The sequence below is a fragment of the Glandiceps talaboti genome, chromosome 8 (assembly GCF_964340395.1).
Source record: "Glandiceps talaboti chromosome 8, keGlaTala1.1, whole genome shotgun sequence".
In the NCBI taxonomy this organism is placed as follows: Eukaryota; Metazoa; Hemichordata; class Enteropneusta; family Spengelidae; genus Glandiceps; species Glandiceps talaboti.
In genome coordinates, this window is record NC_135556.1 from 19,919,668 (window position 1) to 19,990,593 (window position 70,926).

The 70,926-nt window shown below is 35.4% G+C and overlaps 1 protein-coding gene across 1 annotated transcript; it reads right to left on the minus strand.

Moving 5' to 3' along the window:
* Positions 1-12,840: 12,840 nt before the first annotated feature.
* LOC144439317 (prokineticin receptor 2-like) lies at positions 12,841-53,189 on the minus strand. The gene is made up of 2 exons (XM_078128597.1): positions 52,699-53,189; positions 12,841-13,540 (listed from the first exon to the last, which is right to left on the minus strand). The coding sequence occupies exons 1-2, from the start codon at positions 53,187-53,189 to the stop codon at positions 12,841-12,843; spliced, it is 1,191 nt and encodes a 396-aa protein (XP_077984723.1).
* Between the last annotated feature and the right edge of the window lie 17,737 nt (positions 53,190-70,926).

Sequence of the window (70,926 nt, forward strand, 5' to 3'; positions counted from 1 at the left end):
TGAGAGAGTGAGTGTACATACATGACTTTCTGTTTCCGCGTATGCGAACGACGTCGTTTTCCTATGGAATTTGTAAGTTGGCCACTCTGTATCCTTGAAAAGTCAAACGACAATTCCTCGCATCTTGTGATTTAGCGAGTGGGCAGCTGAAATACTGACATTGCCTGACAAAAAACTAATGAAATCTTGTAGAGGCATCACTTGAGGAGCGAAGCGACAAACAGCAGGTTCTCATCATTTGACCTTTTTAATGCAAAAACAAGACGTGTAGGGTCAGCGAATTGAACTAGGGCCGATAGGGGAGTACACTGTTTTTTTTCAGTTTGCGAAATAAAGGAAGTAGTGGGTTATACCTTATAATTCTGTTTATACTTGGCCAAAGTGAGACATGGCGTGACATCGACAACATCTCCAAGGGTTCCAAGCTATAAAAGGCTCAAAGGAAGTGAAACATTCATTATCTAGTGATCTTTAACAAGCTTTCCCGTATCTTTTACTATGTCATTTTTCTGAACCAAGTTTTGATGCTTTTGTAGTCGGGGGGGACTTACTACAGGTAGAGGGGAAAAGAATAGCTGATCCCAGGCTTGAAATTGAAATACATACCTGATCAGCGCTTGCTGTAAGATAGAACTCTAGTTTTCTTCGTTGACTTTACGGATTATGCATATTAGCATTCGCCTCGTTTGAGGCTCATGATATTCGCCAAGCTGTTGGGGCTCTCCTAAGTTAACCTATTGCACGCTGTCGTGCATTTTCGTAATTGCCAATTTACTTCCAAACTATGCATCAGCTGTATTTTAGACGCCATATGCTAGCCGATGTGAAAGGTCTTAATCATGTTTTAGAGTTGCTACTGTTTCAATGTTCCCTTGTTTTTGACACTGATGTTATGAATCTATAATTAGCAGTTTCCAACTAATATTCCAGTACAACTGGGCTAAAGAGCAAAAATATAAAAGTAATAATCACATTTCTCAAAGCACAATCCTTCGAGACACTGTTATTGTATGTTGATGTGGCGTACCAATCATATGTTGGTTTATGTTCAAAGTGAGGATGGTATCCAATAGTCGATATAGTCTTGTTCGAATCTAGGTAGCATTTTGACGGCCAGTTGATTTGTATAATAATTTGAGAAATTTGTAAGTTCTACATCCCAGGCCTAAAGTCGCGCATGTTTTTTTTTTTTTTTTGCAATGGGTGAATGGTATGAAATGTGCATTTGTAACATGATCTGGAACATTTTTTGATGTACTAGTGTAGTATTTTACAGGCTCAGTATTGTTGTGTCACTCTCCTCACTGTACCTTATACTGACTTGCTTCATTTTTCTGTAAATTTGTGAGTAAATATGTGACAGTTGCTTAGGTATCATTCCAGTGTTAATCCCAACTTCCAACGAGGCGACCATGAATACAACGCTGCGTTGCGTTAACGTTTATCTATCGTGGCTTGTATCCATTCATATTATTCATTTCCCAAGTCTTATTCAACAGTCGTTCATATCTTGTCTCTGCAGGAGCATAATTTGAATGATGTTTTGATGTACAATAAATGGTTGTTTGTACTATAGCATTTCCGAAATGATGCCAAGAATGGAGACAGGCCCTATTTGGTAAACTTAGAAACAAATGCACCATAACTACCGCTAGTCGTACGAAAACATCGAAAATCAATGCCAGATGAAAACCGGAATGACAATTTGACCCCCTCTCTCCCACATGTAATATTACGTTTTTTATCGGACTTCGATGACTTGAGAACATCTAATATAACACATTGTTTAACACAGAAATGGATCAAGTTATTAACATTGGAATTTATATATGCATTTCGTCCACAACCTGTCTTCTCTATTTGTTGTGGTGCGCTTTCCTGTGCGTATACAGTGATAACTAAATATTCAACCGAGCTGCACTTACCGTATGTACTTCTTCTAGAACATACCAACGTTTTACACCAAAGGTATGGAAAATGTTGAAGAATGTGTTCCCTGAATCATCAGCCATGCCGTGCTTATACTATGACATAGATTGAGCAAACTGATGAAGAACTTACCCTTTGATTCTGATGCGTTTGAAAACAAACCACGCATTCACTCAATCATCACCCGGCGATTTGTCGTCAGACGACGATTACCCGACAGGGCGTTCTTTGAAGTGGCTTAAAGGCTAATTCTAACAGTATCAAATATTAGCACATCTCGGCACAACTTCTCGCATTGGTTAGCCAACAAAAGGGACGCATGCATTAGCTTGATTGGATTGTTCAGAGACTGTAAATGTTGCTATGGTAACACAACACAAGCTGAATCTCTGCCCAAGGGTCGTAGATCAATGCAAACAACTGATTATCCTTAATATGCAGGTTCAGTACCATCTAATTCTCTTAACCAGTATCTAAATTAATGAAGTGTTAGGTGGGACACAACACAGTAATATAGGTTCCGGTATTCTTTTGTAGCAGTGAATGTAAGCTAAAGTCATATTCAGAAACCAAACATGTTATTTCGTCAGAAACTAAAATAAGCCTAACTTAATGATATAGCATTTGCAGATGAAAGGATAAAGGGGTACCGTATATTGTACTTGCCAAATAAGCTTTCACAAGGATAAACAGTGTTTCATGTTTCCGAGCGACTTTTTCGTCATTCATTAATACTTGAATGTAGACATGAAATGCTACGTTAATTTTGTCAATGACCCTGTCTTTGTATGATACTCTGACTAAAAGCTAAACCGACTTCTACGTATATTGAATCTAAATGATATTGTACTGTTGTAAGCAACACCTCCATTCACTTCACCAAATCCCCACAACAACACGCAATCTTTTGATATTTTACGCGTGATAATGCTAAAGTGTTTTAACTTGTTTAAGTAGAAAATTCGCTGATGTACGTAAAATGCAATATTTCTGATCGGCTGAACCACAAACTAAGCGTGATAACTGAACTATTAGAAGCTGTGCTTTTCAAGGCTCCTGGTAACGCCATGGAATCCACACCATTCATATCCATGCCATCAGCAGACGATGAAGACGACGAAGAAGGTGCTAAGAAAAGCTTACACCAAACGATACATTCTGCTGGTGTATCTTTGCAGTCGCTGTTTTGGCACATATTACATGCTTTACACCAACGAAATGCTGCTAGCATGGTATTAACGCTATTACATATTGTTAAGAACATATGATATGTTCATCTGAAATACAATAAAACATATGTTCAGATAGAAAATCTAATTACCTTTTGATTGCTTAAGGCTTATCATATTTATGCATTGGCCCTTAATAATAATCTTATTAGACAGAACGTCTGAATATATTCAATGAAGCACCTTAAAATATCAATGGTGGGCATATGCTGTACAGTTTCCAATTAATCGCGTCATCAATTTTGAATCATATAAGCTTTCTAGGTACACTGTACTGTCCTTGATCCACTCTCTAGCTGTCTTTTGCCTTCGTTGACAAATTTAGATCCTTAAGCTTTCCGATTATTAGCGAAAGTATCAGACACTTAGATCCCCTGCATATATGTGGAGGGTCACTATTATATTCACTATATATTTACCATAGCTTTTGGCATATAGTAGATACATTCCCTCTGTTTTTCATATTAGCCTTATTAGTCGTTTCCAAATGTGCCAAACGTTTGCAAATGGAAGATTAATCGATAGAGCACTGTTATGGGTATTCATCATTTGGATAAGTGGCAAACGCTCTAAATGAACGACTTTCCAAAAAGCATGGACCATTCGTCCTGTAAATATGTGCCAAACGACCCCTGTCCTATTAGTGGCCTTACAAAGTAATAGTATTTTAGATACATTGGAAACAGGAAGAAGCACTGAAAGGTAAATAAATGCATAGGGATTTCCAAATTTAAATATAACAAAACTCGTGTATTTTGACTGTCAGCTCAGGTTGGCATGAAACAATGATCGATTGCCACACAAATATTATAATTTACACTGCTAAAATGTACGAATAGTATTTTATGCAGCAATCAACTAATAGTTACTTTCAATAGTGATAGCAAACAATAACACAAGACAACACAAGACAAATCTAAAAGAAACTTGTGTAGAGTAAAACTATTACGTTTAACATATTCTCGCAAAACGCTATTTGTATTTGTTTGTGTTTCGATAGGTATCATCAATGGCAAATTAAGTAGGTATCATTTATCTTCCAAAAGGCTGCTGATGAATGATTTAATGGGGCAAATATTGATTTTTGAAGGCCATACCTATTAAGAAAGCTTACCGATGAGACACATTATGGAAGCTTTTACAAAGTAATGGATAGAATGCTTGTCAGATAAATTACAAATGATTTCAGATCGCCCCTGGGTACTCAAGACTACACACAGCGTTAATACCCAAAGGATAGCTGTGAAAGCTGGACACTATTGAACCTTGCCATTTATCCTTTTTCATGTCATATCCATAAAACTTACTTAGAGACAACGGGAATTCGATATTGCTTAAAATTGATCCCCGAGGCAAGTGACATCAGAGTGTGAATATCTCGGGCTTCTGTTCCAATCTTCAATGATCTTAAATTGATGTGGTCTTGACATTCCATCAAAATAAATGAACCTTTACAAATGAAACTACTTTCTTGTGGTAAATAGAATAACCATCTCTAGACCATAGATTCAACAACGTAACACAATTTATACAAACACATAACAAACCAATGGGTATGTATATTAATAACTCAATCACGCACAGTGCGTTTGTTTTCTCTAAACTAAGTAAATCACCTTTTAACAACATGATGACGTGAACATGAAATATGGTTTCCATTAGTGTGTAGGCTATATGCCAAGTTGACCATAAGAATTATCCTATGACTTTCTTTCTCCTTAATTTCAGTCTGAGGAAGCGGAAAATTGACATACACTAATCTTATATAAGGATAGTCTCTTAACCTGCTCAGCTATTTCAATAATATTCTTTGTACACTTTAAAATTGTGTTCACATTTAGAGCACTCTTTCATAGTCATTTTTGAAACACTTTTTGAACGCTTAAAAAGCGTTCAATTTCATAGTGTTCAGACATTGTTAACACCACCGTTCTATTTTGAACACCAATTTTCATTCTCTTAATGCTAGCGTTTCCCACCCTCATTCATATAGAAAAAGCGTAGTGTTCAATGCTTGAATTCACGAGTATCTTCAAAATTGATTGCGTTTATGCCATCAAACAGTAAGTGTTCGACTGTAAAACTTGTGAACACAGTGATGGACATGCAACGAAATGTGTAAAGAATGGAACACTTCATGAACATTAGGAGTTACAATATAGAAACCTTGAAAAATCGGGTGTTCAAACTTCAAGAAACCAAATTTTTCTATGTTTTTCTCGGTGTTTGATGTCTGGACGCAAGTTTCTTCTTCGATGTACGAAACGTTCATTCTGCATTTCATGCAGTGTCCAAACTTTAACCATTGCAATAGCTAGGCATCAAAGAAAGAGCACACTTCAAATTATTTTCAAAAAGGTAAAATTTATAGGAATCACTAAAAGGTTACTATAACATGTTCAAATTAATCTTATTACGAAGTTGTGAGCAAAAGTCAAAATGAAATAAAGGAAATAAATAAACAGTCACGAATACATTTCCGAATCCACTGTTTTGAAATTTATCTGTACTGTGCCTCTGCTATCACAATTACTTATTATACATATGTGGTCCTGTAACAGGGTCAAACCTTTAAAAAGAAAACAGATTGATAGATGTGCATGTCAATTATTCGGAGATGTTCCTTTAGGCTAAGGTCAGAGTAACAATCGTTATAATGGGCTGCAAGCAAAGAGTAAAATATGTTTGTTTTTCGTGTCTATCATATAAATAGCAAATAAACTCATTACTATATGTATGGCCTTTGTATACTATAGACATTAAGGGCAGAGTAAGATAGAGTGACAAAAAATATTTTCGGACCCATGTTTATCATGGTTTTTGTTACTTGATGTGAACCCTCATAACGAAATTTTGATCATTACTTATTACACTACTGTACTGTACTTGGTTGATTCATTGTAATATTGTTATTATTATTACTCATATTAGATTGTATTACAATACTATTATTTGTAATGTATATTTCTTCGTATTATTATTATTATTATTATTATTATCATTATTGTCGTTGTTGTTATTATTATGGTTACATATATTATTAGTACATATATAACCAACACCAATAAACATAGTAACCCTTTCAATAAAAATATTAAAGTGACTGTTCAAAACTGAAAATGCACTTTAAATGCATTCTTCGTCATATCATTAAGAGCTTTTCTTCGGGAAAACTTTAGGGCATGCTAATTTGTAATTTTGAAACTTTCTGCAAAAATTCTGGCTTATCAAATTCACTGTTTGGTTACCATGGTGACCATTGAATTCACTTTTGAAAATGTTTTTGTCAAGGCGGAACTTTTATGTAACTATGATATAGGTAGGCAGAAAAAGTAATTTTCTTATTTTCTTCATTTTCGCGTTACCATGGCATCAATGAAATTCCGATGGTGCACTTCGATTCACCACTTGAAGTAACCAATGTATTCATATACTTGCTTGATCAGGGAATTTCATAGTATATTTTTCTATTACACAATTTTGGTTACCATATTAACAAAAAAAATAAAAGTAAAATTATTTCATTTAATGCTGATCATGGGATAATTATAGTATGGATGAATGTATTACGTAGACATGAGTACTGGTTTTGAAATAGCCAATCTTTCAGTAATTTCCCCACGTATTGTCTAGTTGAAACGGTTTGGGCCCGTGTTACTATGGCAACCATAATTTCGGGTCATAAGATTCTTTATGTATTGTAGGGGAAGGGCGCATACTATCTGTTTGTATATTGCCATTTCGTCATATTATTATTATTATTATCATCATCATCATCATCATCATCATTAATTAGTGTAGTATTGTTATAACTATTATCATTATCATTAATAATATTATCACCATCAATAATAATGACCTCAATTACCACGTCCAATTCAACTCAGCTGTGTTTGACATCCGCTACGAAATACACCTGGGCATGTACATTGAATACCAGAAGTTTAACATTGTCTTGCTCACTTACCTTTCAGAAGGTGGACATTTAGCACGTCATGGCCAAGCTTCGTGCATATTTTGTTGACTTTAGTAAAAATAGACCTAGAAATATATTCGAAAGAGACGAACATTTTGCCAAATTAAATGTTATACCATGTGCTTTGTGCAACCTTTACTTTTGAACACTACCCATAACAGAGATGTGTAGCTCAAGGTGTGTTATTTTTGTACGTCTACTTTTAATGCTGTGAGTTCTAAACTTTAACACTGTGTGTTTACTTAACTGATTTTGAACGCGTAATTACGCTTCCGCTACTTTTACATATTCGAGAAAGAAAAAAAGAAAATTGCAAAAATTATGAAGTCTCGCCAGAAATAGTGGATGCGGAAACTGACAAAAACTTAGTAACAAGACAATATAAAACTGTTCTTCTAATCTGTAATGGCTGTACATCTTATGGGAAGAAAACGATAACACAGAGACCATTAATTTTTGAAAACAACAGAAAACATACCTACCTGAACTAGACACTCACACATGAAAAGAATCTACCTATCCCACCTATTCTAAAATTAAGCGTAGTCAGAACCACACATTTTTTAAAATTAGGCCTTAGATCAAACCACGGGAATTAATTGATGCAGTAGGTGAAAATAACTAATGCCTTTAAAATTATCGATGTGGTCAAAGTGGCAGGGTTGGCATAGACTCCTTACTATTGATTCTTGAATTATTGTCCCTTTTCATGTCTGACAGAATAATAAACCATATATAAAAAAAACAATGTTGTTGGTTGGGGTGGTGTGTGTGTTGGGGGGGGGGGTATTTATGTAGAGAAGATTGACGTAGGGCCACTTTGTAGAAAATGGAATCGGAGGAGGATCACTTCTTACGCAAAGCTTGCCTTTCCCCTTGTAATGACTGAAGGCAATTGTATAGATATTATACATTTGGAATACAAATTGTATTTGGTTTCGAAACAGTGATACATGTAATATAACGTAGAACAAGTGATTGGGTAATTTTCACGTACATTGATTTTACATTTTCTATATCTTTCCTGCTACTTTAAAAAAACATATATTCAACAATACCTGTATATTCGTTTTATATGGATATATTTGTCTCAGACTGTCTGTCTGTCTGTCTGTCTGTCTGTCTGTCTGTGTGTGTGTCTGTCTGTCTGTCTCTCTTTGTCTGTCTGTCTGTCTGTCTGTCTGTCTGTCTGTCTGTCTGTCTCTATCCCTCCCTCCCTCCCTCCCTCCCACTCTCTCTCTCTCTCTCTCTCTCTCTCTCTCTCTCTCTCTCTCTCTCTCTCTCTCTCTCTCTCTCTCTCTCTCTCTCTCTCTCTCTCTCCCCTTGCAGCTTAGATTCGGCTAATCATCGGCTATCTACATGTAGTTTAATGCCGTAAATAGCAGTTATGAATACTAACTAGTAAGACTAGTCTACATACATACTAAGCAGCACATGTTAGTATATAGATTATGTAGGATGTGATAAATGAAGTATATGTCTCATTTACAGTGTTATAAAAAAGTAGACTTTAAGCAATCCTACAAGTAAGTCTTTTAGATTGCACTGTCATCAAAGATACTGTAAAACACACACATTCGTTAAAATTAAAGTAAATGTCTGTATTTGGGGTTTGTAGTCATATCATTCCTATATATTTAGGCTAGGTTTGAAGTCATCATTGAATGCATAACATGTTTTTTCTTTAAACCTTATCTATTTCAAGATATTTTGAAATTGAAAACCAGTTATAATGAAGGCAATATCACCCATTTTAGCTGTTCCCTTAACTTGGTTATCTTTGACAAACACCCCTCAGAGTCTCAGAACACCACTATATTGTTCATGAATTTTTAATTTGAGATATCTGCACCGAATTTGTAATTTCATGAAATAGACCCCCAGAGTATGATCGTTTCTCGTAAGGTGTAATCAAACCATGTACTAAAATAGCCTGTCTCAGATTTGGTTTTGGAACACGTGTTATGACATTATAAAACTTCAGTTCCAGGATAGTGAACAGCTGTATATGTATGTGATAAGAAACAATGGATTACACTCTCTGCCTATCTGTGTCTTTTTGTCAGTTGTTAAGATAGCACATGTTCATTGCTTGTCAATGTATGCTCCCAGTCATATGAAATTTGAAGCACAAGCATTAAGATATTGCACAACTCGTTAATTATGCAAATGGATAAATGAAATTGACAACTATATCATCAAGCGATGATGGACATGTGTGCTGTGTTATCATCAATGCATGTACCAATTTCTATGAAATTTGAAGCTTGCCTTCGCAAGAGATTGCCGAATTACCAAAAATCATTAAATATGCGAATGATCTATTAAACATTTAGCGAAAATGCTTCACTTATCTATATCGAACCCATGTACTTTGATATTTGTGAAATTTGTGAAATTTGAAACGTGCACTCATAAGATATTGCCTAATTACAAGAAATCATTAATTATGCAAATGACTACACCATCAAGCTAAATCGGATAACCAAGTAGTATAAGATACCTTGGTTATCGTCAATTCATGTAATCTATATAGATATAGTCTAATAACTGATAATGGTTAGTTATTATGAATTATGCATTATCATTCATAGGATGTTTACCAAAACCTAATTAGTTTTTTTTATATTAGCATACGGATGATGTTTCATTAGCATTGATGCAGTAGTTATTGAGATATCGGGTCCACAGACAGACAGCGACACACACACACACACGCACACATACATACATACATACATACATACATACATATATATACATCCGAAATCTTACTTGAATGATATCGCTAGTATTTCCTTGCTCTTGTAACTTATAGAATGCTGCTTTGAGAATTACTTAAAGAGTGAGAATCAAATGCTGTAACACATTTTGTTTACCTTCCGTATGGTTGTATTATGCTTTTGTATGTGTATGTGTATGTGTCTGTCTTTTGTATGTATGTATGTATGTATGTATGTATGTATGTATGTATGTATGTATGTATGTATGTATGTCTTTTGTATGTATGTATGTATGTATGTATGTATGTATGTATGTATGTATGTATGTATGTATGTGTTATCATGTTTCTCTCGTCTGAAACACATACCATGTGAATAAGTATGTACACGAAACGTATGTATGTATGTATGTATGTATGTATGTATGTATGTATGTATGTATGTATGTATGTATGTCTTTTGTATGTATGTATGTATGTATGTATGTATGTATGTATGTATATATGTATGTATGTATGTATGTATGTGTTATCATGTTTCTCTCGTCTGAAACACATACCATGTGAATAAGGTCACTTGTCTGACAATTTCCTACTCGAAGTCACATGAAATCTTTTTTAGGTAAGGTTTAAAAACCATGGAGCGGCTTGCACATACAAAGATTTTGACACTTCAAAGTTTATTGAATGATTGCATGTATAATAACATATTCTATAATATACAAGTTTAACATAATTGAAAGGATATGAAAAGACAATATATAGCTAATTTTTCCATGTAAATGACACTTTTTCTTAACTCGAAATCGTTGAATTTTATTCAGCCTCTGAAGGCTATCCAGTGTGTGACCACATAGTAACCTTGATATTATACGCTTATCGGGTGCAAATATGTTTAATCAACAGATCAAATAGCACAACAGATATAGTTACATATTTGACATTTCATAGACGTATACTATACGTACAAACACGAAACGTAAAATTATTCTGTACATTCGTTTATATGACACTATGTCCAACGATATATCAGCACAATAATAGTAACGGCATCAGTACAATACACAAATTGAATGTATAAATTTCGGCTAGCAATGTAATACATATGTATTAAACCACGTACTTGGTGATTTGTGGTGCGTATATGTTATATGTGTGATAAAATAGTATATATAAGATAACATGTAACATTGTTGATATTTGACAAATAAACTTACTGTAATAAAAGATCTGTATATTGTTATATCGATATAATAATGTTACTTGCAATATATAATAATAATCTTTATTTATACTAGATAGTTCTTTAAGTATATAAACACTTGTCTCCCAAGAAGTCCAGTGAGGGTCATCCCTCATTGGTCCAGTGTTAAAGTACATTTATATTTAAGTATATTCTCTCACTTGTGATTATCTTAGCGTCAACACCTAAAGACTAATTGTATTAGAATATCTCGATAGCTCGGGGTGAATTGTAGAATCAGTATGTGTATGATTTCCATCTCAAAGGGTTGTAGTAAAATTACTTAGTTATGTATTTATTGAATGTGCATTAATGTTCTTTAATAAGTATTAGGTACATTTTACGATAATAAATGCAAATAGAAATACAGACGAGATAAAGTAAACGTTACTGCCAATTTAACCATCCTTGGGCCACAGCTATGTGAGACACTGAATCCAGCAACGTCGTTTTAAAATATACAATTACATGTACTTTGTCGTTCAAGTTCATTAACCCCTTTTAATTGTTAAGATTTATCAAAAATTGAAACGACAATTTGAACCAACGAGTTATGTTTCATAAATAACAAACAGTATATTATGTAAGACATTTTGTAAAGTAAGAAATTTCATAAAAGTTATTAACGACTGTATTTCTGTTTCCCTTGTTTCAAGCGAATTGGAATTACAGTTTTACACTCAATGTAGGATAACAGTGGTAGCATGAATCCTTAATGTTGTGTTTAGTTGAAAAAGACAATTTGATACTTTTGACATACATTCACTACAAACGGTGTTGCTTTGGCGTTTCACTCATGTGACATGACATTTTATTACACACACTCGATCAAACACATTCAAATACAAAATAAACAATTATTGATGTATCGCGCACTATGGGGGATGTACTGAGAAGCAGACAAATTATCATGTTGATTATCAGTTGGGAAGTAAACAATTGAAGCCATTAAAATCATGAAGTCCATGTCTTCAGCAGAAGCCTGTGTTTACTGCACTGTAAAATAATAGCAATGCATATCACTTTTTGACATGACTGGGTAAAATATCCGGCTTATGTGTGTTGTGTCTGTTATTGTTATTGTTAGTCTGGAGTTGAAATGTATGGAGCTTTGTGTCAACACATCATGTGCCACATACATGAAACACCAAGGCAACATATTTTTTGTACTATAATAGACCATAACACATAGTAGTGTAAACTTAGTAGTCAAAGGATTTATATTGAAATGGATTTCACATTGCTTTATAGAAAGTATGGAGAGACTGAATGAATGAATGAATGAATGAATGAATGAATGAATGGATGAATGAATGAATGAATGAATGAATGAATAAAAGAATGAATGAACGAACGAACGAACTAATGACTGACTGACTGGCTGACTGACTGACTGACTGAATAATTTGTGTGGTTAATGTTCCATTATTATAAAACCAAGCCACATTAATAACATTGGCTTATACTAGATACTATAGCCACATTTACAGCTTATTTCAGGATAGTCACTTCCTTGGACTTCATTAGTATAGCTTAGGAAACGCTTTGCTTATTGGTATTAGGTTTTTATAAACTGAAAAAGTATCTTACGTAGCAAAAACTCAAAATGTTCAAATTGGTCTTATCTATGCATGACCCAATTTGATGTTTCGTCTTTGACTTCATAATTACGCCACGAAGAATTGATTTTCAATCTAAATTGATTATGAAGGACCAAGGAAGTCTAAACAACAACTTTAGTTTAAAGATTAGCGTCTGTGGTTCCAAGTTTGCCAGTTGTCCGTGTGGCATTTTTCGTATAGCTGACGTTGAGAGCACCACCATTGATGGTCACTTTGAAGCAAAACATTTTGCTTAGGAGACAAAGAGACTCACGTCGAAAAGTCTCATTCAGCAGGTAAAATACCACGGTGTTCATAACGCAACTGCTCATGGCGATGGCTTCTACGATGTAATATCCCGTCATGTTGTTATTCCTTTCCAGTAGGATGCCTGCGTTGAAGTGTACAGCCGTATTGTAAGCATAGTAAGGCCCCCAGCAAAGACATAAGGAGGCAACCACAATTATTAACATACGAATCATTTTCTTGCGGCCACCACAGACAAGCTCCCTTTGACGAGGTGTGGAGTTGCCTACATTTGGTCTAAACCAGACCTTCCTGACAATCATCCAATAGGCAACAGCCATTGTTACCATGGGTAACAGATACTCAAATACGGTTAGAAATAGCATGTATGCTCTTGACGCCGTCACGTTTCCCCAGAATTCACCACAGTATGTGATTGGATTACCATCACGATCGATTGCACGGTCAGTCATCTCAATGTTCATTGCTGTAGGTATACTGATGACTGACGATACCAACCAAGTTAACACGCATATCAAGACGACACAGTTCTTTGACAAGCGAGGTTTCATTGGGTTGGTAATAACGTAATACCTGCAGAAGAAAAAAGTATATCAAACAATTATTTAAAATAAGGTCGAAGTAACAGAAGTCGTGTACAGTCGAAAAGGTTGGAGATTTCAAGAAAACAATTGGTTGCATTTGCCGGAATCAGGCCCGTTGCCCCCCCCCCCCCCGGACCAGTTGCCTCCGGGTCTTTTAGAACCGCATTTACCATGACAACATGCTTTATGTGATTAATATAGAGTATTTTCGGGACTAAATACAAGATCAAGTTGTCTCAATCATAATAGTTTTCCGCAATACAAACCAGACTACGAACTAAAACCTCTGAAATACACTACTGTATTTGTAACCGGTGCAGGACAATACTCATCCATTTTCACAAAAAGAGAAACTTGAAGTATGTCTCGGACTCATGCCGACATTGTAGTTGTATAGGTAATATTTCAATACAACCACAATAGTTTAGTCCTAAACCATATATCTAGATTTGATTTTAATTCACGTCTATTCTGAATGCTACTTACATAGTGTTTATGCACAGTAGACTATTAACTTATAACTTTTTGCGTGTGAAGTGACAAGGTATTCACATGCTGTTCTCTGATCAATAGCGCCACCTCATGCTGAGGTGGAACATTACTATCGTTGTTCATTATGGCCGTTGCCTTGCCAACACTGTTATATATTAGGAAAAAGTTAAGAGTCGTTCATTCAAGATATTGGGAAAGATAAAATGAAACAATTTAATGATAAACTTCATTGAATTCGGTGAGAACATGAATGTTGGGGTTAATAAAATTACTACTCCGTTAGTTGAGTATCTAGCGACGCGGCCTTCTGAGCAAACCTTTTAAGAACTTAAGTACCACTAAATATGATTACTGCTATAAGATCTTTAATCGGCGATTCTGAATACATGTGTTATATGTCCTTCGAAATGTTATCATCAAAGTCCATTTACAGACCTTTCTAACGATAACTCGTTTATAGGCTGATCGTGATTGATCAAAGTTATGGTCATTGTAACCATTGCCTACACATGAACAGGTATGTATAGTCTCTGTCAACAAACAGTATCCGAATCGTCTATTGCGCAATATTATATCAATGAGGACATGTGACGTATACGCACAGGTATGTATGTATGTATGTATGTATATGAGTGCGCGCACGTGTGTGTGTGTGCGTGTATGTATGTATGTATGTATGTATGTATGTATGTATGTATGTATGTGTATGTATGTATGTATGTATGTATGTATGTATGTATGTAAGTATGTATGTATGTATGTATGTATGTATGTATGTATGTATGTATGTATGTATGTATGTAAGCAAATGTGGTTTACTTCACGGCCAGCGAAGTGGTAATAACTGGAAAAGGAATACAACAACTGTTAATACACAAGTGGCAATCCAAAATGCACCCATACCAATATGCGTTCGCAAACAGCCATAGACATATCCTGGATATGACACAAACATTGAAAACTCTGCTAACAACAAACAAGTTAACAAACTCATCAATGATTTTAAAGATACTATCAACAAAACAGACGCATCAATGTTACCAACCTTTGCGAAACTATCTGCATTAAATGTGATGTGTATGTCAAAACTTAACTTTTACTACCCGAATCTACATTTCAGAGAAAAGAATTAATGTAAAGGAAATCGAAGACACAATCGTAGGCTATGCTAGGCATTGGCTTGAGTTGAACTCATCGTCAATAAGATCGTTCTTTGTCACAGCAAAGTCATTTATAGGAGAACTGGGGTTAATTAATCCACATATTATGTTCTATGCCAGACACCTGTCATACTATGTATTGCTCTCAACAATGATGACCCAAACGTGCGTCATGCAGCCCGTCAATCACTGTCATTACATATGCAAAAACGGAAAGCTACCCTAGCAACAGACGTCACCAATAACTTTGCAGGATTTACCCTTGACGACAGAGGCAACCTTGTAAAACACTTCGGGGTAAATTGGCCCAAATCGCAATGGGTCAGTTTTAATACTTGAAATGTGTAAACGGGAAGACATATCTTTGCTAAAAGTGGATGAGATCTACATCTTGGAATTGCATATCGACAAAGGTTTCATTAACATTCAAATCAGCTAGATCTTTCTACTCTACATACACACAGCATAGTTTACAGCAACAAGCAGCATATGTAAAGGCAATGTCACAGGGGCGAGTACTTCAGGATGCGGGAAAGACCAACGACTCCTTGTCAGCCGCACACCTGAATAATCACAACATCGACGACAAACTAAGACCCTTTGTAGCGAGAGGTCGATTACAACTACTCCAGTGTGAAGGCCTCGTGTCCATGCACTACCCAACTACATATACAAAATCATGCAAAATATGTCGACATCCATCAGAAACAGAATACCATACGCTATTAGTTGCATACAATTCCAGAAACTGTATCAACAAAGACATAATCGAAGTTAATATAATATATAAGAAAATCCAAGATAGTAATGCTGATAATGAGACATACACAGACATTCTGTTAAAACCCACACTGTTTGACTCTAACGACGAAACATTTCAGCACCAACACACGCTTCCGGACATTGTTGTCATTGACAAACAGAACAAAAACAGTTGGTTGATAGAAACCGCAATTCCATTCGATATCGCGATGCACATATTTCGAAATGTTATGTCACTAAGTTTGAGAAATACTTCCCACTATCAATGGAAATAAAGAACTAATGGTTTCGTACTGAAGTTATTGTATTAATAATAGGAAGCCTTGGCAATATTCACTACAGACAAGTACAATAGCAGACCAACCATACCAGGAAAAGACGTCAACTTAAAACAACAAACAAACCAAACCAGCGAATGAAGTATACCTTGGTTTTTCCATTGGATTTCCCTTTTTCATGAACTACTTTCTAAATTTATATCGGCTGGCAGTCCAGAGAAAGATTTGTTTTTATAGATACCTCTAGTTTGAAAACAGCGGTCAATCATTGATTATAACTGGCAATCGAAGCAATTCAATTTTTTTATTAGTTTCTTCTGTTATCATTCTCACGCAGTTTGTCAGAAGTGGTTTATTGATTATCATTGATTATTATTGATTTACCAAGTGTGTTCTTAACACCTGTTGCACCATTCGTGTATTAGACCTTTGTCCATGATTCGTCAGATCGAACTGGTGCGTTTTCAATCCAGTCATATTGACGATTGAAAATTAAAAGTTCTTGTACTATCGTTCAATAATTATATCGACTGATTGTGAAGTGTTTTGGTTCCTATTGAAACAGCGCCGCCATGCTTGTTCAATTTGATTATTGATAAGTGTTAATGCATTGTGGGAACTGTTCAAGACCGGTAAACGATTGTCTATACTATCATAGACGTGGAGTGAGATTACCAACGTCTATGGCTAGCATGTATGTTTCTTGAAATTTTTGTTCGAAGGCATTGTGCCTATCTATTGGGCACGTTCATGATAAAAGTCGTTTACGTCCCGTTAGCTAGTCTGTCCACAGCGCGGAGCTGTAGCTGTGACTGTGCTAGTTCTCGCAGTACGTGCTGCAGACGAAAACTAACACAGGCATACAGCGCTACATTGTGGACAGGCTAGCTGATGGATTGCAAACACCTTTTATCCTGAACTCGCTCATTGTCCATGGTAAAATGGTAAAATTATTCCATTTAATGCTCAACACTGAATTATGGTGTGTATCAACGTTTGATTTAAAGTAGATGAGTAAATATTATTACACAACTTGGTTACCACGGTAACCAATCCACAAGTGGCAAATTACTTCATTTAATACTCAACATTGAATTATGGTATGTATAAAAGTTTTATGTAGATATGATAACTACTTTTGAAATAACACTTTTAGTAATTTTCCCATGTAGTGACATGGGAAAGTTGTTGTCTCCAGGTATTGCTGTTTTTTATATAATATGATATAATATAACATAATTATTAGTTTCCAGTATTTTCACTTGTAAAGTGTGAGTTGTTAAAAAATAACCCAACCTTGAATATTATGATGTAAAATTTATCACACGTGCTGAGAAAATAACAATATAAAATAGATCAGATGGAGTTCCCCAAGGAATAACAAATATGCCGACCCCAAAGTGTAAATACACCCATTCTGCTGCGGTTTGTTGAGATAATGGTTGTTACTGTACAAGGTATTATACGGACGTACTTGGGTATAATCGGATCGTCAAACGTATGCTAATTATAAGACAAAATGAAGACATGTAACATTAGATGACATTAATTATCATATCATTACAGCCATGTTTCATTGTCATGTATTTTCAATGGTGAAACGAGACAGATGCCCCTAAAATAAATGAGAAATTGCAAGGGTAATTACTAAACCTTGTAAGTAATCTTTCGTAAAGAATCGACTTATATGCTACGCTTTCGATAGCTTGTGTAACAAACGGTTTATTCGCTGTGGTACGAAAGGGAATGAAAGAATTAATTGTGATAGAAAAATGAGATGACCAGACAGAAAATTGCAGTAATATCAAGGAAACAGTAATGGGAATTTCATTTGTAATTATGTAAGTATTGCTTGTATACATATATTTAATTTGTAAAACCTTAATTCATTTCTTGGTGTCTAAAACAAACTCTACATTGACATTTGAGAACAATGCACTAATTCTATAAAGATATACAAGACCCTCTAGAGGTATTTACCGATGAGACACCGATCTGACAACCGGTCATTCCTCCAGGAGTAAAACTAAACGGTAAGCCTTAGCCTTCGATTCGGCCACTTAACCAAGTTTCTGAAACCGACGGGTTACGCCATCAGACATTTTAACCTTTTTATCGGCTTTTGAAGTTAAATACGCGTACTAAACATGTTTAGCAGCTCAAAGATTGCAGTCTACGCAAGTTAGAACCACATGTAAACTGAATCCCTCCCTTAAGGGCAAAACCATCGATTCGTGTTCCTACATGCATCGTTTGAATGCATCATTCAGAGCTATAGCTATCATACATGGTGTACCCTTTATTTTAAAAATGAAAGTTTACTTTGTATATGAAACTACACAATGACGTATATGCACTTTGAAGATTGTATACTTATGATATTGCCTAATCACTAATTATCAAAATGAACCATTAACCTACAGTGAATAAACAAGCTTTAAAGGATACATTGCACTTCTTTGTCATCAATGCATGTAGTGAACTATCTGAAATGTATTATGTGCGTTCTTTTAGTATGAAAGGATATTGCCTAATTATCAAAAATTATTATTAGTATGTGGGTCGATTAATATACCCCAATTGCTACTCTCCATGCCACAATGCCAACTTCAAATGTGGGTGTGTTAATATACCCCAATTTATACCCTCTTTGCATGCCACTATGCCAAGTTTGTGGGTGGGTAAATGTACGCCAATTGATACCCTCCATGCCAGAATGCCAAGTTTGTGGGTGGTTAATATACCCTAATTGATAGCCTCAATGCCCCAATGCCAACTTTGTGGATGGGTTAATATACCCCAATTGATAGCCTCAATGCCAAGTTTGTGGATGTTTAAATGTACTCTAATTGCTACCCTCCATGCCACAATGCCGACTTTGTGGGTGGGGTACTCCCTTATCGAAAAACAAAATCATTATGATAAGAAGGTATACAAGTAGGATACTAAGGAATGTTAGATTTTATATCATGGTTTATGCTAGGTACTTGTATTTCTCTTTTGGATCTCACACTAACAAGATTACATATACATGGATACTGATGATTTTTTTTGTATATACTTGTATCTACGATATTCAAAAGTTTGTTTATGCCTAAGAAATCAGAAGTAAAAGTTTTACATATACAAACCCCTCACAATACTGGATTTTCAATTTACAGAAAAATGCAAGTTTTGAAACAATCGGATTTGTTGTAAGAGATCAGTTATCAACATAAGTAATTGAGTATTAAATGCAGTCAGGCTCCTTTCAGCATTCCTTCAGCATTCCTTTGTGAAGTTTGATAAGAATTAAACCAGCCATGAACATGTATTTTGCTTGTAGCGTTATCAAAATATTTCATGTCTCAATTATTTAAACATTTAGAAATTTTGACACACTAATCTATTCGGAGAAAAATGACGAACTAATCTTTTTAGAGTTGTTGGATGATTTTCTTTCGTATGTACAAATGAAAGAACATGGATCATCTACGGCTTACCATGCAGCTAAAATGTTTTCTGGATATTAATGAAACGAGAAAGCTTTCTCTCGATTTGTGTACTTTGTCAAGATGTGTAATATCGCTCAAATAATATGGCCTCGAATGAAAGTTAAAAGGAAAATAGTAGTCGATAATTTAAAAGTCAGGGAGCCAAGGGGCTACGATTTACCCAAAACTGCTCCCAAGTGTGTACAAGTACTATGCAACAACAACATCTGGTGAGCGAGAAAAGTGATGTTGGCACAGTTTTTGCGTCTTGTATAAACATATGCAATTTGATCTACCCACACAGTCCACTGAAAGCCTGTTTGATGAATTGTTCTCTCTGGCAAATACTACATGAAATAGCTCTTGCATGAGATGAATTCCTTTTCATCTTTATAGATACTATAATAATAATCATGTCTCTTTCCTATCCTGTCTTTTGAAGAAACAACCTTTTTGCTGTCTTAATATCAATGTGATATTCCTTTACAAAGTAAACATAGTTACCCTTTTCTAAGGCATTTGGAAATTACAAAGTTCCATCAATACCTATATCATTCATGAATACCTATATCAACAAATACCTATATCATTCATGAACGGTCGACTTAATTTGTAACAAAATATGCAAGATACGTTGGCGTCAGTGGTTTGCTTCTGATGTATGTGAATTATTACAATAGTAAAAGGAAATGTCATGGAATCTGGTGATTATTATTACAAACGATAATACCATGGTTACGAAAAATCATATCCTTACGCCAAACGCACGACAGTAATTACTCGGACTTCTCAACCTTCAAATGTCATTTTCTTACTCTTGTCCTCAAATATTTGCGATCAAAGAACATGTTTAAGCAAAAGAACACGTTTAAAATGAATTTCCTTTGAAACATAACCAATTATGCCATAAAGTAATTGCTTTGACAGTTCATGAATTTGACGAAAATATTTTGCCGACAAGTCAACTTGTCATGTTGCCTACATTTTTATAAACTATTAATCATATTCAAAAGTAGTATTAGTTCATTTAGTATGATAAAATATGTTGTTGTAATCTTCTACATTACTATTAGTTCTTTCAGTAATCATTGCAACACTGTGACCTTATCGGAACTTTGTGCAATAATGTCACTTCTTTCATTTAAACGAAAGGTAAAGTCGCTTAATAATTATTCATACAGGGTTTGTATAAATTCAATTACAAGTTGATATAGTGGTCAGATGGTAGGCAGAATGTTTTACACAAGACCACCCACCGAGAAAATATGAAAAACAAGGTTGTACAATCTTGTTTAAACCGTCTGACATGTCCCATAATATTCAAACACTTTCTAGGATTGGTGTCTGAAAAGATAAGTACACTGCGACATACATGGCCTTTTACGTCAAGTGACGTCACTGATTGGATGACGTCATCATGTCTCTATATATTTGCTATGGTAGAATTAAATCTCTTAGTGTGCTCTCCTAGCAAGAGTTGGGCGAAAGCAACATCACTAAGTGCAAGCTTACTCAAATTTCGATCAACAGTTCAAGATACAATGAAAAAAGTTTGATATACTTTTCTACGCTATTATATATAACCTTTCATGTTAATCAAATATAAAAAACTTGAAAGAAAAAAACAAAACAAGAACTCTTAGGCGAGTGACATTGTATTTCTGCCAAGATCTGTTCGGTGTCACTGTCTGTATAGGTGTAAATATTTAATAGGGACTATTGCATCAAGTATATTATTTAAAATTATGAATTATTAGCCGTATAAACATTGAAAACGAGCAGTAGCTCGAAACATTTTTTTAAACTTAACTTTTTAAAAGACTTTTAATAACTTACTACTTTCAATAATTGTTGCACAAATGTGTAGATTTGTCCTGAACTGTTGTTATAGCTACATATTGGTTTGAACTTTTACACATGTGTTTTGATTTATCACGAACTGTAACACCTATGTGTTGGTTTGTCACGAACTGTTACATCTATGAGTTTTTAGTGTAACCTGTCACATCTACGTGTTGGTTTTCGTGAACTTTTACACCCGTGTGTTGTTTTGTCACAGACTGTTACACCTATTTGTTGGTTTATCAAAAACTGTTACATCCATTTGTTGATTTGTCGTGAACTGCTCCAGCCATGTGTTGGTTTGTCGCGAACTGCCCCAGCTATGTGTTGGTTTGTCGCAAACTGTTACATCTATGTATTGGTTTGTCGTAAACTGTCACATCTATCACGTGTTGGTTTGTCATCTTGAACTGATGCATCTATGTGTTGGTTTGTTGCGAACTGTTATATCTTCATGTTGGTTTGTCGCGAATTGTTATATCTTCATGTTGGTTTGTCGCGAATTGTTACATCTATGTGTTTGTTTGCCGCGAACTGTTACATCTACATGGTGGTTTGTCGCAAACTGTTACCTTTAGGTGGTGGTTTGTCGCAACTGTCACATCTATGAGTGGGTTTGTCGCGAACTGTTACATCTTCATGCTGGTTGGTCGCAAATTGTTACATGTGTTGGTTTGCCAAGAACTGTTACATGTACGTGTTGGTTTGTCGTAAACTGTTACACCAGTCCTGTGTGTTGTTTTGTCAGAAACTGTTACATCTGTGTGTTGGTTTATCATGAACTGTTACATCCATTTGTTGATTTGTCGAGAACTGCTCAATCCATGTGTTGATTTGTCGTGAACTGCTCCAGCCATGTGTTGGTTGGTCGCGAACTGCTCCAGCTATGTGTTGGTTTGTAATATATAGATAGCTGTACATGTATCCACTGGTTTATTGTCATCTGTTACGGTGCATCACGTTGACTGTGTTTAGGTTTGCTATATTGCTATATTGACAGTTAATTGGTGACACATTTTGCCAGCAATGGGAGTATTACGCTCCTCTTTGCATTTCATATATATATATATATATATATATATATATATATATATATATATATATATATATATATATATATATATATATATATATATATATATATATATATATATATATATATATTCTGTGTGTGGCCGCACGTGTCTGTCTTGCTTCATCCTTTGATAGCTAGTGTGCCAGTGTACGCCGAGGCGAGTCGATATCCAAATAATACTGCCATGGTCATCTGAAGTTGCAGTGGATTAACTCATAGGTTACAGCATACACATTCAGCCTCTACAAGCCATTTAATTCAATATATTACAGAAAGTCTCTATTGAAAATATTGTTTTCAAAGAACACCAAGGTTTCAGTTCCTCTTCATAAACGATAACAAGCATCGACCCAATCACCATAAGTTCTGTCTTCGACGTGCAAATGTTCTCGTAAGCATACTTGTGCATCATGAAATATGTACTGTGTGTCTATTTGTAGTGACTCCTAAGCAAGATAGGGGTGATGTACGGTCAGAACTGCGCCTTTTCATATTTATAAGGTTGGGATACATGAACAAGAAATAAAAAAAGCATATCGTGAGTATCCATACGTCGTGAATAAACTATTACGGTCAGGTTTAATAGAGAATACTAGTCACGTACATAAGTAGCGATTGACAAGTCATTAGCAGTAGTTAACAACTCATGGTACAGTAATCATACATATTTATATAGACTGGAGCATCAAAACTAGAGAATGTTTGCTTTAATGCAACAGTGCACTTTAGCCATATGTGAGAAGTAATGAGATAGACATGTCACGACGCAGTCATTCATAGATGTATTATTCAATACCACGAATGCACTCCTTGGTCTATGTGGAATTGAATCCAAGCGGGGGAAAGTTAATGCAACCGAGATAAATAGACTGTAAGATACGATATATATGTCTTGTCATGCCATCAGCAATCACTTCACCTTTGTACTGTTCTTTACTTTTGTGCCCCTTTGAACTAGTGATCAATGGTTCAAACGGAGATCATTATGGTCACTCAAATCAAACAGACAGAATAGGCTATGTGTCTAATGACAATGACGATTACTGATATGGTGCTGTAGATTGTTGGTACTTCACAAGATGTACCAGACTTTGGCCGGTACTTTTGTTCCCTAATAACATAACATTTAGTTGGATGATGAATGAATGAGCATAGAAAGGCTGACGTCATGGTCATTTTGACACTTTTTACTGCATAAGTTTGTATAACACGAACAATACATATTCATAACTATTTATGTGAAGGTAACACGCAATTACGAGTTATGAATATTTTCTGTTAATCTTGTACACGTGCATGTCTGCTGACTCACATGGGCAATCGCACGGAATGTATGTGATGTAAAATCAAGATATGGCTCTCCAGAATGCGTGGAATTGGGTTTATTTCCTGGAGTGGCATTCCCCTTTAACCATTTCTGTGTAAAAAGTTTACTCATAGTTTCTGACTATATGTCAATCATCTATTGTGAACGATGGAGTAATTTGAAAATTCATGCTAAACATGTCATGATACCTCACAAATATTGTTCCGATGCTTTACACATCAGATAATGTCGATTACATAATGAAGTCATAATCTAACATCTGGCATATGGTTTAATATGAATGACAAGTTTATCTATACAAGGTTGTCAAATAAATACTATCAGACGAAAGGGAGACATGGGGGATCATGTCTCTACTCCATTTTTAGCTGATGACTTGTAATCTATTTTTCTTATCACCATACACGTACAGCTGTTCGCTATAATGGAGCAAACGCTTTATAATGTTGCCAATTTAGTATTCTGTAATGCACTAAATTTGGTCCAAAAACAAATTTGATGTTACAAGGGACTGGCTATCTTACTACATGTTCTTATTACGTACGAGAAACGATCAAATTACAAATTCGCTTTAAACAGTGTATTGTGCAGCTTTCTCAAATAATACATGTATATTCATGGCCATATCTGAGAAGGGTGTTTGTTAAAGAGGTTGCCTTCATTACAGCTGGTATCCGATTTCTCAGGAGAAAGACGTATGGAAAGTGTCTTGAAAATGATAGAGTAAACATACACTCCCTGTTATGCATTCAATGACTAGTTCAAACCTAAACTAAATGTATAAGGATGGTATATACAAGCCCAAATAAAGACGAAGACTTGGCTTGACAATAAAATATTCTAATTTTGATGAATGTGTGTATTTTACAGTTACTGTATCTCTGATACCAGACAAATGCAATCTAAAAGACTTGCTTGTAGCACGACTTGTTATAACACGGTATGAGACATAAACACCATTTATCGCATTACCTAAACAATCTATAGTCTAACGTGCAGCTTAGTATGCATGTAGACTAGTTTTCCTAGTCAGTATTGATAACAGCTATTTACGACATTGAACTAGATACGAGTGTACAGACTTGTGTTTATGCCAAAGTGTATGGTTCAGATATAGGGCTAGCTGCCGTTATTTTAATGTATGAAACTATTCGTATAATGCATATTTTGACTCAAAAGAAAACGAGATATAGTTATATAGTTGGGGGGGGGGGGGTTCAATTTTTAAAATGCATAAAAATGCATGTTTGCGTGGGTGAAGTATAATATATTCAAAGTTATATTAAAAACAGCTCATGAATATCCATGGTGCAGCTGGAATACATTGCTTTTGATGACACCCTGTAAAGGTACAGAGTCAACTTGATGTTTTCCTGAAATCACAAGTAATTGTAGGTTATATATGTAAAATCATGGAATGGCTTTATGTAGATGATACTTCATTATAATGGCTTCATTTCCTGGAGTGGCATTCCCCTTTAAGCACGATTACTACCATCAAGAAACACTTGCAATTAAAGATGATAGAATTTCATCACGCACACGTGAATTTGTTACCTGTATTTAAAATCGTTTCTATGTAATCCCCAATTATGTACCGCTTGTTACCGTCTGCTGTTGTAGACTTTCTCTTCTGCCTCACTTAAAAGCATTATCATTTATGGTGTACATGATAAAATCATTTACTGTGGAGGCATGTTGTGACTTAAATATTCGGAACCGTATGATTTCATGATTGTTCTCAATATAGTTTAATAGGGTAAGTCTTGTTTTTAATCTTTTTCATGTTTTCACGATGCCAACGTGTCAATCTGAGAGTAAACATGCCTCAGTACAATTGGGATCATTTGGCTTGTGAAATGTTGTTTGACGGTACTTTTGAGTTTCCACTAAACTAACTCGGAACATTTTATCTTAATCGTTTACAACAATTTATTTGCACTCTCTATCTTTAAAACATTCTGTAACCTGGTCGTAGGGCGTAATGAACATTGGATTTGATTATTATTTATGGAGCAATACTATCATAAATGGTTCTGACTCATCTACAAATAACCATTAAGACCAGTCTGCTTGCAGCGCTACTGGAATTAATAGCATTATATAAGTGTGGGAACTCGTTTTAAATAGTTTGCGCAAGCTAACACAGATGGCAGCATATGACGAATCGTTGACTTTCACGCCTATAGACTAACACCCATTGTTGTACATCAGATTTGTTTATTTTTCCATGTTTGGGTTTAATAGTTTTCCAGTTTCTCATTTGAGTCTTTTAGAAGTAATACTAACATAAAAAGGGGTTGACTTCTGTCATGGCGATGGCGACGACATTTAATCATACTGTCATATTATGATACTATACACTTCACATGTCGGATGTAATACAACTTTTAAATTTGTCAATCTAATATGTCCTGTTCTAGTCAAGTTACAAATTTGTCATTGTGACCAGGTTATTAAAACTCTTGTTACCTTGGCGACACTGACGTAATACATAAGAGGTTTTACATCTATAACTAAATGGATATGCTTGCTGTTCTTAAATGACAATGCCCAGATGTATGTATGTATGTATGTATGTATGTATGTATGTATGTATGTATGTATGTATGTATGATATGTATGTATGTATGTATGTATGTATGTATGTATGTATGTATGTATGTATGTATGGCTCTGTCTCTGCGTAATATATTTCCAATGTGTATAAACGTTCATACTTGATATGCGCAAACATTTACACATTCTACAATGTACAAGGGTGATATCAGCAGATTTAATTAATATTGTTTTTAAAATCCCAGTTACTCTATCTAACCATTGTAATATTTACACCTGGATTGTCTAATTTAATTAACCATTTATCTATAACATTTCGTAGGGGTCAAATGGTCACGGCTATTTACTTACCAATGATATAGTAGTGCTCAAATGAATACATAATGGTTGCATTAAAAGGGATTACTAGGTAGAATGAGCAGAAAAGATGCTTTATTCAAAATTTAAACAAGCTGAAAATCTTTACACAGTCACTGTATTCAATTATTATGCACACTAATTATATTTTGTTATCTAAAGTTATTTATCACAGTATATATTTAAAAAGTTATATATTATATATTAAAGTTATATATTATATATGCTTACTATGCTATCCAGTGAAGTTGGCCTTACTGAAGATGAAGACGGTGGGAAGAGGGGGGGGGGGGTTGAAGACGGTGGGAAGAGGGGGGGGGGGAGCGGCGCTTAAGAAATATTATAGGATTGAACTAGGTCACCACCAACTGATTAAATGTTGATGAAATCAGAAATATTACATTTGGCGGGGGTAAATACAAGAAAATAAAGATGTCTCTACCATTGACGTAATGTAGCATTCTATCAAACAAGTTTGAAAAAAAGTGGTGTACTTCTTTGGGTTTACTTTATATAAGCTGTCGTCTATACAAATATGCAGTTGAGTTAACCCATCCAGCTGGTGCAAACATATGATAAAACCTTTTCGAAAACCTGCCAATCATTGCCACTTCAACTAATAGTTTACTTGAATGTCGTCACTGTGCATTTAATGATATGGTTCTTTTTCAACGTGATTTGACAGCTTGTGGTAAATTGGAATTCTGTGAGATTCTATACGACTGTAATTGTATTATCACACTGTAACCCCAATTTGTGTGTGTAGCTGATGTTTAAAGATATATCATTAAATGTTAGAATGTTTCCTGCCAAGGATTGATGGACATTGCCGACACATCTCATCTGTCCTGACATACTTACAAGTTATAGCTCAACTTAGTTCACTTATACAATCTTTCTGTGTAATGTGTATAGTCGATATTCACAGACGTTCACATACGTTTATATATAAGGATGCACATATGTTTAGTTCACGCATATACTAGCCAATTTTTATGTTCATGAGTGAAGCTAGGGTAATATTGAAACGATACTGTGACTATTTCCTACATAATACATACATATCCATATACATATACATATACATATACATATACATGTACATAAATATGTACATATAGTATAATATGTATATATATACATACATAAATACATACATACATACATACATACATACATACATACATAAATACATACATACATACATAAACATACATACATACATACATACATATATACATACATACATACATACATACATAAACATATATAATGCACACAACTCTTTCATAGTTTGGGATGAACACATCATAATCATATAATTACTGATGAAATATATAAATGTCTATAGACTAACCAATATATTACATGTAATTTGATATTGTTGTAATACATGTTAATACATATATATATATATATATATATATATATATATATATATATATATATATATATATATATATATATATATATATATATATATCATATGAAACTTTTCTAAATCAATTTCTTATATCGATTAATATCTTCCACTGCCTACGGTATGTAATGATTGCGTATTAAAAAAAGAAACGGTGAGCTTTATGGAATATCTTATTGTATGCGTTGGCGAAATACAGGGTATCGCCTGTGCTAGTACTAGTATTTATAAGAATGGCTAGAGAATTAAGGAAACGGGATAACTTTTATTTTCTTTAAATTTTATCAGCAAAATGGTATATTTATGAACACTTGCAGGCATGTCTTTTCAGCGATTATAGTAATGTCTTAATATTAGAAACTGACCGTTTTTGAAGAACATCACAGAAACAGTAAATGATTCGGTTAATAGTATAAGTTCCTTATTATTATACAAAATATTGAAAGAACATGAAACAAGCAAACAGTAGCAGTTGCTTATTTTGTGTTTATGTGTGATGAAGTACTTCATAATCGAATTAACCAACTTATTATTTTGTACCATCTTCACTACATATTCAATGAGTCACAGTTACTATAAAGTCGAATATGAGTTAAAGAAGACCTGTTAATTAACGAATTATTGTGTTCAAATGAAACATTACATTGTAAAGATGGAGTATAGCTTTACTGGAATATATAAACTGAGTGTCTGGACACTTTTTAAAATTTTTTCATTGACAAATTATGTCAATTGACCTTGTTACTTTTTATAAGAAATACATTGAAATCGTTGATAATTTAAACGCTCCGGATTGTGTATGCAGCAATTTCCACTGTAACAGTTATATAATTTATATCATTATCGAAATCATGGCGGACTGACGTCAAAGCGTATAAGAAGTGCCGTAGGTTTTGATTTCAGAACCGTAAACAGTGGTTATACCTTGCTAATGCTCCTAACTCTGCTGTATCATATGATTTGTGTTTAGCAGCACGATGTATTATGTCTTACACACCGTTTATTCCTTAGAATTACACTGATAGCGCACAAGCATATATAAAATGATACATTTTATCTCACTAAGAAGCACAAAACAACATCACTATCTGATGAGACAAGGAATATTCAAACCAAAGACTGTTTATATGTGTCCACAGTGCAGTGAGACTAGATAAAATGAAACATTTTATGTGCGTGCCCGCTGTATTTTGTGTGTGAAATTGGTAACAAAAAGCGTGGTGTGAGACAAAAACAACACAGTGTCGCCTAATTGAAATACTATACTCGCTCTCAAGTTTGATTGTATTTGGAATAAAAAATGAGTAAATACAAACGTATAGTTTTATTTCAGTCCTTACGGACATTGGAGTTATGTAAGGTTACCTATATAATTACATGGCGCATGCCTTTAATGCATGTATGAATTAGCATCGACGATCTCTGGTAAATGTAACTGCCCTGATTGTATCACATAATAAAATTTGATGCATTGTATTTCTGAATAAAACAATTTGTGGCCAAAAAATATGGGAACAAATATTTAGAACTCGGGACCGAGATATTTCTTCAAAAACGGTCAGTTTCTAACATTAAGACATTACTATAATCGCTGAAAAGACGTGTTTCAGTGTTTTTAAACAAGAGAGACTCTTTCACATGATAGAATCCCAATGACAGATGTATGCACGAAATAGTAATTACAACTGGATGTTCCAAAATTGGAAGACAACAACATGAAATAGATATACATGTATCAACTTCCTGTGAGTATTTTACTTTAATCAGTACACGTTAATGATTCCACATCTTGGTAAACTCACAACACAAGTCCCATATCCAGGAGTTGCAAGATTACACTAGCAATCATGCACAATAAATGGGAGAGTGTACTTTAACTGAAAGACTTACTGTAATGGAGAGTAATATCACCTGGTTCAAAGTACGCAGATTATCCGAGGAGTCAAGACGGTTCATTAGATTGCATTGATTAGTCCGGTATTTTGATCGAGAAGTGAAATGCGTATTCTTAAGATATTTTAATTACCGAAAATCATTAATTATGCAAATAACTCATCGGTATGCATATTATGTTTAACCTGTTATGTTCTTAGAATTAGTATAAAGAATTCAAAGTTGTGTAGGAAGTTTCTATAAATTGGTGGTGTAGATTTTGATACATCATGTTCACAGTCGAACGAACGAACGGACAAACAAAAGCTTAATAACATAGCTTGCCTTACGAAAGGTAAAATGGGTCTAATGAACAAAATGTATATTATCACCGTTTATCGTAAAAACTCTTCATTTAAATTCTATTGTAAACACATGATCATGCCAGGTGCATTTTGTTTGCATATTTAGGAAATTTACTCCTGACACAGTGTGTGCTCTCCTTAAACATGAGATACGGAAATGAAAAGATCGTTCTTTGTCTTGTCTTGTCTTGTCTTGTCTTGTCTTGTCTCTGGTTTACTTTGTCTATGATTTACGTAAGCCTATAACTAATTGAAGATAAACACTAGAAAAAGTCGCGCACGCATTACTAGTTATACAAGCTGTATCTCCTGTCCATTTAAAAGTAAATAAAGCAGAGTGGTCCATTAACTTAACGAGTGAACAGTTCTCGAAAGCTTCTCAGATTGTTCTATACAATATACACTTAAGTTGAATCACGTCTTGACTTGGCCAAACCTAATAATTTATAAATGAATTACTTGACAACAACTTCTTGTAGTAAATCACCTGTGGATTCCCATTGGAACCTAACAGCTTATAAGACCTTTGTGAATTGTATTAATCAATTACAACTCTCATTATATCTCCAAGGAAATCAATGTCATCCTTTTTACGTGCAGATTCATCTATAAATCTGTATACACTTATTGACACTGTTATAGGCTACAACTATCCCAAACGATTAACTATGGCATTGGAGGAGATTATATCAAAACTGATCTCCACCCGGCGGCTACACAATCGATGCCACGAAGCAATCACACGTACTTCTCTCACCTTCCAACTATGATTGAATTAGACTATCTCACTCCATACAACCAGCAAGCTTTTGCTTCTCTGTTGGTATCTTGAAGAAGAGATATCTAAATTAATTCATACTGTTACATGATATCGTAAACATGCAAATAGTTCAACTTGCAGGGATTAAAGGTATTTTGACCCGATTGATCATAATGGAACAGATAGATAATAGATAATACACAAATCAGATAGTAGTTAGTTTTCTTCGAGAAAAAGACTGTTACAGACAGCCACAGACAGATAGACAGACAGACAGACAAATGCTGCTTTTACTATCTGTGGGTTTCTGCAATGTATTCAACCTCAAAGGTGTTTTACAGGCAATTGCTAGAAATCTGTGGGAAGGTATATTTCATTCCATTTGGGGTGTCTAGATACATTGTTTATCAGAACAATTTGAATAGAGCTTCTAAATCAGTGCATTTATGTCGTATGTCTAGTCTGTATTTTAAGCTTAATGTCAGCTGATACCTCAGTCTGCAATATTTACCTTAGCAGGACATTGAAGTATAAAGGGCTGTATACAGCGTCATCTCTTAGTTAGCAGAATCAGAAACTATCTGTCGTATTACACGATTATCTTTGAATGCAAATGGTTGTTATTAACAGTATAAAATCACATAAAAGACATTAATATATGTACGTATATATGTACATGTATAGTTAAGTTACACGAAATTTCGAAAAACACATTCTCATGGTGTACGAATATTTGTGTACAATTCTCAGCAAAAGTTAATTTCATCCATCAACAGTGCAATAAAATATCAGAGTCTTCCAAGATATTCCAATATTTTGACAACTGGTAGCCATCTTCATTCGGGAATGGGGCCATGACCTAAAGAAATGTCACGACCTCTATTCTAAGGTGGTGTAGTGTTAGAACAATGCGCAATGCTGTTATGAGCCCTGAAGACCCGCCGCTGAACTAAGAACAGTGTGGCATAGTCTACTAGTGTAGATGTGGTAAAAGGTTGAAAGATATCGGTGAAACTGGCAGATCATTGTTAATAATGAACATGCAAAATCATTCACAGAAAGAGACAGAAAATCAGCTCTGAGGGAACATCAAGAAAAGACCGGCCACATCAGTAGGGGTTCACTCATTGAGAAGGTTAAGATATTAGATAGAGAAGCAATACAATACAGAAAGGTAAATTGAGAGGAAAATCGCTGAAGAGGAAAGAGACATATATCTCCCATTACTACGAACAAGTTCTAACACACCACCTTAGGCTAGAGGTCGTGACCTTTTTAAGGTAGTCATGGCTTCATTCCTAGATGAAGCATTAAGATGGCTGTCAGTAGTCGAAATACTGGAAGACTCTGATATTTCATTGCATTGTTGATGGATGAAATTAAATTAAACCTTCAATAATCATTCAAATGGTGCACACCACGCCCACGAAATATATAACCATACAGTTTCATATAGTATTAGTAAATGTCAATCAAATCAAGTAGAATTATAATCAACCAATGAGATATTGCCATGTTACTTTATTTCATTAATATGGAAATTAGGCTCACAAGTGCTGATCTTTCTTGCCCCAAAACTAATCAGTTGTTTAAAAGAATGCCCTCCTTATATTAAAGTGCTACATAACCAATCGCTCTTACGTCTCAGAGAGCATATATTATATAAGATTGGGATCATTTCAAATAAGCTATACTCTGCTGATCGTAATGGAATCATGCCAACAAACGTTGATAAATTCGATTGCATGAAAATAGACAGGGATCGGAGGATGTAGCTAAAATGTAAGGCTTGAATCGAGCGTGGCTAAGTAAGCATGGCATTAAGCATTATTACTTACATATTAATGCAAACTATTAATGAAAACTGTGTGTGTGTGGGTGTGTGTGTCTGTGTGTAATTCTGTTTTATTGTGAAAAAGGACATTCTTTTGCTCTTTTTGCCAAACCACAACACAAATATGTGTTTTATGGGTAATGGAAAATGTGTATATCATATTGTGTCACGTGTCTTGTCTTTTCTGGTATCTCTCATATAGTGAGGAAGTAATGTATATGCCTAATATCCACAAAACAGTTAAATAATGAAATCAACGAGCGTCATCACTTGTAAATTTAATTTGATGATATGACGAGTATTCATGCCAAGGACATTGGTATGTATACATGTAGAGCTGAGACTGAGCCTACTTGAAATTTTATAACAATGTAACAGTGAAAACGTTCTGGATTGGTAATCTGATACTCATCAAACCTATATATATTTCAGAATTAAAAGAAGGATATCTTGTTCGTCACTATATAATCTTTTAATCCGTAGGCTTGTGTACTCCTACATCAAATGACTGGGTACGGTAAGTCTACCCGACTCCCACACACTAATATTGAATGTATATATTGTATATTGATTTATTTATTTAAAAGTACTATTTAGGTTGATGGAAAATTACTGATATAAAGCACGCGTCTAAAGGTAATTCACTTACTCGTCGAATTTAATAAACAATTTACAATTTCTTGGGCATACATGTGAATGATGTTACGATTGTGACAAGAAGGTCCTCGTATTGACAATCGGACGAGGGACAATGTTTCAGTCTTGTTAAAACTACAAGCTGGCAAACTTTATATCATGTAATTGGTGATTTAGTCTCTTGTCGCTCAATCTATTAAGTTGAACCTTTCAAAATGGACTGTATTACATGTAACAAGCAAGGGATGAGATCAAATAAGGGATGAGATGCATTGTTCAATATAGGATAAAAACCTGAAACGGGAGTGAGAGGTTTGAGCCATTTTAGTTCTCATTCTTGAATAGAGAGTACTTTTAATGGATCTGTTTGTATCCAATCAATGCAAATATTTCTAAAAAAATGCCAAATTGTGAAATAGGAGAATTTTCGCTAGAGTAAATGCATGGCACTAAAATAAGTAAAGTGTCAACAAACGAAGGATTTTTGCTTAACTCAATACCGGCTTTGTATTCATAGCACAACATACTACTACATATTGATTTGAAAATGATTGTGCTGTCTGAGACTTTTTCAATTTTGTTAGAAGGGGGTGGGGTGGGGATCTGAGGCCTAAGTAAAAGAATTTTGTTTTTTATCCTATATTGAACTATTCATCCTGCCCTTAAGTATGTTGTCGTGCATAATACATGTGTTTACATTTGGACAGACCACTGTACCAAATGCACTTTCGCAACTTCCGGTGCGGATGTTTTTACCTCTTATCTCTTAGCCACGACATTCTAATTTAGTGATAGTTTAAAACGTGAGGCTTGTCTTCCGTAACGTTGTTGTCTGCCAAATTGATATAGATATTTTCAAGCAGTCTACGATAGACTTTGCTTCAAGATACATCACCTGTGCTGAGCTCTCGCACGGAAGCGTTTGCCACTAAACTCTCCGAATGATATGGCAGCCAATATATGGATACATACGCAATACAAAATATAATGTTTTAAAATTATGGCCAAAGTCCCTCCGACAGCATTTTGCGATAAATATTTACAGTTCATACAATCTCTTGTAGTTAAGTCAATAACTATAATATTCAATTAGTGTTACTTCTGAGTCATTCGAAAATATATGTGCTGTCTTAGTCCTAGTAGGACTATGGTTGACCGTAGATAAACGGGGCAGTTAGTTATCCACGGGTAATTATCAGGGGATGGACAATTGCCATATGCCAGACAGGGGAGCTGCTCGAGATGGCAGTTGCTCGAGATGGAACGGGGAAGGGGTTGCCTACAGGGGCAGTTGGGTATGGGAATGTGTTTGAAAATCTTTGAGTTGAGTTTTGTTGGGCCATCCAGGCTTTATTTAATATCATTATTACATAAGTTATTTATCTTGTGATATAAGTGGAATTATCCCAATACAACAAGGGGAATCCCCATGAGTGTTATTTCATTTGAACTGTATACTTCTAGCAGCTTAACAACACACTGGTCTATATGTCGGCAAGTCATCAATCACGACATCCGTTGACAGTAATGTTTCATTTATGTCAGTTTCAAGTGAGAAAGGTAGGAAGTGATTTATCAAATGTTAATTTGTTCTCTTTAGACTTTTAACTGCAGAATGATGCCAGAGAATATCAATTGGGTAGCACTGCCAGTTCCTTAAATGATTAAGACGTAATATCAGTAAAGAGACAGTGAAGTTGTACCAGCATCAAAAGGTTTACATTGCGTTGTAAGGAACATTGTTGAGGATTTCATGAGCATGGTTGATATTTTAGGAATTTCGCTAGAATAATAGCTCCAACAACTTGGGAAATTCCTAATACTATACGATTTCAAAGACCATTACAACGACACGTATCTTGCTCTGTTTCGATTCCTTCTGAAACCCTACAATTACAGATTGTTTTGTGTCTCAAACAAGGATTGTCGGTGCCTCAAACACCCAAATGCTAAGCATTTATGACAGATTGTAGATTCGAAATATGTACAAAGTAATGAATACATCATTACATGGTATATCAAGTAACGAGTAAGCAACATAAACACGCTTCTTTCGATAGACAGTCTTATAAGAAATTACTTTGTGATTCAGCAATTACAATTTCGCTCAAAGTTGGAGCAGAATCAAATACAAATGTTTCTGGAGTGAATTCAAACTGCTAGCTGCAACATTTGTGCGATTGATTATGATCACGATGTATACGTTGCTGTTTATGCATCTGTAGTATACACTAACCTTTGAAACAAAATCCTTGGAGTGAAGGTATGAGGCTCATACTTACTTGAAAGTTCGAGGAAAACTCGCGAGATGAATTCAAATATGTGTTTGGTCAGGTTGATTGCTATGCTTTCTGTCTGTCAGAGAATATCTGCCTATTTCAAGACGGAGATGTACTGTTACAATCGAGGTCCTCATTTCAGACATTGAAGCACTCTAACCCCTGAGCAAGTAATGTAAATGTATTACACAAAATGTAGAAACATAATCCACATATTATGGTGTTTTGGTTGTCAACGGATGCTCATAAAATGACCCTCTTTTTTGAACTCAGCATAACAAACTACCCTACTTTAGGGTGGTTAATATTCAAATAAACGATTATTATTATTATTATTATTACAATTATCATTTCTGAATAATATTACTTATTATAACCGTTTCCATTATGCCTTCACAACAGTCTGTAAATGTGGTTCAGTCCTCCGAGACGTGAAATTCCCTTCCTTTATTAATGATATAATAGCCTGTACATGTGTAGGAGTAGGTTGTATGTCAAAAGATACATGCACATCAAACTTGATACACATGTACCAAACTATTGTTTTTTTGTCGAAGGCCCGGTTACACGATGCAACTGTACGAGCAACGCACCACGCAATTCGTCGCATGCGACGAATTGCATCGTGTACTCGCTCCGTCGCAGGGTCTTGCGACGTCGCTAGGTGCGTCGCAAGGAAACCGACATGTCGGTTTTTCTGCGACTCGTCGCAAGTTGCTTCTTGAGTTGCTTCATGAGTTGCACCGTGTAACCACCTCGTCGATTCGCAAGTAATAACCTTTGACATATACCTTCGTGTCAAATGACGTTCAATGTTATGGCCGCCATGTTTTTAGTATAAATATTCTATTTCGGCAAGTATTTTGATATAATTTCGATTTATCACTACGATTACCACTTATAAATAGTATACAACGTCTATGAATGTTGATCTCCGCTGAATATCATTTTATTTTTAACTTGAATACAAGTAGCGAGGTCGGAAAGATCAACATCGCCCTAAACGAACTTCGAATTGAATATAGTTTTTCTATCGATACCGAGACAAGTTTTCATTCATTCATTCATAAATATTAGCAATTTTATAGCATTTTTGCCAAGTTCCTGCCGCTAGAAGACTTGACCTCTATGACCTGTAACTTATATATATATATATATATATATATATATATATATATATATATATATATATATATATATATATATATATATATATATGCATGTGCAACAGTTATCTCTTGCGACTCACCATGCAATTAGTTGCTTCGTGTACGCGCTCCGTCGTGGTTGCTAGCCTCGTCGCATGCGAGAATTGCTTCATGAGTTACATCGTGTAACTGGGCCCAGTTTACACGTTGCAACTCATGAAGCAATTCGTCGTATAATACCAAATGATAATCTTGTCATATTCAATAATATACATTGTGAAGATATTCACGCAGCACGGTGGCTGACATTGCTTTACGATTCTTGCAAATTCCCTAATAATCAATCGGAAGCTCTTGAATTCACTTTCCGTTCTGATGAATTCACGACCGCAAAACCGATTCTTTTATGTCACTTTTATACACAGGTGATGTATTGAAGTAATGTGACGTAAGTAAATGCTAAGGTACGTTCTGTCCCCAAAGAGAACGAAAAGCTCCTATATTTGAAAAAGACTGAATGTTACATGGTGTTATGTGTGTCTATATCTTACTGTCATGACAACGGCAATGCTTTAACGTCATTATTTTGGAACTGATGAATATACTCGCCTCGGACATTAAATAAATAAATGGCTTTCACATTATTACCAGTTTAAAGTGGCACAAGCTGAGTTTATAAGCTGTTTACTCAAGTGAAAATACCTAGTACATAATAACCTCGATTAAACTATTTTAGAATGATTTTAAAGCCGATGCATGCTTTCTATAACATTGTGTTTGTCTTCTGACATTGTTCAATCAGTTGATTACGCTTGCAGCTCGGAGTAGGAGTTTCTTGAACATGTTTGATACGTATGATAACTTACGTTATCGGATCGTTTATAAGTGATATCGTGATACCGGGCTTGAGTTAAGTTAATTGCAAGTGGTGGCTAAGACTTAAGAGTACTCCAGGTCACCGCACACACTTTTGAAATAGAGGTCAGAATGATATAAAAATTAAGCGATTTTACAATCCAATATGGCCCCTGGCTACTGTGGTAACGTTATGGGAAACTCAAAGATTCTCGATTTCTTTGAAAACAAGAACCTGAACCCCAAAATGTCTTTCGCCATTTCAAAGGACGGAACAGGAACAACCCTTCACGTTCCTATGTTTGGAGCTATTTTAAGAACTCTAATGTTCATATATATATATATATATATATATATATATATATATATATATATATATATATATATATATATATATATATATATATATATATATATATATATATATATATATATATATATATATATATAGCTCGGTGAGTATCAATCTGCTAAGACAGTGCTCTATACCGCAGTGGCAGAGCGTAATAGTTTTGGTAGTACTGGAACTCTTTCTTGGGTGTAACTCGGAGTTTCACGCATATTGCGATCATCAGACACTGAGTTACACCCAAGAAAGAGTTCCAGTACTACCAAAACTATATATATATATATATATATATATATATATATATATATATATATATATATATATATATATATATATATATATATATATATATATATATATATATATATATATATATGGGTGTCTGATGATCGCAATATGCGTGAAACTCCGAGTTACACCCAAGAAAGAGTTCCAGTACTACCAAAACTATATATATATATATATATATATATATATATATATATATATATATATATATATATATATATATATATATATATATATATATATATATATAATTGACTGGGTGTTGATATAACCACATAAAAGTGCTCAATACGGTTAGTAGAGCGAATTATATACAGGTTTTGAAAATATGAACAAAATTACATGCTATTGAATATATATATATGTATATCATTCAGGTTGAACATTGCGCTTACACTTACTTCATCGGTATGTTGTAGGTAGGCATTGGATCACCCGTATCAGTACCCTAGGGATCTGTTTCTGTTCAGCGATGCGGATAAACCTTTTGTGGTTATTTATTCATAATGTTCTAAAACCAACGTTTTGTTTGTAATTTTGAATGTAGTTATATCATTTATGTTGTCCCCATACAGAGAGAGTTTGCAAAATAGACGATTCTTACAAATGATAACAATAGCACGTCCACGTAAATGTTACTTCGTGTACACATGAATGTATTAGTGAGAGTCTCGCTAATAGATCCATGGTCTTCAAGACCGTGTTCTTATTAGCCTTATCGGCATACTGCCATACATTATTGAGAAGTATGAACAAACATCAGATAGACATGCCAATGTGTTGAATGGTAAAATAAAATAAAATAAAATAAAGGCAGTGTTTCCAAAGACAACTGGACATGTGTGCAGAGACTTGAAAAGTGATGGCTAGTCATCTCGAACGTTTAGCATAGCTATGTGTCAAATATGTCTTTTCGCATATATAAAAAATCTTTATTATACTTTTTTACATAGGGACGAAGACATGTATAAAACGTATGGAACCAAGTAAAGTCACTATTGTTACTTTATACAGTTACTTTATTTCATCTCATTCTTTCCCGAAAATGAGTTGACGACCAAGCCGTTGATTTCTCAAACAACAAATTTCTTATCACACTTGATGGTTATAAAGGTGTACTACTAAAATATAATTCTTTGCTCCTGTCTTTACAAAACATGGTTGGAGTATGGGCTCAACTGAACAAGAATCGGAACATGCATGATTTTTAAACAACAACATGTGTATTGCCATACTTGAATGTTTCAATGTCAAACAAAAATTAATAAAGATTCGATATAAATGTTATTCCTTATATAATAACTTGTAAGATATTCTAAAACATACTAGAGACAGTAAACCTAATTCTGAGCGTAACCAATGAAATAGGTACATGTATCTAGACAGGAAAATTAGACCGAAACTGCTATATAGCACTAGTTGCCACAGCAACGAGTGAAATCAATGCCCCTGAGTGAAATACATCTTTGATAGAATACTGCTGTAAGGAGAACATTTCGTCATGTAATGCATGATAAAATCATTTTTTTTTTAAAACTGATTTTTGATAATTGGCCAGATTTGAAAAAAATCCAGGACATGTATAAGGCACTTCAATATCCACTACTATGCAACAGAAGCTGACTAGTTTTATGTAAAAAGCTGTTGAATATATCCATGGGGAGATTGTGTGGATGAGAAAGGCGTTCTTTTAAACTCAGCATTCAGCTGTCCATTTCGTGCACTAGCTGCAACTGAGCATATTTTTTGAAATGCTTTGTTAGAAACAGTAACTTACTCGTAATATTGTATATCATGAAAGGTATTGAATCACCTAGCTAGAGGTGAACCTATTTTCTGTAATTGTACACATAATAAATCTTATCATATACCTATAATCCCGTCGCCATGCATTGCTATGGATCAATCGCGAGCTCTACCCTGGCAGTAATCTTCCATATCACGACCAGCACACTTTGCCCAAATAGTGTCAGTTGTGGGAATTTTGGACTACATACTTTCCGTTGCTATGCGTGTTGCAAAACTTGTTGGCATCCTGTACGTGAACGCTATCATGGCGGAATCCGACGATATTCAGCAGTGGCTCCAGGAAATTCCTCCTCAAATCTTAAAGAATATTCTATTTGGCGATTGTGGCGAAGTTACCTAAATTATTGGTATTTAAGGAAGCTTTCGATTCGATCAACGATGTACAAATGGTAAAGCCGACGACAGAAGGTCCTTTCCGTACGAATGTGAGCAGCTGTAAGCTAACTCAGTACCTGTAGCAAATGTCTAAACGCCTATAGAACAAGACGAAGACCAAACGTACGCTTATTCCAAAACATATGTTGCGTAGTCAAATTATCATAAATGCCAAACCTTGTTAACAGTAATTTTGTGTTGCATGTTTTTTCCGTTTTTTTGTGCCTTTGTGTGTTTCGTGAGACTCGAATGGTGCGTGTACATGTAAGGAGCTCTAGATATTATATTGACCTACCAAAATCAATTCGCCAGGGAATACACGTGATGAAGCCTTGGCATATGTCGAGATTTAAACGATCAGCGATCTATTTTCGGTATAATGTCCCTTGCTGTCTCTAAAAATGTCCATATTATTGATTGCGAATGTATTTTAGAACTTCAAGAGGTATATGATAAAACCTTTACAGCCCGGATATGGGTTTTGCGGACCTCGGTCGTATGGCTTACGGGCCCTCCTTAAGTCTGGCCCTTCCCCGCACGACCTCGGTAAACAAAACCCATATCCGGGCAGTAAAGATTAATACCAAATTGATTTTTAGGTCCGTATAAAAAATCAGTGGCCTCAACGGCGACCACGATTTGAAACCTGCTATTACAATACTAATGGATAGGATCGACCAGTAATTAACATGTACAATGATGTCTGATTATAGGTATTTTAACACTTTGCAGTGAATAGATTGTGGTTGTCTGATCGAAAAACGATACTACAGTTACAAACTAGTGATAACATGTCGACAGATTCAAAACCAAGATTTTGCTTTCGCTCAAGATTAATAAACTTGTCACTTCACCACCTATGAATAAAATTGTTCACTTAACAAACAATGTCTTTTACAAGTAAATGACCAATTTAGAAAGGATATATCTTCGTTACTTGATGAAAAAATTATCCCAGTTGCAGTGCAGCTTTAAGTGCAAGTTGTTAATGTTGGCTTTAAAGTGGCACAAAAGTTGAGTTCATAACTTTTTTTACTCAAGTGAAAATACTTAAATAACACCTTATTTCAGTATAAGAATGTTAATGTTGATACATGTCTTCTGTAACATTACAACTGTCTTCTGGCATTGTTAGAACAGTTGATTACATAGTAGGAATTTTCTAAACATGTTTTTGATAAGTCTGATAAATTGCTTCATCTATGACATCCCAATACCAGGTTTGAGTTCAGTGAATTGCAATTGGGGTTAAGTATGCTTCAGTAAGTACAATACTTTGAATACCTTGTTCATATACAGCACAACCTATGCCTAAATCCGTATATACTCAGCTTGTGTCCCTTTAATGTTAGTTATATTTCATGCCCTAACATGTAATGTATTCGTTTGACGCTGTTTAACCTGTATGTATACTAAATCGCGTACTCGAGAAACCATACATGGTCACCATAGTTTTACACGCACAATAACAGATTGCAAAATATATCTAACCTGTGGTACATTTAGGGAATACTGTACAATAGTATTCATATTTCGCAATACTAAATTATTGAATCCCCGAACATGGTAATACAATGATGGTAATTTAAAGGTTATGGCAATATGAATGTATTATTTTCTGTATACGATGCAGCTTAGGTGGGGTAAAAAGCAATTGTGTGGAGAGCTAGAGAGCCGGGATTTTATTTCATTTTCTTTCATCTTTGTAATTGTGTTTATGGTTGAAAAATATGGCTTCCACACAAAACCAAACGAAATGTCGGTAAAAATACCCCTTCTGTGAGAGTTTGATGAAATATGTACTGATATCACTGGGGAAAGAAAACAGACATGCATGAAGGTCAAGTCGATAAATAAAGAATATCTTATCTTTTTGTTTTACATGTGAATGTTTAAAAAATGTTTAGGGTCGGCGGTTTAAACTAGGGTCAGTCAGGTTATCGGAAACACATTTTGTTGTATTTTGTAATGTTTGAATTTACAGATCGAACTAGGTATGCAATATTTGGACTGCAGATCGAAGTTATAGGTAACGGGAAAATGAGTATGCTTCAACACGAGGAACAAATGTACAAAGGGTGGACATTTAAATAGTGAAAAACATCGAGATTTCTTTTCACAAATTAGAATGGTAAAGTAAAAAATTACACTGCAGAAATTACGGAACCTAATATATTATCTTGGCAGTCACCAATAGTAAATTACTAGTGTTCAAATTGTGTTCGAGCTGTTAGAAAGAAGAAAAAAGGGAGTATCTCAGTTGTAAAAATGAACTAAATTATAAACTAATTTTCCTTTCTTAAAAAGAAAGATATTGCAGTATCTGTTCAAACTTCAACATTTTATAAATCGTACAATTGACCACAATGTGTGCTTGTGTATTCGAAAAAGCAGTTCGTCCTACAACATCACTTTGATTATAAATTTACCGGTGTCTTGGAGAAATGGTAGAAGGGTCTTACTCCATGTCATCAATTATAGAAAAGTACCCGAGAAAGTAATAAAAGAACAACAAGTAGTCCCCCAATAGATTTTCAAAAAACCCAACTTGTTCTTGTTCTTGGAGTTCTATTAGAGTATCATGTCTGTTGTCTGTGTCCAATGGACACATTTTGAATCAGTAACAAATGTCTTGAGAAGGTAAAATGCATCATTAGATACAATACGGACGTCACTAGAGGCCATTATCCTAGAAGAATGATATGTTTCTCTTTGGAGGTCGGGAACTACGGCAATTATTTCCAATTCAGGTCTAGCCGATAGTCGTCTCGAAGACAGTCCCATAAAAGCATCCATACATCTTATCCCGCAATTCCGCTGAGTCGTATAGTCATTTGAGATTTTGCGTTGGCAGCATTTAACAAAATTACTGCATGGTGACCAAAGGGTATCACTGGATACTCCTTAGCGAATTGCCAATCCCCCCTACCCCACACATGCGTAGAATAGTGGATGGAAATCATGCAGAGCTGGTTATTATGTACAACTCAATAATACATTTCAATGGTATTAGGAGCAATGGCATGATTCGGACTCGAAGTGATGAAAAATAAATAACACAATATTGTTCAAACATAACTATAAAAATTTCTAATAGTGACAGGAATTATGTCAATATTTCCAACTATAGCACGTAGTGGAACATAAGATGACCACGGATATCTAACGTGTTTTAACGTATCCAGACGTCCCGTATACACTGGAGGCGGTTTCAGAACTTCTTTCTTTTCGTCATGAATGGGGTACTGTTTTATCTCCACACTCCTCGGCTGTATATGGGCAGTTACGATTATCTGAGCAAAGAAATTAAATTGTACTTGCCCCTCACCTAGAGGATCTGAAAATTACAGTTAGAGTGCGGGGTAAAAACTGGTTTTCGAGGCTCCTCTTAATCATTCTCACCCCAGCCATGTTGTCAGGTTGATGACATAAAGGCTTCATGCGCCAAATGAGGTTTCTTTTGGTGTTCGAGCAAATAAGTTGCTTCGCGATCTCTCATTTTTACCTCCCGTAAGGGTACGGGAGGTATTAAAATACAAATGTCTGTATGTGTGTCTGTGTGTGTGTGTGTGTGTGTGTGTGTGTGTGTGTCTGTCTGTCTGTCTGTCTGTGTCTGTCTGTGTCATCATTTTCTAAAATTTGGCTGGCTCAATTGTAATGTAAATTTGGAATATATAATCTTTAGGGTAATAGCTAGACCTGATTAGGTTTTCAGCCAGATCGGTTAATGTTTAATTAGGGAAATTTGCATATTAATGAAATCAAATAATTAAGCAATATCTTAAGACTGCATACTTCAATTTCAATATAATTTAGTATATTCGTTATAACAACATACATTTGTCCTATAAAATTTGATGATGTACCTTACAGCGTTAATGAATAATTTGCATAATTAATTAATTTTGGTAATTAGGCTATATCTTAAGAATGCATACTTCATATTCAACATAATTTAGTACATACGTTAACCATAAGAAAACACATATGTCCTATAAAGTTAGTTGATGTACCTAACAGTGTTAATGAATAATTTACATAATTAATGGTTTTCGGTAATTAGGCTATATCATAAGAATACATACTTCAATTTCAATATAATTCAGTACACATGTTAACAATAACAATCGCAAATGTCCTGTAAAGCTTGTTGATGTACCTTTCAGTGTTAATGAATAATTTGCATAATTAATTATTCTTGGTAATTAGGCTACATCTGAAGACTGCATGCTTCAATTTCAATACAAATTAGTACATATGTTAACCATAACAAAGCGGATATGTCCTATAAAATTGTTGATATAGTTTACAGTTTTAATGAAAAATTTGCATAATTAATGATTTTAGGCAATTAGGCTATATCTTACGATTGCATACTTCAATTTCAATACAATTACGCGTGCATTACTTTAAAATATTGTCCCAGACAGTTGGTAAAGTAAACAGATACACTTTACCAACTGTCTGGGACAATATTTTAAAGTAATGCACGCGTAAACAACGTGTGTCTTCACATCCCTGAGGACTAGGTTGAAAGCTAGAATTTATCCAAGTATTTTGGTGCAGTACAAGCTTTCTGTCCTTTTGAAAAATATGCCTTCTTCGCACTAATGGTCGTCAGCGTGCATTTAGAACATGATTAGACAGGTTAAGAGTTGTTCACAATAGTTTTTACAATGCTTTCATGATGAGCAAAGTCTGTAAGTGCATCACGAGCTCTATCTTTGACTAACAAAATTATTCTGACATTTGAAGTTATACTTTTCTTGAAAGAGAGAAAATAGATGTATTAAATACGACATTTACAACAGTTCTTTCTTCAGACTCACATTAACGATGCAAAATATTTCAATGTGTAGAAAAGTACTGTAGTCTTGGATCACTTTATTGTACCCTTCTCATTCAGCACGTTTTAAATTTTGCTATATTGACGTACAAGAGCGCGCTGTACGGATGGCTATCCATTTACATTCTCATAAGATATTCATATATTGCATGTGTGGGCGAGTGTGTTTATTGATGGTATACAAAAGTTAAGAGGTGGGAAGATACAGATGTTGTCAAAAACAATTGAACAATAATTGCACTCTATCCAAAATATCCCTGTTTCAGTATAATGGCTGTGAAGTAATTGTGACGATGACAATATCAACGTAATTCGTAAAAGGCCGACGATATACCTAATGACATTTTAGATGTATGTGAGTGTACATTGGTTATATACTGTATGTAGCCCGGTAGCAGTATGATAGACACTAATTGTTAATTACAAGTTAAAGTGGCATGCTGGTTCAAGCACCCACAACTTCAGGTCTCAATAAAAAATGTCCTACTTCGATTAAATCGTGTGTTATACATAATGAGGAGCGTGTTATTTAGTGACGTCCACTTTTGTGAAATTAAGTACTATGCATGATCAGTGGGTGGCTGCTGCACTTCTATTTATCGAGAATTTCACATAATCACTTCTTACATGTTACTATCGCAAAATAGGGTTCATTATAGATCCTGAGTCGTGTGTCTGTGTCAGTTCAACACATTCACTGATTTCCCTTATCTCGCCTAGGCTCAAGATATCGAAAAATAGAACGTACCGCGTTCGAAATATGTCGCTATATCTCGACATAGTTTTCAGTTTAATTCTAGTTTTCGTGTGAAAAAAAAATCTCACTTGTCCATGCTTTTATAAAATTCATGAGATTTCCTTGCATTATACCAGAACAAAGTATGACAAAAATAGCTGCGATATCTACTTGATTGGTATAGTGAAGATGACCATTCTTGCTTTCAAGAAACAATTTCAAACAATAAATCGGCATTTCCAACTTGTTGTTCCATCCAAACTACATACACCGATGCCATACCTAAGTAACAATTCGCGTATTTTCGTTGCCCATATAATCTTCCCAGATGAGTCTAAAACTCTTAAGTACCTCATAACAAGCCCTTGGATAACGAGTAGTGTTCATTTCTATAAGCTTCAACCAATATGAAATACAACGTATCATGTATGTACAAGAAATTGGAAATCTTCCACATTCTCCCAAAGTACCTCAAAATTTACACTTGAATTGACGCTCAAAAGAAAAAGACAGAATTTATAATGAATAGCCTCTATAATATGAGAATTCGTAACCCCAGATCTCAACTCCATAACAAATTACCGGAACTCCCGATCTATCAAAAGCTGCATGGAAAGCTTCCTGTAGGGGCTCCCAATTTCTTAATAACTCTTTGTATTGGTAACGGCTTTGTTTCCCTTAGTCGCTACATTTTCATTGGCTGTACATCATGATAAACGTGATGAATTGAGGATACCAAGATAATTTTAATGTTTTACTACGCTGACTGGAGATTTCTTGTAGAACCATTTAAGGTAACCCTTTAGTATACCCCATTTCTAATAACGACAATTTTTTAATCGTCTACGTTAACCGACATGTACTTAGGTCTAACAAAAAAATGTGGTTCAGATTACGCTCAATTTTAGAATAGGTGGCGAGGTAGATTTTTAATTTATATATATATATATATATATATATATATATATATATATATATATATATATATATATATATATATATAACTCGGTGAGTATCAATCTGCTAAGACAGTGCTCTATACCGCAGTGGCAGAGCGTAATAGGTTTGTTATATATATATATATATATATATATATATATATATATATATATATATATATATATATATATATATATATCGTATGTGAGTGTCTAGTTCGGGTAGTTATGTTTTCCGTTGTCTTCCATATGGTCTCTGTGTTATTGGTTTCTTCTCATCAGATGTACAGCCATTACAGATTGGATGACCAGTTTTATATTGTCTTTTTAAGTTGATGTCTGTTTTCCGCATCTACTATTTCTTGCGAGACTTCATTATTTTCGCAATTTTATTATTTTTTTCTACCTACCCCACCTATTCTAAAATTGAATGTAATCAGAACCACACCATATATTTTACGCCTAAGGTTGGTTTGTGACTGCAGTACTCGCTGTATCTTTTTGTCGCACAATATTATTCCGACATTTGAAGCATTGAGACGCCAGTTGTAGTTTCCTTGAAAGAGTGGGGAAATAGCATCAATCCTTCGTTCACTCCCTTTTACAATGCAAAACATTTCAATGTGTACACACATTTTTTTGTATTTTTGGATCACTTTAATTTTTCCTTCTCATTTAATATGTTTTGCCTTTTACTACTTGTTGGTTTATTTCGCATTGATTGATCTATTATCTTGACACCTATAATAATGGTACTAACAACTGATAATGTATGTGCCGAGAATGTTCGTAAAGCACAACTCATAATCTATACATTCCTAAAATCACGAACAAATTCAGAACAGAGTCTACCAAGTAGTTATCAAATTCAATTTTTTTTCGTTGATAATCACATGTTTATACCTACTTTGCATATCACAGATGGAATCATGATGTCATGAACAACTCTCGATCTACTACACATCCCCAGAAACATCCTCATCCAAATCTGCCTGGCACTTTTTAGGCTTAGCGGAATTACTAACAATCGCATTTCTGTTACATGAATTATACATCCGTGGTGCGATATGTTTTCTTTGAACAAATTTCCAACTAGAAACCAACAAAATACCCAAACGATTGGTCTGGTGTGTTTTTAACTTTATTGCGAGTCGTTTATTTCAGCTATGCTAAAATGTAGACGGTCTCAACAAAACTCATCTTTAAAATTTTCGCTCTGTTAATCTGTAAATCTTGATAAGTGTTGCACTGTGTTGTGAGCGATACAGTTGTGTGCAGTACTTTTAAGCTTCCAACTTAAAAATTGGCTTCTTTCAAATCGATAAGCAGAGTGAAAGTTTACCATTAGTACTGCCAAACACGAAGTCATCATTACGGATTTAATTTCAGCCACAGGGCCTGCAGTTAGCCAAACTTTAATTAAAATCATGTTGTAATAACGATATGACCGTGACGTTATGTTTTCAGTGTCTATAAGCTTCAAATATAGACAGTGTTACGGTTTCTTCTTGTAATGGTAACCCAACACCTGCATATTGATGTACTTTACTTTTTTCATATTTTGTCAAACTTGAACCATCGTTGGAAAAGTACAATTTTCACTTCACTGTATTTATAGAGAATATATACATCTTTATTTTGTTGGCGTTTCAATTTAGTTTAATTTTTTGGCAGTGTTGTTTAAATGTCATGTTTGGTTGTATTCTGTGTCTGCTTTTTTCAACGACCTTAAAGTTTACCAATAAATCTAATCTTTTAACTGTAAACGTTTGTTGACCTTGGTATGCTTTACCCGAGAAATAATTAACACAAATATAGCGTATAGAGTTTTCTTGATGAGCAGGTAAACCTATAGTCTCTATGCTTTTGACGTGTATTGACGCTATCCACTATGGAACTCGATCACACTCTTTCAATGAACACATGACGTCTAGTTTACAATTACATGTTCGCGGCATGTATGTGTCTATATATGTATCCTTTAAATAGCAGTATATGTTTCAAATAACTTCTTTAACCCAACCTTAGCTGTTTAAACACCCTTGCAGTAATATTGGACAACTTGATCTCATATAATGAGAAAACGATAATGGGGAATTGAATTGCCCCGTAAGAAAATATAGAACTCCAGAAATCTTCTATAATTTCATAGGGAGAGGTCAGTAAAAACGAAACACGTGCGAGATAAAATACATTGTAAAGGTCACAGTATTAAAGATTCCTTCTTGAAAGATATCTTAGCTCCGGCATAAGCTCTTGGATAGCAGACTGATATCTTGTGACTCTTCCTTCACAAATTAACAACAACACCAAAATGTCTACATAAGTGCGTCGATAGGATGATCGACCGTGATAACACTACACAATAATCTTATAATCCGTTAGCTATGTAATGAATGTCTTGGGAGCCATCACTAGTGGATGATCACTCACACACACATTGTATTAGCTTTGGAGCACAAAGGGTTAATAACAAAATATACGTGTTATGTATCACTGTGTAGTAAGAAATATTTCATCACTAATAGTGGGTCATGATCTTGCGCGATCCTTATTTCTAAGCTGTCTTCTGAGAGATTACAAAAACCTCCGCTTTGGGTTGTTTTCATGATAAACAAGGTTTCGTAATAGCATCAGGACGATATGAATATAATGGCATGACAGCACCAAATGTAAAATGCTCAACCTTCATACAAAGAGTGGGATTATTCGCTATAATTGGATACTGTATTCACAATATGGCTGTCAATATACTTCAATCTTGCCAAAAGGTCCATATGGTTTTTCACTACTATTAATCCAACTCAGTATATTCTGGTGTCATTAGTATTCCTGATGACGCAAGCACAGTTATAGTAAGTACAAGTTTCAGATAGGTTGGACGTGTAGGAAACAGTGATATTGATGCAGTAATGTCTCGTAGTTTTTTATTCAAGAATGAATGATTCTGCACGTGAAAGTCGGTAGAGTATTGTAATGAACTATGGTTCCCGTATGGACAAAGAGCAAACATTTATATTACTTCATACACTCACTCAAAACCCCGAGCTACAGTAAATGAGTATGATTTCACACGCAAACAGATGCATACACACATTACACTACAAACAGACAGACTGACATGACGAAAACACAACCTTCCCTAACGGAAGGGTAAAAGCAAAATACTCTAGGACTTGCCATTTTGACATGGTATATGCCTCCCAAAAGTAAAGGAATTACAAAGACAAGTGGCTGGCGCAAGGAAGGTTGAATATGGTCTTCTCTCTATATATGAAGTGAACCATATTCCGTCATGTGGTTCGAATAGCTAGAGAGGTTGATTCAAACCTTTGTTGTAACATTTTGTCTCTGGACTGTTCGTTTTCTTTATGGAAAAAGAAACTTTGCCAATTATCTCGTGGAAAATTGGTAAACGAGAAAAAAATTCTTGTGAGCCATACAAAGGACTTGTTAGATGTATACAATATTTGACGTATCATGATTTAGTTGGTAAAATTGACACCGCGGAGAAGGGATAAGCTTCTAAAGTAGTTTCCTCGCAGACTGATAATAGAAGAAACGGGGTGTCAGCTTACATTTCATAAGCAATCATATTACATGTAATTGTTGAAGCAACATATCACTTCAACTTTTGTCAACGCTATGATGAACCATTTCACACTAAGTCTGTTGTGCTTTGCCCCTATACCCATCCAATCTTCTACGTTGACCAAATGTCCTATACCACTAGGTAGTAGTAGTAGTAGTAGAGGTAGAAGTAGTGGTAGTAGTAAACACCCTTTGATTGCTATTTTGTTGCTGTACGTGGACATCCCTTGACTAAGAACACACGCACATCATGCTTGCGCTTCTTCAAATGTCATGAAAAGATTTTCTCCAAACCCCCTTTTCAATCGTTTGGCGTGACTACAAAGCCTTAGCTACCTCACTTGCATTAAACCTGGTTTACCAAACGGTCAGAGGAACAAAGTACAAAACACATCATTCTGTATAATCCAAACTACTGTCTCGGATTTCGTTTTTGTCTTCCTACAATAAATCATCTGTTGATAAATGCTATAAATAATGGCAATTGAAGCTCTGTAGCTATTTACATGTAATTACAACTCTTCCCTGCTGTCAAAACGATAATCAAATGCCTAACATGCCAAGTAGAACTGCTCACCCTGGTAAACACTTTTCAGGGATAAATAAAGATGTTCCACGTTAGTTTTAGTTGTATTCGTTACCATACGTACTTATATAATTTCAACCGTTAATTACACATAAGCGAAACTATGACCATAACATTATTTATGCTGCAAATTCGTGAGTCGTGTAAAGACCTGAAGGACTTGACGAGAACTTGTTTCAAAATTACAACGGCAATAATAATGGATATGATATACATAATTATTTATTGCGATTTGTGCACGTTATATTCAAGGCGTACTTAGAGATGGTACATGTCCATGTATAAGTTAGATCACATATGCAGATCACATATGTGCTTTATGAATGACCAATGCTAAGAAATTGTAGACATAATGTAGAAATTAGCAGTGCCAAGACATAGATGCCATGGTATAGGAGCCAAAGCAAAGTAGATATAATGTAGGAGTGGGCAATGCTAAGACACTATAGATATTTAAAAAAATGGAAATGGCCAATGCAGAGATACAGTAACTGTAGATATCATAATGTAGAAAACTGGCCAATGCTACGACATTGTAGATATCATACACTGGGAATGGACAATGCTATGACATGATTGTACATATTATGATTAAGTGATGGCAAATTCTACGAAATTGTAAATATCATAATGCAAAGCTAAGGTATTGTAGATATCATAATGTAGAAATGGGCTAAGCTAAGGTATTGTAGATATCGTAATGTAGAAATGAGCTAAGCTAAGGCATTGTCGATATCAAATTAAGGGATGGCCAATGCTAGAAAATTGTAGATATATCATTATGTAAGAGCGGGAAACGCTATGACTTTGTAGATACCATGCACGCAACACATACAAGTGTTTCTATTTTTCAGCTTACCTGATGTACCATCATTTGTTGAACACCTTCTGTTGCGTTGATAAACATTTCTTTGGAGTTTCAATTTGGAGTAACTAAATAATCTAGATATTTTAAGTTGTCCAGATTTTTATTTCCTTGAAGTTGTTTATTTTCCATGATTGCAACAGTATATAATATACAATTACCATCAATACTAACACTATGTTGTGGGGGACGGGGGGAGGTAGGTTCGAATGCCTCAATATGGTGAATACCAGGTGACCATAATGAAAAATAAAATTGGGGTATACATACCGTTCTATTGCAATGACCAACAATGTATTGACGGAGACGTTGAGGGAGACGATCTTCACTGTACCAACAATAATACACATGAACTCGCCAAAAATCCACGTCTGAGCAAGATAAAAGTATAGACTTAACGGGGCGCACAGCACAGCGACCAGAGCATCGGAAAGGGCCAGGCTTGCTATGAAGAGATTGGTCACAGTTCGTAGCCGCTTCAGACGAAATATAGTGAACGCCAGTAGCGTATTACCAAAGCCACATACCATGATGACCAACAGTAATATAACGACTAACAATATTTTGACAACAGGATGCATCTCTGGTAGGTAGTTCTCGTCATCAAGATCAACGCCTTTACCGTAAAGTTCAAACAATTTCATTAAATCAGCCGAGTAATTCCTAATTCTCATCAGTCCGTTTGGATCTGCATCTGGGGTGTCATTCGCCAGCAAAACTGCTTCAGAGGCATGTTGAATTCTAACTTCTGTTTCATTCATGTTTGAACGTTGGTCTTGACAAAACGTGTATACCGAGTTTCCTTCGGTGAATACGTTGGAAATTATGCGACTAGACACTGACGTCCTTTTCAACTCCTAGTGCGTGATGTCTGAATCATGAATGTGTGTGTGGCAAGCCTCCGTAGATTTTCACCTATTCCCCGGAGCGTTCACCGTGTAAGGTGATGCTGCTTCGTGTAAGTTAATTATGGAAGTATGAGTCGAACTAGCTGACCAGCTTTTTAAAAGTTAAATCTTAAACTGCAATCTCATTTCCAAATGTCTTGACTGTTGTAAGTGGTTGGACCATCCGTCTGTATGTCTGTCTGTCAACTGTTAGTAAGATGCGTATTGTTCAAGCAATGATCGTCCATAGCCTAATACACAATGTGGGTGGTTCTATTACAGTAATAAATTATCGTCTCTGACAACGTTTGATAAGCTTCTTCCCAAGTTTCTCTACAGGCTTGGGTCCAAGGTATTTACATATAACCACTTTATTAAACAGCCATTAACAAACTACAAGGCATTTTTTTTCAATTTTTGTAAAACAATTCGTAAAATAATCTCCGAGTCGGTCTAAGTTATATTCCTACAAACATAATGACTATCGGCCACCATACGGATTTGCAACAGTTGTCATATTTTTCGTGATTTTGTTTGCTTTCGTTGTCTGTATTGTCTGACCAGCAGTATATATGCAAATTTTAAACATGATAATAACGTCTTTGTGCTAAAATCAAATCTGATTTCGCTCAATATCTCTCGTTTACAAGACTTGTTTAGTTGATGACAGTACATCACATATATCACGGAGAACAATCATGATGGACTCATAATTTCTCTCTCTTGATTTGGGAGGCGTAACCTCAGAAACGTGCATTGCACTATACATCGCGTGTGTATATATAACAGTCACCTTACATACTAGTAAATATCATGCACCTACCAAATGATTTTTCTAAACATTTTAATTGATGATTTAATTTATCGATTTGTTTTGTGTCCAGCATACATGTGTGTGACTGTAGTGTTACAAATATATCTTTGAGTCATCGGATGCTTCAATCATCGTTAATCCAACTGTCTAAATGTGAGTTTAGTCAATCAAGCATGAATGCTGTCCGGATGTCGTTTTCTGCTTTCGGAGAGGAAAGAATTGACATTAACAGTTGGCAATTGCTAGTAAGGAAACTTCATTTGGATGTCCACACTCTTATCGTAAATGTGACAAAGTGAAATGTGTATTTTAGTTAGCGATGTAGAAACACTGATTTGGGTAATTATAGGGTATATATGACGGAAAGAATCGTAATCAGTATTCCTACTTTGTTTCAGAGTGAAACATTCTCGAGCTATCTCCGGTTCACGGAGCAATCTCCGTGAGCGATCTTGGACTCAGGTATACCTAATATGCAGGAGAAACAGAAACACCCCATTTTAAGGACACGGCTGCGTCTGGATATAAATAAACAGAGATCGTCAACGAATGTATGTTGAAGCGCAATTTGTAAATGTATGTATGTACGCGCACGTGCTTGTCATACTTCATGAGTCACTGGGTTGTATGATACGTATGAGTTTGTACCCGATGTCCCAACAGACTACGTTATACCCTGCCCACTATAGATATTCTTCAGTCTAGGCTTAATCTAGTCATAACACAGGCATTTACGGATCTAAGGTTTATCATTGCTGTTGTAGACATTCTGTGGTCGAGTCCAGAGCACTACCGATATGCTGTGCTTTAGAATTACAGGTCATTCACCATGAGCATGAAGTTATGATTAGACGAGATATCAAGTTCAGTGTGACTTATCGCAAGGTTTTGTGTTAAGATAAACATTGCTGACATAGCGTATGCTCTGTATTAGGTCAATGATGTAACCACAGACCAGGACCACCGCAGCCTACACACTACTGCTACAACGAAAATCACGAACCAGAACGTCTTCTGGCTGGACAACAATCTTAACACCATTGCTACATTTTATCATGTGTAGAGACAAATATTGACATACATTGCTAAATCTAATTTAATTAACACTTCGAAATGTTATAGACAGACAGGCATGACAAGAATTGCTGTAAAATTAGTCAATTCACTGTAACAAAATATCTTAATGAACCCACCAATGTTAGGTTTACCTCCACCTGTTGTCTTAAACTTGTACATTTAACTGATAATGGTAGCTCACTGTCGGCGCAAAGAAAATATTAATGTAGCAGTGCTGGTTAAGATATATGTGGCCCCAGACGACCAAAGAAGCAATGTTGGTAAGATTTTTTTCACGCCAGACGATAAATTGTAACAATGTTAGTAAGCTTTTGTCCAACCAGGCAAATGTTCTTTTAGGTTTCAATATTTTTGTTATATAACAACCAACACATGGTAGACTTGGTAGATTTGATAAGTTTCAACATTCAAATATCAAACTTTGGAGTGACTACACAAACCATACAATTATTAGAAACATTTTCACAGAGATGTTAATCTCTGCTTAGTATCGTTATTGTGTTTACCCTCACATGAAAGCTTGCTGATATCGTATCTGATCGAAAGTACACACTCAGAATGTAACTGCTGTATACGTGCATTACTATAGCCTGACTGAATCTCTGACTCCGAATAGAAGTCAAAATTAGACATAAATATGGCTGCCGACAACTGTGGGAATCTGAAGAGTGTCGATTTCCTTGAAAACAAGACTGTGAACTTTGAACTTTCTTTTATTATTTAAAGTAACAAGCTTTCACGTGGCAAATTGTAAGAACTTTGATTTTCTTGGAAATTTGTCCCTGAGGGGCATCCTATATAATGGCGGTACTCTTCAAAGGTCCATAAATTGACAATATTGAAACAACGCTACGTGCAACCGGTTAAGTACGTCAAATTAGACATCGTCAAAGTAAACGATAAATCGCCAAAGTTCATATCATCTTGTAAACAGGGTCATGGAGAATTTGAACAATATTCAGAAATGACATCTGTATAATTAAGTGTCACAACTAGGGATATTCATTTCTGTTCAATTGTGTCCTATTTTAACGACATACAATTCCAAACATGGCTCACACACTGTGTAAAACGATTCTATTATAATTTAGGTCACATGATCTCATTTTGAAGAAAGTTAATAATCTTCCATTTTCTGATTGATTGTATCAAAGGGTAAGGACGATTATGAATCTATATCTGCATGGATTATTTGTTGGCTTTCCGGTTCAGAACAAATTGAATTTTTAATCCCTCGTGTTTTGAGATCCCAAAATATGTTGCATTGATAACTTAAAATGAAAAGTGCCGACAAATACTCCGTATACTATGCTGATAATGTACGTGAACAAACATTTCAGTGCAGAGATAGAACCTTACTCCTCAACGTCTAGTGGGAATACTATGCTGACAATGTACGTGAACAAATGTTTCACTACTGAGATTGAAACCGTAGTCATCAACGTCTATAGAGAAACAAACATTTCTTCAATGATTCAAAGCGGAACCTCGAAGTAAACTCCGCGATTCTGAGCATAACCACTAAACAATTGTAAACTGTCTTTTTTTTAATTAACAAGGGGATTTAAATGTACAAAACTAGGAATTATTTACGTTAGAATTCTACCTCATTTATAAGACAGTGTGTAAGTCGAGATGGATATGTCGAGTACAGGCATTGTGATTTTATTCGTTGACACATTCATTCTTCAACTAACAAGTAGCGCATCAGTCATATGTACCCAAAGAAGTCCAAGGACTGTTTATCATTACAACCATGTAAACAGTGCTGAAGAGAAAATGGTATGGATTTATTCTTTGTAGACCTTTTTCCTTGAATTCTGTCGGATATAAACAGGATGAAAAGATCACGACTGAGATTAGTGGAAACAGGAACGCTTTCAAAAATGATAGAGAGGAACATTCCAAAGCAACCTTTTCCTTTGGGCAGTTATGATCAAAGACGTGATTATTAAACTGGAAGACTGGAATAAACAAAATAAACACTGCCCAAGATTTGAGCAATTTCACTTTCCACAAATAACGCTATTCGCAAGAGGAATTTATTCGTTCATATAAATTGATGCCGTCAATTGCATTCCGAGAAGTAATGACTTTAAATGACACCAAGATGAAGACTGTAAGACGCTTTATATTTAGATGGAGAAATAAATTGCTGTCACGCTCCATATCGAAAAATGCAACATTAACTTTTAATAAATTGGGGGGGGGGGGGTAACCGACAAAAGTGATACTTTTACTTGAAAGGTGAAACCATAACATCTGTTTCAATGTCTGTATCAACAATATCTTGCAAACGAATCGTGGGATATTATATCAAAACCAACAATACAGAAACAAAATCGTGAGCCTCCAAGACTTTAGAATTAATAAGTTAGATCCCAGTTCATTCACTAAAAAAACAATAACGCTAGTTCTAGTTATGTCAGATTACAACTGAAATATGTTTCAGGGATTTGGATTGAGTTGACGGAAAAGGCTTATCAACAACCCCGAGAAAATTGCACTCCATTTCACCTGTTGAAAGTGTATCAGAGAACACAGTGTAACAATCATGACCGTCCAAGAAGAAATTGTACTGCCAACGATAGCAGAGAGACGCAAGAAATCTCGTCTGAGCATGATATATAATATGGACAAATGGTGATGTTGCCAAACCCATTATTAAAATAACCAAAATTGAACACCAACAAAAATGCACCAAACCCGACTGTTCACGTTCGGCAACTGGTGAAGATTCACTCCATTGATTTTTCCACTCAAATATTGCCGAGAGGATATCGGGCATGTGCACCTGCATAACGTTGTATATGTTCAACCTTCACATTATAATGTAGCAGATATATGTACAATATAATATAATACTAGTATAATGAAATGGAAGCGGTGGGTTAGAACAGGACAGAACAAAGGAGAAAGGAAGAGAAGAAAACCAAATCAAATTAACTGAAAAGCAAATCAGAGGAGAACTGAACACAAAATGAAAATATGACAATAAACGACTGAACAGAATAGTGTTTATTTCACGAGTAGTAAAATTTGTACGGCTATTGCATGTTAGACTGACCAAAAGCCTTTCATGGTGGTTATGTTATGGACCGAACAGAACGAGGGGGGGGGGGGGGAATGAAAATTCCTTTATCCACATTTGCAACATTTTTTGTGACTTTACCGCAATGATATGTAGTTCTTTAACTTATAAATTTAATTATAAGGAATGTGACAGCCATGAGAATGTATGTTTCTATCTTGCAAGTTCGATATCTTCAAGTAAAGCCCAATGTGAGATTTTTCCTTGCAAAGCCCAATCTCACGATTCTACTACTAGTAAATAAATAAATTACCTCGTCATATAAATGGACCCTGAAGTCAATTGTCACTGTTACTTTAATGTCGTGTAATGTACAATTGTACATCTTCAGAATGCAGGAGGATTACCGTATAATTGCCCGTATAAAATCACTAGCCTTTGGTCTTTAAGCTTGTTCTCCTCAGCCCCTCCCATACATTTTGCTCGTTCACGCCTCATTCTATACAGTACTGTAGTTGGGAAGTTCTGCTCCAACCTTCTGATCTCCAGAGAAGTTATAGAACGATCGTCTGCGATTTGTTAATGGGTAAACTACTTCAAAGAAAACACCGCCACCAAGTCATGCATGTGACCAATCGATGAGATTTGACACTATCGAATCATATAGTACCTCAAGCTCAAATAGTACATCCGTTTTCTAATTATGTTACATGATAACCCCATTCATGCAGCCTTTTTCAATAATCCCTTATAAGAAGATGGGTTCTATGACAACGACAATCAGGGACACAGCTGTTCTTGCAGGTTTTTGTTTTCACATGAAACGTTCTCTACCAGACATTGTATAAAACTAAATGCATATATATGTAGAGACGAAAAACCCGACTTGAATTTCTTCTACCCTCAACATATACTCCGCTCTGCGTGCAGACGTATCGAGCACTGTACTACGGACAAATCTTACCACTGACTTCCTATATATATATGTATATATATATATATATATATATATATATATATATATATATATATATATATATATATATATATATATATATATATATATATATATATAACTTGGTGAGTATCAATCTGCTAAGACAGTGCTCTATACCGCAGTGGCAGAGCGTAATATATATATATATATATATATATATATATATATATATATATATACAGGTTTTGAAAATTTGAACCAAATTATATGCTATAGACCCTACAGAACTGTTTCGTGAGGTGCGTAATCCTCACTCATCAGGGGTAGAATGGAATATAGTATCTGCGTTTCCTTACCGTTAAATTCTATTATTCTAATGTTCCTAACAGGGAATATCTACCTAGTAACATAGCGTATTAGCATAGTTAATTGTTCTGCAATAATGATTTATGTCTATGCCTACACGACGACACAAGTTCATTCCGTTTATTTAGAGTGCAACGATGAGGTTGACAAATTATAATATACTTTTCAGTTATGCAGAGATTACATCTCTGACTGGAGCTGTTGTACGGTCGCGCGCGTGCGATAATTTTCCATGTAATGTCGTAATCAATTTCTTTATCCTTAAGAAACCATACATACTTACTTAGTTCTGTTGAGTTTCTTGACAAATTGTTGCGGAATGAAGCTGTGTGGTTCCTGTACCGTGTCTTGAACTCGTTTTCAGTAAGTCCGACATACGTTTCGCGGATATTGGTGTCTTTACGCTGAACTGTTGCCTGGTATACCACGCTCTTTTGTAAACATTTCCCGTCCAGGGGACATGTGTCCTTCACGCGACAGTTACATAACTTAGTATTCTCGTTTTTACAGCCGTTCTGGGTAGACAGTTGTGTTTTATTGTGGTTGTCGATGAGACGTTTAGTATTAGTTACACAACTGTAACTAATTTTAATTGTGTTTCGATTGAAGATTTTCCTGAGGTTGTTCCCTTGTGGAAAGCACTTTTTTTTTTTTTGTAAATGTTTACAAAAGACACGGTACAGGAACCACACAGCTTCATTCCGCACTTGTTCACTTGTGGAAAGTGCTTTCCACAAGGGAACAACCTCAGGAAAATCTTCAATCGAAACACAATTAAAATTAGTTACAGTTGTGTAACTAATACTAAACGTCTCATCGACAACCACAATAAAACACAACTGTCTACCCAGAACGGCTGTAAAAACGAGAATACTAAGTTATGTAACTGTCGCGTGAAGGACACATGTCCCCTGGACGGGAAATGTTTACAAAAGAGCGTGGTATACCAGGCAACAGTTCAGCGTAAAGACACCAATATCCGCGAAACGTATGTCGGACTTACTGAAAACGAGTTCAAGACACGGTACAGGAACCACACAGCTTCATTCCGCAACAATTTGTCAAGAAACTCAACAGAACTAAGTAAGTATGTATGGTTTCTTAAGGATAAAGAAATTGATTACGACATTACATGGAAAATTATCGCACGCGCGCGACCGTACAACAGCTCCAGTCAGAGATGTAATCTCTGCATAACTGAAAAGTATATTATAATTTGTCAACCTCATCGTTGCACTCTAAATAAACGGAATGAACTTGTGTCGTCGTGTAGGCATAGACATAAATCATTATTGCAGAACAATTAACTATGCTAATACGCTATGTTACTAGGTAGATATTCCCTGTTAGGAACATTAGAATAATAGAATTTAACGGTAAGGAAACGCAGATACTATATTCCATTCTACCCCTGATGAGTGAGGATTACGCACCTCACGAAACAGTTCTGTAGGGTCTATAGCATATAATTTGGTTCAAATTTTCAAAACCTGTATATAATTCGCTCTACTACCCGTATTGAGCACTTTTATGTGGTTTTATCTACATCCAGTCAATTATATATATATATATATATATATAACTCGGTGAGTATCAATCTGCTAAGACAGTGCTCTATACCGCAGTGGCAGAGCGTAATAGTTTTGTACAAAACTATATATATATATAACTCGGTGAGTATCAATCTGCTAAGACAGTGCTCTATACCGCAGTGGCAGAGCGTAATAGTTTTGTACAAAACTATGTATATATATATATATATATATATATAACTCGGTGAGTATCAATCTGCTAAGACAGTGCTCTATACCGCAGTGGCAGAGCGCAATAGTTTTGGTAGTTCTGGAACTCTTTCTTGGTTGTAACTCGGAGTTTCACGCATCGTGCGATCATCAGACTTTGTCTGATGATCGCACGGTGCACTTTTTACTTGTGAAACTCCGAGTTACAACCAAGAAAGAGTTCCAGAACTACCAAAACTATATATATATATATATATATATATATATATATATATATATATATATATATATATATATATATATATATATATATATATATATATATATATAATGGTGATTATCTTCAGCATTTTCTAAAGGTCAGCGCATATACGAATTCAAAAGGGTCTGTTAAACTGAAATACAGACTGTATGGCGATTTGTTTTCAATGGTATGGTTATGACAAAACGTGCTTGTTAAGACGTAATCGAGGCATGCCCTGAAAATGAAATGTCGATATGATGAATCACAAAGCTCGTGAAAGCATATTATCCTTTAATATGCAGCCAGACGTACGCAATGTTCTCTTGATAGGATCGGGGGGAAAATGACGTTGGAAATCTGATGGTTATCAATCGCAGTGATAAGATATACACCATCAACTAGAAGATTAATACGATTAAACAGGAAATTTGATGAGGCTCTTCTTTAATGGTCATTCAGGATATGGACAGTCTCGCTTAATCGTTCCAGGACTGAACTACTAATGAATCTTGTATTCTTAACAGTGAAAATTATCTCAGTCCTTTTATCATTCCAATATATAGCTTTTAAACGTAGACATTTTACTGTTGGCAGTTACTATGATGTCTCCTCCGTGGCACGAACTCCATTGTCGTGAACCACAGCCTCTTTTACGGCACCGTCCAAAACGCACCGCCCAGAGGTTGCTTTGTTGCTACAGCAATTATATGAGCTGTGCCTTGCGAGAATGCATGAACTCGCACTACACTGTACTTTCTCAATGTAGTTTATGTGAATTGTACATTGGCGTCTGTAGTTTGTGTCAGTGATAACTTCTTGCAATATCCATATTCAATGCACATTAATTTGTAATTATTGTTGTTTGATTGGTCTGGTCAACACGGTGCACTTTTTACTTGACTATAATCACAATGTGACCGCAATGTGACCGTTCGTGAAATTCAATTCGAACTTAATTCACACGTATCTACCTTGGCGTCGGTTTGGCATTTTTTTACTTGTTAGTTGACTTCAAAGGTTGGTCGGAAAACATTAATCAGTCATCTCGGTAATTCACTGAATGGAAAAACAACACGAATCAAAGTCAGTGAATGAACGGAATAACCTAATCCATGAAACCCCGGGCATTAATTTAAATCTTGTGTGTCGTCTAACTAAGAAGATTACCAAGATGACGGGCTTTCTTGAATGTATTCTCGGATATGATGAAAAAACATTAAATAAAATACAATGCTTGTAAAATGGCATATTCTGTTCGCCAAGGGAAAAGTAATGACTTGCTTATTAAACAAAGTTATTGGCCGGAAAAAATATATGTATGTATTTCGAACTGACATTTGTTAAGTGTTATACTAGCATTTACATTTACCCCAGTAAAAATGCATTTTATAAATCAAGAGTGTAAAACACAACACGCTTGTAGTTTAGATTACCGTTGAAGAGTAACGTTTTATAAGTAAGGGGTTTTATATAGCAATACACACACTGATTAGGAACTAAGTGTTTTGACCTTGGTAACTTTAAAACATCCGCTTACAAACCATGATCTATCAAAATACTTGGATTGGATGACTAATTGTAATGATACAGAATCATGGCAGAAATGTTTGGGATTTTACGCGTGACGGCAGTAGCTAAATGTGTTTAGAGTTTGGCTATTAGACACGAACAGACTTTTAATAAAAGTGGAGGAATAACAAAGTCGAAGGTTTTTCGGAAGACTAAAACTATACTTGCTTTACACATCTGTCGTACGTTTTAAAGCTAGACTGTCTGTGTTGTTGGCGCCCTTTGATATTTTTTTTTTGCTTCATGATATGTTTTGAAGCTCTAAGTCAAATTTATCTGTATTCAACATCAAAACCGCATGTTTACATTTATTACTGAGAGCGCTAGCTGTGCTCACCACGTTGGTGGTGTGCACTGCTTTAAAACCCCAGACCACTATATTGGCGTGAATTTAACATAGCTAACAATCAAACGTACATATTTCTTTAATATACCGTCATTTTAGGATAAAGTGAATTATTCATTTACGTAATAGAGGTCTTGAATTATGACCTTTTGTTATCTTAGCCAGATTTTGATAAATACTTCTACTATCAATTAGTGTCTTTTTAATGCACTGAGTAGTTACTACGCCGTATTTGATATAACCTTAGGATGAAACGCATCACAAACGTGATATTAATAAATTTTGAAATATTCAGTCTACGAATTGTCTTGCTATCTATACTTCTCTCTAATTATTTACTTTTTGTTCAATAACATATAATAATGTTCCTGCTCACAGAAACTTTGTTCGTGCAGGGGTTTCTGATGTAGGTCAATCAATCTTGTTGTCCGCTTACAAATGAAAAGTCTGACTATTTTTAGTATATACTAGCTATCCCGTGCTTCCTAAAATCGTGACCGCCTATAGTAATAGATATTATTCGAATTCTGAATACGTCAAACTTTTTACTATCGAGATCGTTAGTTCTGGGTGAATGACGAAACATTCCAGCTAAAGTTGTAATGGAATAAAAGTAGCAATCATTTAAGAAATAATGCTTGATATTTTGGTTATTTACACGTGATAACGAGATTGGTGTAAACTAAAGTGATGGAGTAAGCAATTAAGGTGCTTAGTAAGGAGAAAGCTATTAAGTCGTAAATATCCAAACGTCTGAAAGTCAAGACAAGAATGCGGTTGTTTGATGGACCATATCTGTCAACATATAAACGCTGTAGATATGAGTAGGCGATGTTAGTCCGGAAATGGCATCATATCTCAACTTACAAAACACCAAGTAAATTGCGATGTAATGTGAGCTAGAAGGTCGCTACTTAATGATGATGGTGATTAGCAGTGTGAACGATTTACACATGTTAAACAAGCATGATTGTGTACATGTACAAGTATTAGGCCAAATAAAAAAATAAGGTGTTTCCGATAAGTTCGGATAACCCGACCTAACCTAGTTTAAGCCGCCGACCCTAAACATTTTTTTACACCAATTGGTTCTGAGGGAAGGCCATATTTTAGAAAAGGGTGTTGCATTTTACTTTGATTCATTAGATTGTCTCATTTTGCATTATTTTGTGACTTTAAACACCCTAACACTGCCACCAGTTCTACATCCCGCTGCCACATCGGTTAGGCATAAAGTTGGGGTTAGGGTTAGATTCTGTAATATCAGACCAAATCAATCAAAACCCTGCTGTTGCCAATTAACTGTCAGTTGTGATGTGAGAAGAGGAATGCGTCTCATAGGAGTAAAACTGGTAAATTACTAAGGATAATGTTGTGTGGAGTTATATGTTGACCTTGGTTCCGCGCATGTCTTGAGTGTGCTCCTCCTCCTCCGGTATTTGTGAGTTCTGGCCTTCTGTTCAATCAATGAGATCAAAACACATGTATTGGTTAATGCAAGGCCTTCATACAAATTCGCTTAGCTGGAAACGGTGAGATTAAGTCCTTACCATTGATTCTGGGACTCGTGTCCTTCTCCATGTCTGACAGCATTTGAACCCATGGTCATGTTTTAGCGAAATGTAATCGAGGGAGGACAACTTTTTAAGAACGATGGAATCGGGGAAGGGTCACATTTTGCGCACCAGCCCTTGCCTGATTTCTCCGGCCTTCCACCTTGCACTTACTAAAGATTTCCTAACATGCTATGTGGTGTGATATCCAAAACCCATGTATGGTATAGCTGCTACTAGGACAATATGCTATGTCGTTTAAGGACAGTATAAACCCGGTATGTTCAATCATTAAGAGAAAATGGAATTTCTTTTCTTAGCTTATCTGTCTGATTGACAGTTATGCTCTTTTCTTTTCATCTATATATTTCAGTTATTAATTAGGGAGACTGTCCTGGGAGGCTATTCTATACATAATTGAGATAGCATAATGTATCCTCAAAATGACCCATCGAAGTCATACTAACCACAAAAGAGTCTGGCGAGTACTTAGCTTAAAAAAATGACATGATATGAAATGTGCTAATTCACCTGGATATGTCTAATGGGGATTACCTTGACTAGCCATGTGATTATCTTGACTACCCTTGTATAAAAACCCACCTTAATTACCAGATTTAACAGCGCTGCGCATGCGCATTATTGCCATATCGTTAAACCAATCTCAAAACTTCAGCGTTAGCATGGCAGGGCCAGGGGAAGGCTTTCTTGTAACTAACTTTGAAAGTCATCTTTATTTCTTACATGATCATGTTAGAAATGATCTGAACCAAGTATACACAACTCCCTCCCATTGAAAACGACCTCCTTCCCCCTTTAAGTTTATAGAACTCCATTTAAAACGATTCCCTTAACAGAGTTTATGCAGCCAATAGAAAACCACTCACCTCATACACCCCCTATGGAAAATGATCCCCTCACTGAGTATACACTGTCCCCTTTGAAAAAAGACTTCCCTCATTGAGTATACAGAGTCCCATTGAAAACGACCCCCCCCCCCCTATTGAATATAAATATTAGCCCCTGTCTAAAATAACCCTCATTTAGCATACATATTCCATTTGGAAAATCACACCCCTTTACTGAGTATACAATTCCCCTTCCCATAGCAAACGATCATCCTCACTAATAGGGAACTTGCAAACCCGCCATGTTGAATGTTGCATGATGGGAAATGTGATAATAAATACTAATCAATTAGTATTGTAAACAATATTGTTACATTGTTCGTAACCACAAATAATATAATACAAGATATTACTTCAGAGACTCTCTCATCTTGGTATCCACGATGTTGCACTCAAATGGTTCAACTCATACTTAATGCAAAGGGACCAATCTGTCAAAATCAACGATATCGTCAGTGAACAATCAGAACTCAGTTTTGGAGTGCCACAGGGCTCTGACCTAGGCCCTCTTTTGTTCACTATCTACATTGCTCCATTAGGAAATTTAATTCACAAGCATGATCTTAACTTTCACCAGTATGCAGATGACCACGAACTTTATCTTTCATGTTCTCATCGTGACTCTCCTGTAGCCTTGTCCTCAGTCGAAACATGTATCCATGACATCAAGGAATGGATGACTCACAATAAACTCCAGCTCAACGACAATAAAACAGAAGTCCTTTTGATCCGCTCCAAATTCAACTGTGCACCTGCTCCACTCAACAGTGTCAACATTGGTTCTTCTTCCATCATACCCGTTTCATCTGCTCGCAATATCGGCATGATCTTTGACGACAATCACATGTTCAGTCAGCACATTACATACACTTGCAAATCAATCTACAGCCATCTCCGCCGGATTGGATCCATACGACGCTACCTCACTAATGAAACATGCCAAACATTATGCAACTTTGACAGCCAAACTTGACAATTGTAATTCACTTCTCTATGGACTCCCAGACAACACAATAGGCCTGTTACAACGAGCTCAAAATACTGCAGCAAGAATAATCACACGCACCAGGAAATTTGCACCGATCACCCCAGTTCTCACTCATCTCCATTGGTTACCAGTTCGTCTCAGGATTGACTACAAAATTGTGCTGTTAACTTTCAAGGCTATTCACAACCAGACTCCTGCGTACATCAGTGATCTGCTCCAGCCCTATATTCCAACTCGTACACTCCGTTCATCCACCAAGAAACTTTTAACATCTACAACCTACAAAAACATCACATACGTGGCCGTGCATTTTCATATGCTGCGCCTAAACTATGGAACGTACTACCACTCGACATCAGAGAATCTCCAAACTTGGAAACTTTCAAAAGAAAACTGAAAACGCACTTATTCTCCAAAGCATACAGTGTGGTTTAGCCATTGAGCGTCATAGAGCAAAACAATGTTTTTGGATTTTGGCGCTATATAAACTTTGCTGATTGATTGATTGATTGATAATCAATTCATAGTCACCCTGACCATTGCCAGGGGTTTATTTTAACGGTAGCTCCAGATTGGGTATTATGATAACCACAGATAATCCCATAGTCCTTTGCGCCTGAACATGCTCAGTCTGGATTGCAAGTTCCCTATTATACATTGCCTCCGTGTAAACTCACAACTTCCCTCATTGAGTATACATAGCCCCAATAGAAAGCAACCCTGAAAAACGACCCCCCCCTTACAGAGTATTCACAACGCCAATGGACCTTCCCCTCACTGAGTATACACATCACCCATGCAAAACGACTCGCCTCATTGAGTATAACCAGCCCGTACTATTTTCACGCAACACTATTTCTAAGATTGTGACTGTGGTGTACGATGGATCAACATATCTAATTCATTTCCCTCGACTCAATTCACCGGTGTTTTTATTTAATTTAAGACTATATAATTTCTCTGAGTATAAGCTTGGTGCACGTCGACTATAGATATCAAATTACTCATCTTAAAGGGTAAGATGGCATGACAATCGTTTGCAGCTGCTGATGTTTAGACTGCAGTTTGTGAATCTGGCACTCTTACAAAACGTCTTATCAGCGTTATAAGTCAAATACGAAAGGAAAAGCATTGTCCCTAGAAATATCACTACTAAAAATTCAGTTCACAGGTAAATATTTGCAGCTGTTGTATTCTGCTCCGGACTGATTGAATGTAAATGCTACAAATGTGTTGAATGTAAACTATTGTAGAAATATATATCTTTAATGAGTCTTTGTTTTCCAACATTGGCAATGAAGGCAATAAAACTACTGAAAGTTAGAAACTACTACACTTGAATTTGAAGACAAAAACTTTGTGGATATAAATACTTTGCCAAGAATAACCCACTTTGCAAATACTCATAACGTGAAATGCGGAATTAAAATCTTTAAACTTTTTCTGTCACTTTGTTCAAGAAAACTCCAACCCATTCTCAGTTAACATCAAGAAAAAGATTTAGGGATCATTATATATAGAGGTTAATATGATATCAAAATTAAGACATTTTAGAATCCAACATGGCCGCCGAATAGTGTGTTAACTCTTTGGGAAAATAAAAGTTAATCGGTTTTCTTGAAAACAATACAGCGAACCCCCAATTTCTTTTATTATTCAAGAAGGAATCTTTCATATGGCAAAGTTTGGAGAGATTTTAAGAACTCTGATTTTCAGTGAAATTTGACCGGGGGTGCATTCTACTTGAAAGTAGGTGAGTAATTAGATAGAGAACAAATCCTTTTTTTTGCTCTTGAAGAATACTGTGTCTTTTGATAATTTTCTTAGAAAATAATAAAAACGCGAGATCGAATAGCAATAAATAAATAAATATAAGAACCAACTTACGAGTATGTTACGAAATGATGTATACTTCTTACATGTAATAACCTTTAAAATAAAATATTCATGTCGGCATGAAATGCCTTGGGCTTAAAAATTCAATTTCCAATAATATTCCACACCATTTCCGGCAGTGTTACCACGACAACAGAGTATTGGGGTTATTAGATTTGTAAATCGACCTTTTGTAGTAAAGAATTTATGCGTATGGTTTTATGGGGACCCTGATGAACAGTCTGCAAGTCATATCTGATCAGTGTAGTGATTGAACATGTGTTCATTTTAGTTACAGTCTTTGTGTCTATCGTAATAGGAAATAGAAGTTAAATAATACGATATTTATCTCAGTATAACATGCCCATTAACTTCAACCCGATTATCAAGAAGCCGTTTTTCATTAATGTCGATGAGTCTTTAGGTTGTGATAATTCAGGAGGGCGGGGTCTGCCATAGTAAGCATCGAGTTGGTAGCACCGCTGTTTGGTACAGGAATTCTACGAAGGTGTTAGAAACCGCGGAGTAAAAGTCTGTATGTCAGCCAAATGAATGGGTGAAGTGAGTATGCTGTACGCTCCAAAACCACGTTATTTGGTTTGCCAGTGGAGGGAGTGTCGCCTGTTAATTTGGTAAAGCACTGGTCAAATGTAAAATTGGTAGCCTTCAAACAACATTGTCCAAAGTATGGTGCCAATAGTCATACGTATATACAAACCATTCATAAGTAGCGTCTCGATCGTGGTTTGGTGTTCAGAACTACAGTAATGCTGAGATTGCTCCTCTCCCCTCCCCCATTGCAATTCAGTTCAGTTCATATATCACAAACTTTCTGACAGGGCCCTCAATGAAGTGTCTAAAAGAAACTTCCATTTCAAATCCCGGCATCAAAGCAGCACACTAAGATCAGACTTCCTTAATTTTATTTTGATTATCGCATGATAACAACAACATCTAAATCTAATATAACCAGATGTAAACTGAATGTCTTCCGTAAGGGCAAAGTTTTGAGATTGTCGTTCCTACAGACAATTGTTAGAATACATGTACAACAGAACATATGTAATAAGTTATTTTTTCTCATTGATTACTATTTGCTCATTGCTGTTAGTGATCTCCTGGCCAACCACAACATGTATAAGCGCATCTTCGTCCCACTTTAGACAACATTTCCTGACGAGAAACTATTTTTTTCTTTTTTGTGGCCTACAAAAATATGCAAATAACTTATTAAAGCTAAAAGCTACATTAGTAATATATTCAGGACAGGTGCGCTTTGGTATTGCAAATGTGTGTACCAACTTAGAATGAATTTGAAGCGTGCATTCTTGAGATATAGCCTAATTACCGAAAATAATTAATTACGTAAATTGCTCATTAATATTCACGGGATTTTTACCAAAACCTAATCAAGTCTTGCCATTACCCTACGGAATACGTCTTCAAAATTACGTTTGAATTGAGCAAGCCGTTGTGGAGAAAACGATGACACAGCCAGACAGACAGACAGACAGACAGACACACAGACTTCCACCCATAAATATATCTCTTCCTTACGGAAGAAAAAACGAAAGACGTCTTCATCATGTGATTGTCTTTGGTATCTTTGCTCGCCCTGGCGTTCAAGTCCCAAATTTAACACATCAATTGTACAATGTATAAACACTACCTTCGTGTTTGTGAATTAATGTGAAATAAAAGCAGAGTTCAAGAAGGCACGCGCCCTCAGATAACTTTATCTTTATCTCAGATAACTTTAGACTGCTGGGCTTTTTTTCCATATGAGTAAAGTCCCACTTTTGCACTGTCGTTAGAGAACGAAGTAAAAAATAGCACCAAAGGTGATGCAGCACAACTGTACAACAGTTCACGTTCAGCTCCATTCACAAAGTAGTTTAAGTAGTTTCCGAAATATAAGTTTTCGACCGAATAAACTTGCTTAGACCTAATTTGCATATCACTGATGGGATCATCTTGTTTTAAGTAATTCTTCATCAACACATTTCAGAAACATCCTCACCACATTTCAGCCAAATCTGACAAGTAGTATTGGAATTACAGATATTTGATAAAAACGTCACATTTTTTATCTAATTCGCATATCACTGAATGACTAATCATATCATGAACATATCTCTATCTACACATCACTAAGAATGTC

Excerpts from the sequence above, each read along its gene's own strand:
- LOC144439317 (XM_078128597.1), bottom strand. The coding sequence starts at position 53,189 with ATGAATGAAACAGAAGTTAGAATTCAACATGCCTCTGAAGCAGTTTTG. Across the intron at positions 13,541-52,698 it reads TTGGTCATTGCAATAGAACG|GTATTACGTTATTACCAACC; the intron begins GTATGTATACCC and ends TTTCTTCTGCAG.